This window comes from Hakea prostrata, chromosome 5 (genome assembly GCF_041222555.1).
Source record: "Hakea prostrata isolate BN-2017 chromosome 5, UWA_Hpros_2, whole genome shotgun sequence".
Taxonomy (NCBI): domain Eukaryota; kingdom Viridiplantae; phylum Streptophyta; class Magnoliopsida; order Proteales; family Proteaceae; genus Hakea; species Hakea prostrata.
Window position 1 is genome coordinate 20,464,998 of NC_142604.1, and position 72,089 is coordinate 20,537,086.

The 72,089-nt window shown below is 38.8% G+C and overlaps 2 pseudogenes; both read left to right on the plus strand.

The window, feature by feature from the left end:
* The first annotated feature begins 1,359 nt into the window (after positions 1–1,359).
* On the plus strand, positions 1,360–2,557 carry LOC149015657 (cationic peroxidase 1-like; annotated as a pseudogene).
* Positions 2,558–47,041: 44,484 nt separating this feature from the next.
* Positions 47,042–57,401, plus strand: LOC149015658 (subtilisin-like protease SBT4.3; annotated as a pseudogene).
* The last annotated feature ends 14,688 nt before the right edge of the window (positions 57,402–72,089 follow it).

Below are 72,089 nucleotides of genomic sequence, written 5' to 3' on the forward strand. Positions count from 1 at the left end.
TTTGGAATTAACAAGATGAATGGACAAATCCATTAAACTAGGACATTAGCCACATACTAGCATTAGTGTACTACTGCTACTAAGAAGGGAATTTAAGGCATAATTGCTTTGCATCATCTTTGTGTCCCCACATGCTTGTCTTCACTTCAGAGTTGATTTTTCTTCAAAATCTTCTTCATAGATAAAACAATTTGGTCATAATTGGAATGTATTGAGAACTCTTGCCTTCCCTGATTGGGTTGGTTCAAAACAACCATTTGAATGAATAATATATAGGATAAACTTAATCCTTACAAAAACTAATAATAGTTTAATGTTGAAGGTGACTTATATAGTCATCAACCTACGTGTAGTTATTTACCCCAACCAACCAAAAAAAAGAAAGAAAGAAAAAAGGCCTATGTGTAGGTAGATGGTTATTGCATGAGAATGACACAAAACAAACTCACTTCCCTTAGTTGGGTTGGACCTTCCATAAATAAAAAAGATGGAGAATAGTTTTGGAATTAGTTTTAATTTCTGATGTCATGATATGAATAGCTCTTTTTCAAGTCACCATATTTTAGGGTGATCAATCCTACTTTAATTATCCAATTTCAAAGGTGGGATCTATATGTGATTGTGTGGTAGAGACTAGAGAGTATACATAAAAGGTAGCATACAATAATATCCTTGAAAGAAGGTGTGATTCACATTGGTGTGATGATCTCTTTTATGCATGCAAAGGCCAATGAAAACATGCATAAAAGCATTATGGAGAGGTAATATAGTAATTTTGACTAAAAATAGTTGGTGGTAAAATCGTAATATCCTCAATGGTATGGAGAACTTATTCTTTCCTATATATACTTATATAGAAGGAAAATCAAACCTACAGTGGAAGCAAAGTGATGCCAGAAACTAAAATAGCATTAAAATTAACACCAATTGCCCGTTATGAGAAATCAGCTGACATCGAACTTTCTGCTTTGCATGCTCAAATTGAATGGGATTGGTCAGAGTAATCAATTGACACCATTACACATTCCTTGCTTTGCATACTCAAATTAATGTTAGGAAATAATTTTCCATATTTAATTTAATTTATCTATTTTTGTAGATAGGAAATTATCTCCTCCTGCACTTCGTCAGTACTATTTCCAGCCGATACAGTAGATGAGATAATGTTGCATTAAGTCACAATGTTTGTGAGGGGTGATTTCTCTTCTTAATTTCCATTTTACTTCCTCAGTGCTATATCTATATATCCAACTGAGTGTAGCCCAATAGGCCAACTGTGATCGGTTCTCTCGCAGGGTCTATAAATAATGGGAGTCTGAGGCAGTGCTTTTCATTCACTGTTTTCCTTCTCTTTGAGTCATGGCTTGTGTTTCTTCCTCTTTTGTTGCAATTTTCTCAGTGTTTCTGGTTCTGGGGGTGGCCTCTGCTAAGCTATCCCCCAACTATTATGACTCTTCATGTCCCAATGCTCTGTCAACCATCAAGTCTGCTGTGGACGACCTGCTTTTCAAGGAAGCTCAGACGGGTGCTGACTTTCTCCGTCTGCATTTTCACGACTGCTTCGTGAATGCAAGTTTTTTCTTCCCTACATCCATCGATCGATCTTCGTTCTTTATTAACATTTCTTTTCCATTCCTTCTGTTTTACCAGTATATATTTTCATTACAGTGCACTTCAGAGATGTTAACAGCAGTGTATGTTGCATGTTTACGTGTATGTGCTACAGGGTTGTGATGCATCTGTCCTTTTGGACGACACCCCAACCTTCACTGGAGAGAAGACTGCTAAGCCAAACAATAATTCACTTGGAGGGTTTGATGAGATAGACACCATAAAATCCAAAGTCGAGAGCATCTGTCCTGGTGTGGTCTCGTGTGCCGATATTGTCGCCGTTGCTGCTCGCGACTCGGTTGTTGCTGTAAGCATCCCTCATCACCCTAGCTAGCTTATAGTGGTTGTTTCGTATGTATATTCTTTCATATTTATCAAGATTTGTGCATGTCTTGCAGTTGGGTGGGCTTCCATGGACGGTTCAGTTGGGAAGAAGAGATTCGACTACAGTAAGCTTTAGCACAGCAAACACTGACCTCCCTTCCCCAGCATCGAATCTGAGTGACCTCATCTTTAGTTTCTCCAACAAAGGCTTCACTATGGAGGAAATGGTGGCCCTTTCAGGAGCTCACACCATAGGACAAGCTAGGTGTGCAAATTTTAGAGCTCGTATCTACGGAGAGAAAAACATTGATAGATCCTTCGCCTCATCTCTGAAGAGAAGTTGCCCAACTACCGGCGGTGAGGACAATCTCCTCTTGATAAAATAAGCAAAACTACTTTTGACAATGCTTATTACAAGGACCTACTGGGCTTGAAGGGCTTGCTGCATTCTGATCAGCAGCTCTACAATGGTGGGTCTGCAGATTTTCAGGTCATCACCTATAGTGCCAACTCTTCTGCTTTCTTGTTTGATTTTGCGAATGCGATCCTGAAAATGGGAAATCTGGGTACACTAACTGGTACTGATGGGGAGATCAGAAACAATTTGCAGGAAGACAAATAAGTAGTAGTATAAAGTCTTGTTGTCTACCTATAAATAATGCGATTGTAACTGCATGAACTGAAAAAATACATGTAGTTAATATATTATAAGGGTTTATAAAACTGTGTTTGTCTACCAAAAAAAAAAAAAACTGTGTTTATTGCTCCCATAATGAGAATTTGCATCTTCTATTGGCGTATAGATCCAAAAATAGAAGCTCAACTGCTGAAGGCCTCTGGATCAAATTCCAAATTTAAGTATATATTTAATATTAAGGGATTCATTTTTGTTTTCTTGATAAATAAAGAATTCATAACTTTTTTTTTTTTTTTTGGTAAAATAAAGAATTCATAACCAAACCAAGGAAATGAGAGGGAGGGAGAATACAAGAGAGAGGAACAGAGACGAGCCTAGCAAAGTTAGCAAGCACTAAGGAACAACACAGTGAATAAGAAATTTTCTCGGTTAATTTTGGCTCATAAAATGAATCCAAATGTTTTTTTTTCTCTCAAACCAAAAGCAACCAGAACGAAAAACTTGAGATAGCTTCGTAACTTTTTCAACATTCCTGTTCCAGGTTATTCCAAATTTGTAATGTGTTCGTTGGCCAAGGGAAGTATTTTCAAAAGCTGCCCCGTCCATTGTAGAAAGCATAATCGAGAATGAGTTGGTTTTGAAACTTAAGGACAGATTTTAAAATGGAAATACGAGAGGAGGATTGATAGTAGAGAAGGAAAATGGGTTTTGATTGATGAGAACCGGAAGTATTTTCAGGAAAACATTATCAATCTCACCATGTAAATTTTTTTTGGGGAAAGAATACCATCAAGTATTTGTTGGCGCAGCAGGGTGATGGTGTAACCACTCACAAAAACTTATATATAATTCTCACAAGAAGGAGGTGTAAATACACTACAACAAAGAAACACTCTTCTACCTTAAAAAAAAGGAAGTCTTACAAAAACCGTGCTACAGCACTTTTTCTCTCTCTTCACTATTAACTCTCTCTCAATCTCTTTTTTGCTCAGTATGTTAAAGGTGTTTCAACAGCTTTCTTCTCTTACTCTCCTTCTCTTTCTTTCCACTGACTCTCTTGCTTCCTTCTTCTAATTGCACACACGCATACTTTCACAATAGCAGTTCCATTCTATTTATAAGATTCTTAACCGACTCTAAGTAAACCGGCTATAAGCTGTGTTTGAATTGAACCGACTCTAGCTTCTGCCGCCTCTGATTTTTCCTCAAGGTTCTGCAAGTTTTTGGTTCTTTCTTGAGTTTGCCGACCTGCCAAGTCGGTGTTTGACTTCAACACTCCCCCTCAAACTCGACTTGTCATGCCGAGTTGTGTTTTTAATCTCTTGAATACTTCAGTCTTGAGTGGCTTTGTAAAAATGTCTGCAATTTGATTTTCAGTTTGACAGTATACCAGCTTCACATTGTTGTCTTTCACATGCTGTTGTATAAAGTGGTACTTCGTATCAATGTGCTTAGTTTTGCTGTGGGCCACTGGATTCTTCGCGAGAGAGAGCGCTGACTTATTGTCAATGTATATGGTTGTAGAATCCTTTTGTAGATGATGCATCTCTTGCATAAGATTCCTCAACCATATTGCTTGGCACGTACATAATGCTGCTGCAATATATTCTGCTTCACATGATGAAAGTGCCACAGTTGATTGCTTCTTTGATGACCATGAAATTGCCGCAGATCCAATAAGAAATACATACCTTGAAGTACTTTTTCTTGTATCTAGGTCTCCCCCATAATCACTTGCGGTGTAGCCAACTAGTCTAATGTATGAGATGGATGAGATTGAATGGATAGAGTTTTTCTTTTACTTAAATTATTGTTATGAAAATATATGGATGATATTGAATTAAATTTCTCCTTTTATTTTATATTACAAACTAGGGTTGTGGGATCACCCATTGCCCTGGTAACCTTATGTGATTGCTTTGACTGTGATTGGAGAATGGGGAATGCCCTTTTGGCGTTTCTGTCATTGGACACCAGTGGATGTGGTATGGGATGCATTCCTATGGTGCCTTAGGCGTTTTCCCTGATTATTGGTTGACATACCTAGGACATATCTAGAAATGTTTGGTTAGGTGAACTCATGAGTACTACTACCCTTTCGGCAGGGGTATTGAAGCCGGTTAACCCGTGATGTTAGTGACTGGGTCTTGTGTGCCAAACAGGCCCTCTATCATCATAGAGGGGTAGGGTTGCATATAATAGATAAGGGCTCATGGGCGCTCAAGACCGGTAACCAATCCGTGAGAGGACATGGAGAGCATCCGATCCATTATATATGGATGACCATTGGGATAAGGAATGGGATCCAATAGATGCGTCTCGTTGAGGATTCCATTCATAGGTGGAAAAAGATACTGAACTGAGGTTGTTGGTGCCACAGGATGTTATCCGGACCATATGTAGTACAAGACCGTATGACTTTGCATTAGGCTTAGGATTATCCTTGACACGTGTCAGATCTTATACCAATAGTGATGTGAGAGAGTGGTGACCTAATCCCCAACCATGGCTTGGCAGGACCTTACCTAACAACCACGGAGAACCCAACAGACGTGCTTGAGTGCCGTGAGGGAAGAGTGCTGAGACCACCCAAAGAAAACTGGTGTATGACTTAATGTGTGTCTACCATAGAGACTTCATGATAAAGTTAGGAGCATATTATGATAATCATTCATATATCATATCATTGTCATTAATTACATTATCGATAATCATGTTATATGTGTGGTGTGGAATCTTGTGAATGAATGCATGATATGATGTTGAGTTGACCTCACTGGGTTCTGTTGAATTCATTCCTTTGATATGTCATTTTCTATTAGAATATACTGCAGGTTATGTGGATTTCTTCCAAATGGAGGATTCGTTGCCGACATATCTTCTTGAAGGAATGACCGAAGAAGAAGTGGACTCGCATGGAGCTTCATGCTAGTGTTAAGACTATTATTAGAGTTGGTTTCCATTAGGGAATTAGTTTGGTTTACTTTCCGCTGTGAATACAACTATCATATTTTCTTTTCAAAACTCTGATGTTATACCTTTTGATTTGAAGTAATGGATGATTGTAACCATTATTTCGGTTTTGATAATTTTATATTTGAAACTTGATTTATTCTTGTCCGTTTGATTTTTCTATATCATATATTGTGTGGAATTGTCATTGAACTTAGATCTTGCGGTATATCACCCCCACTGGTATTCGGGTATTGCTCGGAATCGGCTGGGTGGGGTGTGACATAAAAAGCTTATTAAAATGCAAGTAGACTTTACCCACAACAGTTTTAGAGAACCTCAGAGATCACCTAAATATATAGTTGTAAAAATATATAGAAGACATGAGTCAAATCAGAGCAAAGACCAACTTCACAGAGATACTGTGACCTAGCCGGTTGCTTGGGGCGGTTGGTTGGGCAATTAACCACCATAAGCGACGGCCCCTGTTCCAGACTACTTCTAAGTCTGAATTTTCAACTTTGATCTCCCACTTTCAATCCGATTTTGGGGTGATCTAAATTTGAATTTCATCCTTCAGTAGCCTACAACAGAAGCATGAAACAGAACTCAAGAATTCTAAATATTCATTATTTAAATCATCTCCTTCAATTAGATTTATCCTTTATTCTAATCCAGGTTCTGTTTTCGGACATGATCTAACCAAAATCACAGATGGGGAATAGAATCATCACATAAAAACTCAAAACCAAACTAGGAAGGATGAATCTACATTGTCCAAAGAGATGAGGAAAGGATATAGAGAGTGTAAGATCAACCTACCTTTGATTGATGCGCTAAACAGATGAAGGATTGAATCTTCTTCGCAAACCACGCTTCTCTCACCTTCCAGCATGTGTTCTCTGCCTCCTAACCGTCCACAGCAGCAATCCTGAATAGAATGATGAGTAAAAAGGTCGGGGTTTGCTATATATATGAGACTGGGGGCAAATTAGGGTTAAAACCTCGCAAGCAACCTGGCAGTTGCTCGGGGCGGTTGATTGGCCAATCAATTGCCTTAAGCAACCACCCCCTAGTACTTTTCACTACTTGGGTGCTTTGCTCAAGGGGTTGATCCCCAACTCACATCTAACCCTATACAACATGTGGGAGAGTTCTTACCTTGATTCCAGACATCTTCAAACATCTCTTGACTCCGAGTAGTGATCCACTTTCGCAGTATGGCAAGTTCTTCAGCAGAATCCATACCATGGACTCAGGATATGGATAATGTACTTCAATCCGAATACTCCACAACCTATTCCGGATAGACCTTCGGGTTTCGGACCTGCAATACGGATCCTGGGTTAGATTTATGAGGGTTGTTACACAGGTTCTTCATCAATAGAATCCAGATCCATGGACTCAGGGTATGGATCATGGACTTGAATCTAGATACTCCACAACTTATTCTGGTTGGACCATCAAGTACTCAGACCTGCAATACGACTCCAGGGTTAGAATTACGGGTGTTGTTACAGATATTGTTCCCATGCAAGGATCGAGTTGAGTAAAACTACATACTATGTCACACCCCACCCGCCGGTCTCTGTTATGCCCAACAACCTGTGGGTGCGATTCGTCACAAGATCCACGGTTTTACCCATCAATAATAATAAATGCAAGAAATAGATAATCAAGAGCAAGAGAGAGTTCAAATAATTAATCAAAAAGGATTACAGGAGTCCAAATACTCCAATGAATGAATCAAAGAAAGAATCAAATCAAAGTAATCAAGTTTAAGAATTAATGAGTTTTGCGGAAGAAATAAAATAACTAAATTATTCTTTCCAGTAGACTTTTCTAAAGTTAAAGTCTTCCCCTCTAAAACAACCAGATAGGGAGTTCTCCAATTCTTCTCCAGGGACTTCTCAAAATGTTTGAAGATCTGCCTTCTTCGGCCATCAATGGGTGCTATAAGAGCTAGCACTCTAAGCATCCGCAGGAGGCTTCATGGACCACATCTCCGTCTCCCATTGACAGTGCCACATCCTCTTCATATATGAAGTTGGACCCATGTAGAAATTCTCCAGTTTCTGACGACGTGCTACCATCTGTACAGTTTAGTATAACATACAAGGAAAGGAATGAGTTTTGACAAACTCAGTAAGGATAACATCGACATATCCAGCACTGCATATATGAAATGAATAATATGCAATAATATGAATGCTACTAATTAAGATCTAACTATGCAAGTCTCTAGACAGTTGACGTGCTTTAAGATATAACACTAGCCCTCCTCTGGGTAGGTCTAGTCACTCTGATCCCTTATGGACTGGTTACCTATGTTGGGATCTCGGGAAAAGGGGTTAAGTCCTCATTAGTCAACCATGGCTGGGATTTAGGTCAACACTCTCTTACCACAACCATTGGCATGAGTACTGGCGCATGTCGGGGTTTCTAATCCAATGCAAGGTCATATAGTAATATACTACATGAAGTCCAGATACTTCCCTTATGGCACCAACCAACTCGGTTCCATATCCTTCTCTACCTAGGAATGAGAACCCTCACAGACTACCTACCGCTGTTGGACTCTATTTCCTAACCCTATGGTCATCCACATATTGTTGGGGCGGATGCTCTCATGACCCCTCACGACTCCCTGGCTGCTCCTTGGATGTCCATGAGCCCAAACCCTAACATATGCAACCCTACCATTGTATGATTAACAGTGGACCATTAAGTCTCTGCACGAACTGGTTATCGTTGTAGGATGAAATAGAGTCACATCACCATTATCATGAGTCACCCGGTTTCAATTCCCTTACTGAAAGGGTAGTATCATGTAAGGGTTTCTAGCCATGCATTTTAGACTTCCTAGGTATGTCATCCAACAGTCATGATAGTGCTGGAGGCATCAATGAGCATGTGTCCCATACCACAACCCTCTAATATCTCAAGCAATGGATACCCAATTGGATACCTTTTCATCACAACTACATCACACCATCCAACATCATATCATAACCATTCATTCAATATCATGAAGTGATACAATATATAGAAACATCATATACAGTAGGTATTCAACAGTAATATAAGGACTTTCACAACTACAACAAGTTATATGATCAATAGAAAATGTAAGAAATAACTAAATCATCATATAGCATGTCATTGCATATAAATCAGAAAGTGTGTCCTTACCTGTAAATATGTAAAAGCTTACTAGAATGCAATCAAACCTCAATCACAAGACTTCCAGTAAACTCAAAGAACACCTAAACATAGAGTTACAAGAATACATTAAAGACATGAGTCAAATCAGAGCAAAGACAAAACTCATAGAGCTACTGTGACCTAGCCGGTCGCTATAAGTGACCGCCCCAGTTACAAACAATTCTCAAGATTCAAAATTCTGACTTTCAACCATCCAATTTCAATCCGATTTCGGGATGATTTTAGTCTGAATTTCATTCTTAATAAGTTTATAACAAATGTGCAAATCAACAACATAAAATTATAAAGATTTATAACTCAATTAATCTCCCTTGATTAGATCCATCCTTTATTTGAATGCAGGGATTCGTTTTCGGACAGGTGCTTCTTAAAATCATGGATAAAGAATAGAACCAACACAATTAGGTTACCACCAACATAAAGGAGATGGATCTAAACCATACTAAAAGCTGAGGGAAGAGAATGGAGTGAATGGAGATCACTTACCTCTTCAAGATTCGGAAAATAGATGGGGGGAATGGATCCACTTCGCAATCCAAGCTTCTCTCACCTTCCAGCACGTGTCTTCTGCCTCCTAATCATCCACAGCAACAATCCCGAATATAATAATGAGTTAAAAGGTCAGGGTTTGCTATTTATGGAGGATAGAGGGCAAATTAGGGCAAAATCCCGCAAGCAGACCATGGTGGTCGATTGGGGCGATTGATTGGCCAATCAAACGTCTTAAGCAACCGGCCCCTAGTACTTTTCAGTACTTGGGTGCTTTGCTCAAGGGGTTGATCCCCAACTCAAACCGAACCCTAAACAACATGTGGGGGAGGTCTTACCTCAATCTGGACATCTTTAAACACCTCTTGACACTGACTGGAAATCCACTTTCCCAGTAAAGTAGGTTCTTCATCTAGAGAATCCAGATCCATGGACTCAGGATATGGATCATGGACTTCTATCTGGATACTCCACAACTTATTCCAGCTTGACCTTCGGGTTATCGGACCTGCAATACGGATTCCGGGTTAGAAATACGGGGGTTGTTACATACTATCTTCAAAAACACCTTCAATTATCTAGTCGATCAAAACTGAGAATTAATTAAGATTGGCTATTGATTATACTAACAAAAGCACGAATGAAAACACAAATCAATTCACTTAACAAAAATACTAGAGTTTTGATTTCACCAAACATGTCATAAATTATCAACCCCCCCCCCCTTCATACAATCAATTCACTTTCTATTCTTGTCGATAGGATTCTTAAATTAGATCACCCCACCTATAATGCTTGAGGGTCCCTAACACACCAAATCCCTTCTACCTTTAATGCACAGAAGATCAATTCAAAGAAAATTGCATGAAACATAGAATCCCTAAACAATGTCGAACAAACCATTTAACCTATTATGCATTAGATGTAACTTATCATTCTTAAACCCTAGTTCTAGGATGCATTCTCCACTGTTACATGTATGAAGACATACCATTAAATTCATAAATGTTGATCAAAAATTCAAACATTAAAAACAAAAATGAAGAAAGCAAATAGTAGAGGATTGTATTGCATGAAAGAGAGAAATTAAAAATTAATTTACGTAAGGGTCCATCTAGAGTCTAGCAATGGAGTTTAAAACATCACGAGAGAAGAAGAAGAAGAAGTTAAGGGAAACATCACTCAAGAGGAGGAAAAACTCCAGCTTGAGTAGCAGCTAGCCTGATACTCCTCTAATGCTAGTTTAATCGTCTCCATAGCTCCTCCTCTATCAAATTCGTTCCCACCCTTCTAGAAATGTCCCTTATGGCTGGAGTTTGCTCCCCTTCATAGAGTGGTTTCCTATATTACATTGGATATGATTCCTGACACAATTTGAAACAAACTATGATCAGTTCCTAAGCTGGCTCAGCTAAGAAATTTTCTTGTCTAGGTAGTATAAATTGCATTGATTTAGAGATCTCAAATGCAAAATCCCACTGTTGGAATTAAAGATCAAGAGTCATGAAGCTTCTATCCAAAAATCAACTCAATTGGACACTGGATGTGTGAAATCCAGCCCTAACCTTAACTCGAAAACCCTGTTGTTTATAGGTCCAAAGAGCCGAAGTGAAGGAAGAAGGCAACTATGGGCCATCTCAGCGGAAGACATGGTGTTTGACCTAGAACCCATGGAGATTGATAATGGTGCTCCATACTTGGAAACCGTGGCACTATTTGAGAAGAAACTACACCTTGATGAAGGAGAGCTTGGTTGATTGACCTAAAGCCTGGTTGGACATGGTTTGAAGGCATTCCTCTATGCTAGGTGAGTCATTTGTTGAGTCGGGAGAAGCCCACTTGAATTTGAAGAGGATTGGGCCTTGATTTCCCTGTCTGGGCCTTGCCAACAAGCTTGGTTGACTGCCCGGTGAACTGGCTAGTCAACTAGCCAGGCTACCCAGTTGCTTATAGAATTATAGAGGATCTTCTATTTAGGGTTTTTGAAGCTCTATTTAATAGGACTTCGTGTTTCTTAGCCTCTTTTGTTTCTCAAACCTCTAGAGAACGTGGGAAGCCTCTCCTTGGTGTTGTTGAAGGACCCTTGCAAGATCTCAAGTTCTTCATCTCTTGTTCATCTTCAAGGTTAGTAATCTCTTAACTTTCTTTTGATTTACTCTTGTATTGATCTAATCCTATTGTTGTGATTATGAAGATGGTATTGCAACCTTGCAAACACCTCTTCTACAATCTCTAAGTTGAGAATGAATCTCCATTCATTCCAATGATGCTATGATCTTCATATTTGATTTTTAGAAGAGATCAAAGTATTCTTCATGAAAGCATGATTTAATCTTATTGTTTTGAATTCTCTAGCATGATAGATCCATTCTCATGTTAATGGTCATCTGTGATCTATTGCTGATATTCAACTGGAGTGAATCCTTGTCCTCTCTAGTTTCTCTTTTGAATTCATAGTTTGTTTTCTTTGAAAACTATGTTTTTGATCAAATTAGTAAGTATTTTTTTTGGTCATTGTTGGTGTCTAATCAATGCTAGATAGTTTTAGATTACTATTCCCAATGTTCCTTTGAAATTTCGAAGTGTTTTGAATCCTGGAAGATGAGTTTCGGATCAAAATTCTCAATTTTGCTACGAACACCGTTCACTTGGTCGACTGCCTGGTCGCCTAGACCAAGTGCTAAGCCAGAATAGATTTGGTTTTCTTCGTCCGATTTGATCTGTTTGACCTCCAATCTTCTAAGGCGTTTTCCTAATGATGTATTTATGCTTGTCTAGGGTTTATTTGCTAACTTTGGACTTGACCTCTTGTTCCTCCGGATTTTCTTCAAATCTAATTAAGGTAAGGACAGTTGTTTCCATATTAACATAGATTGTGTGAATCTTAGTTTCTAATTTGGGATTTTCATAGATTCTCTGCTGTTCTTCTATTTTCTTGTTATGATATTTACTACTATAATTACTTCAAGTACAGTAGTACCTTGTTCATATATTCTTCTTATTACTTTGATCATGTACGGACATTATTCTTGTAATTTACATATTCAACTGATCGTGTTTACATGTTTATCTTTCTATATGTTGGAATATCAGTTGTGTATGCTATGATTGAATTGGGAATGTGATTGATTAGGTATGATTTGGGAATGGGGAATGTCCTTTTGACGTTTCTGTCCTTGGACATCAGTGGAAGTGGTATGGGACATTTCCTATGGTGCCCTTTGACTCTTTCCCGGATTATTGTTTGTCATACTTAGGGCTTCTCTAGTGGTGTTTGGCTAGGATGTCCCTGTTATATCAGACTTGATTCGGAAGGGTATTGAGACCGAGTAATCTGTGGTAGCAATATGGGTTTGTGGGCGCTTAAGATCGGTAACCAACCCATGAGAGGACATGGATCACATTGTGGGGGCCATTCATTGGTAGGGTCACAAGTAGTAGACTTGGGCTTATGAGCGCTCAAGACCGGTGTGCAATCCGTAAGAGGATATAAGAGCTTCCCGTTTATTATTTGTGGATGACCAATAGGGTTGATGAGTCCGTAGTCTGAGTTGGTTGTAGCCATAGGATACGTTTACTCTAGTGAGAAGGATATCAGAAAGGATCCCGAGAGGGGAGGAATGGAAGTATCTGACTCTGACTTGATATAACCAAGTAAATGATTTGCATTTGGCTAGGTTTTACCTTGACATGCGCCAATACAAAAAAAAAAAAAAAAAAAAACGACACCCAAAAACCAACACCCAAACCAACCCCACCCACCACCCACCCCCAAACCCCCCCCCCCCCACAAAACCCCCCAACCCGAGGAGGAGAGAGAAAAGACACCCCCACCAAAACACAACACCAAAAAACAAAACACATAACCCACCAAACCCCCCCAAACAAAAAAATTAATCTTTCACTCCCTCCCACCCCCCCCCCCCCCCCCCCCCCTGGTTCCCCCCCCGACAACCCGTGGGAGTGATCCGTCACAGGATCCACGGTTTTTGTCCATCAATAATAATAAATACAAGTAAAAACAATCACGAGCAAGAATAAGTTCAATAACTAAATAAAAGGATTACAGGAGTCCAAATACTCCAATAAAATAATCGAGGAAAGAAATAAATGATCAAAAAGAATATGAGTTCAGCAGAAGCAATAAAAATAATTAAACGATTTTCTTTCCAGTTTCTTTCTCTAAAGCTAGATAATGCTTCTCATGTATTTCAAGAAAAGGGGTCCTCCAGTTCTTCTCCATACGATAGGCAAACTGCCTAGCAACCTGTCTCCTCCACCCATCAATGGGTGCTATGAGCGCATTCATGCACTTGGAGGAGCTCCCCCATAGGCTATCTCCATTTCCCATTGCCGGTGCCACATCTTCTTCATACGAGAAGGCTCCTTCATGGGAAACCAATCCATCTTTCGGCGTATATCCTCCATTTGTACAGGCTAATATAACATAGACAAATAAAGGAATGAGTTCTGACGAACTTAATAAGAACAACAATAATTCTCATCCATATGTCAAACCATCATAAATGCATATATGATATGTATGATTGCAAAGTATGAACATCACTAAGATCTAACTGTGCAAGTCTCTAATAGTTGACATGCTTTAAGATATACACCAGTCCTCCTCTGGGTAGGTCTAATCACTTTGATCTGGCAAGGACTGTTACCTCTGTAGGGATCCTGGGTAAAATGGAAAGTCCACACCTGGCTCTCAAACCATGGCTGGGGTTAAGTCAACACTCTCTCACCACGACCATTGGCATGAGTACTGGCGCATGTCAGGGTTTCTAATCCAATGCAAGTCATAATGGTAACATACTACATAAAGTCCAGATACATCTCCTATGGCACCAACCAACTCAGTCCAATATCCTTCGCAACCTAGGAATGAGAATCCTCACGGACTGGTTACCGCTATTGAACTCCATTCCATTACCCTATGGTCATCCACATATTGTTGGGGCGGAATGCTCTCATGACTCCTCACGACACCCGGTCCGCTCCTTGGACGTCCATGAGCCCAACCCTAACATATGCAACCCTACCATTGTATGACCAACAGTGAACCATTGAGTCTCCGCACGGACTGGTTACCGCTACAGGATGAAATAGAGTCACATCACCGTTGTCATGGGTCATCCAGCTTCAATTCCCCTACCGAAAGGGTAGTAGTATGTGGGGTACCTAGCCATGCAACTCTAGACTCTACCTAGGTATGTCATCCAGTAGTTATGATAGTGCTGGAGACATCAACGAGCATGTGTCCCATATCACAACCCTCTGATATCTCAAGCTAAGATATCCCAATAGAATACCCTTTCCATTAGAACCACAATACATCAACCATCATCATACTACACTCATAATTGACAAAGTATATGTAAAGACAGTACAAACAGCAAGCATACACTAAGATCAACAAGATATTCATGGTTACAGCAATATATAAGATGAAAGAACAGTATTGAAAGACACTGGACTAGCATGTTCAAGTCATTACATAAAGATAAGATTGTATGTCTTTACTTGTAAATAAGTAGAATTCCTCTGGATTGCAAACCAGAAACAATTATAAGACTTTTACTTGAAAGAGAGGACACCTATAAACAGGGTTACAATAATATGCAAGTCGAATGAATCAAATCGGAGAAAGTCCAAAAGTTGCAAGCTCACTGGAAACCAGTTGGTCGCTTGGGCCGGTCACTTAGGCTGAGCGACTGCCACTAGTGACCGCCCCAAAAATAGTGAGTTTCAATTCAAAACTCAGGCTTCTGATCATCCGTTTTCAATCCGATTTTTGGATGATCATAGTCCGAATTTCAAATCTAACACTCCCACAACCAAGGGTGACACGAAACCTAAAAATTGACATCAATTTGGTTATCCAGAATCCTTCCCTTGATTAGATCAGTCCTTTTCATGAAAGCAGGGTTTCATTTTCGGACCTGATCTCATCAAGATCATTAAAAAGGTAGGTACTATAATAGAAGGATCATGAACAACCAAAGAGGAAAACTAATCTACTTTAATCATAGTTAAGAGTAGAGTATGAGTGAATAGGGAATCACTTACCTCAACCAGATCAGCTGGAAAAGACAGTAGAAGCTTCTAGAACACTAACATCACTTCAAATCACCTTCCAGCACGTCTCCACAGCCACCTAACCACCAAAAACAACAATCCCGAATATATTATTCGTAAAATAGATGAGAGTTGCTATTTATAGAAGTTTGGGGGAAAAATAGGGCAAAACCCGCAACCAGGGACCAGGCGGTTGCTTGGTCCAATCAACCACCACTAGCAACCGCCCCCTAGTATATTGCTATGCAAGGGTGCTTTGCTCAGGTGGTTGAAGTCTAAGTACAACCTTAACCCTAATGAACACATGGGGGTGGTCTTACCTTCAATCTGGACATCTCCAAACATCACTTACCTTCTAGAAGTCCAACTACCAAGCAGGGCAGGCTCTTCGACAAGAGAATCAAGATCCATGGGTTCAGGGTATGGATCATGGACTTCTATCCAGACACTCCACAAATTTACCTGGCTAGACCTTCAGGTTCTCGGACCTGCTGTGAAACCCAGCCCTAACCTTGACCCAAAAAAACCCTGCTGTTTGTAGGACCGACAACTCGAAGTAAAGCAAGAAGTCAGCTTTGGGCCATCCCAGTGGACGACTTGGTGTCTGGATTTGAATCTATGAGTGTTGATGACAATGTTCTATTTATGAAAACTGAATCTTGATGAAGATCGGATTAGTTGATGGACTTGGAGTGTTCTCTATCATGGTTTGAAGGCATTTCTACCTATTAGGTAAGTCACTTGGTGTGTGTGCAAAACCCCTTTAAGTTTGGATTTGATCTGAGCCTTCAATTCCTTGTTTTGAACTTGCTGAACTAATTGGTCGACTCATTGGTCGACTGGACCAGTCGACCAATCCAATCGACCAATGGGTTCTGTCTTTGGTAATTAGGTCTTGCTTGCTCTATTTAAGTCCAATCTCGAGTCTACTTCGTATTTTTTGCCTTCAAACTCTTTGGAACGAACCAAAGACCTCTGCAAGTCATCTCCCTTGCGCTCTTGGTGTTTATCTTGACGGATCTTCGTCAAAACTTGTGTTCTTATACAAAAGGGTATGTTTACACTCTCTTCTTCTTCTTCATCCTTGTTTTCTTTCCTTTTTGAGTTAAGACAGTAGAGGAGATGCTGCATTCTCTGTTGCAAACATCTCGAACTTATCTCTCATGATCTTCCTAAGGATTAATGGCTAAAGCAATGTCCGTAATCATGATCATTGCAAGCTTTTGAAGGAATCATGATCTAAATCATGATCTTGTCTTCGTTTGTCTTTGATTTAAATTATGATCTTCTTAGATCTATTTTACTGATTATATTAGTAGTCAATCGCTGTGTTTTCCTTACATGATCCATGATCTATCAATCTCTAGTTGTTTCTCCTCTATCATACCATGCTTTCTTCAAGTATCATGACTGATACATCTATGGTAAGTTTTGTTTCCTTATTTAGATTCAGGTTCTTAGATCTATTTCTTGAAGATCTATGTATGCCTTCTATGATATCTTTATCAAAATCAAAGATTCATTCTCCTATTGTTCGTGTCTATGATTTGTATTTTTAATTCTTCAAGAACCATGATTAATCTAATTATGGTAACTTTTATTTCCTAATTTGTAACTCTAAAACTTGATTCGATTGATGTTTTGAAGTCCTCTTTATGTTAGGATACTACCAATGTAGTTTACCCCTTGTTTAGTACCCTTTTGAACCACCAAATTCGGTTCTTTATTCTTAAAACTCTGATTTTGTAGGCCACTGTCTCTGTTGGTTGACTAATTGGTCGACTGAGACAGTAGACCAATCCAATCGACCAATGAGTACAGCAACTCCAGATTTGGTCTGTTTTGGATGTTTTGATATCTTTTCTTTTAGGGATCTTTCCTAATATGTTGTATACACTTGTCTAGGACCTTCTTCTCAAGTTTGTCAAGGTCTTACTTGAATTCTTAAGATTCCTTTGCAAGTTATAAAAGGTAAGGATGGTTACTTCCTTAACAACATAAATTGTATATCTTAGTTTCTATATTTTAATCTTGTTAGTTTAATTCCTTAATTAGATTCTTTCAATGTTATACTACTGTTGTATTGTCTTGATATCAGTAGCATTACTTGTTTATATTAAATAGACTGATGTATGATTTACTTACCAGTTTTATACAAGTTGAATGTTATTGTTGATTTCTTTCCATATATGAAGTTACTATATATGTGAGGTTATGGATTGATGCTTGTGTATGCTTAAGTATGGTTTGGAAAGGGGAGGTGTCCTCTTGACACTTCTGTCCTAGGACTACTACGGGAATATTATGGGATGTTTCCGGAGATGCCCTTTGGACACCTTCCTAAACTGTTGGATGACATATTTAGGACTGTCTAGTAGTGTTTGGCTAGGATGTCCCATTATGTCAGACCCTAATCGGAGGGGTATTGAGACCGAACGACCCGTGGTAGCAATGGGGATTCATGGGCGCTCAAGACCGGTAACCAACTCGTGAGAGGACAGGAATCACATTGTGGGGACCATTTATCGGTAGGGTTGCATATGGTTAGACTTGGGCTCACGGGCGCTCAAGACCGGTAACCAACCCGTGAGAGGACGTGAGAGCTTCCCGTTTACCATATGTGGATGACCTATAGGGTTGATGAGTCCGTAGTCAGGGACTATGAGGACTCTAGTGTGAAGGATACCGAAAAGGATCGCCAGGGGCGAGGAATGGACGTATCTGGATCTGACTTGATGTAACTGAGTAGGAGACTTGCATTTGGCTAGGCTTGACCCTGACATGCGCCAGTACTTAGACCAATGGTGATGTGAGAGAGCGGTGACTTGACCCCCAGCCATGGAATGTCCCGAGGGATGCCGGACCCACTACCAAAAGGCATTGTGTGATGAGACCTTCCCAAAGAAGTATGGTGCTATGACTTAAAGCATGTCTGTCAATAGAGACCAGCATACATAGAGTTAGATTCATACATTCACTATTTGTCTCATACCATATTGCATTTATGTTTGTTTTGAAATCCTGCCATTTATGTTATTACGGTTTAACTGCCTTACTGAGTTTCTTTGAAACTCATTCCTTTTGTACAATGTTTTGTTAGATTACTCTACAGGTTCTGAGTATCATGACTGCTCGTATGAAGAAGTGCAAGGAGAAGAGGCATATCTCCAGGAAGGTGATTGCGGTTACGACAATTACACTGAAGATTCCGCGGGTGGTTATACTCCGTACGATGCTTAGTCCGACCATAGAGTGGAAGCGCCCTTGTGCCATTTATGAGATTTATACTTATGGAGACGTTGTCTATAAGATTGAAAACAATTTAGTTACCTATTGTACCTGCTATTGGGATTAGATTTTATCTTGTTCCTTTTCTTTTAGAACTACTTTTCCACTGGTTGTAGAGTGGAATTCCGCCTCACTTTACTTATTGATTTAGACATTCTGATTATCTTCCGTACTCTGATCATATACATGGTGTATTCTTTCCTTATTTGGATCTTTGGTTTATCTATTGCATATCGATTATTATTGTTCATGATTATGTTATTGTTTATGTGGGAGGTTGATTACTCGATACCTGATCTTCGGGGCTGTGGATCACACTCTCGGGTATGCCAATTAGGGTTCCGGTTGGGAGGATGTGACACCTGCAATACGGATCCCGAGTTAGAAATACGGGGGTTGTTACACATTGTCTGTTTCATATCATATTGCATATGCTATATTATGCTATCATGTTATTTGTGTTGCTATGGAATAACTTGCCTTGCTGAGTTCTTTTGAACTCACTCCTTTTTGCAAATATCTTTGTTAGACTATCCTGCAGGTATTGATGAATATGAAGGCCAGTACTATGAAACTCAAGTTGATGATGTAATGCCCCGCATATTTTTCTATTATTATTTTATTATTGTGGGTGAATGTGCCATTGTGGTTGAGGTCAGACATCGTTTGTGAGTCCCACAACAGTGGAATTAGACTGAACTGAAAGCGAGGAAATGATCAGCATAAATTTCTGAACACGGAGGTATAATTTTCACACCCCAAAGTGGGTCATGTGTAAGTAAAAGAGTGGGCCCACGAGTCCATAAAGAAGCCCATGAGGAGAGAGAGGGACTCTCTCCCCTAGAGTGGTGAGGTGTACCCGTATAGGATTTGAAAAAGGGAAAGGCGGTGAGTGGAGGAGGAAAAGAGGGAGGAGGTGACACCTACCACCTTCCCTCCCACTTGCGTGGTTATAAGAGAGGTAAGAGGGGAGAAGATTAGAGGAGAGGTGAGGAGAGAGACAAAATGAGAAGAGGAGAGGAGAGAGATGGAGAGGAGACCTCGTTGCAGCAAGAGAGAGAGTGGAGTAGAGATGCAGAGACCTTACCTGCGTGCAAAACAAACAACAGAGAGAGGAGAGAAAAGAGAAGAGGATTAAGGAGGAGAGAGAAGAGGTGGAGATTTAAGAGAAAGAATTTTAGAATGGGGAGTAAAAGAGAAAAACCAGAGAAAGAAAGAGTTGTACCCACACCCAGTTTGCAGAACTATTAAGAGAGAGGGAAGAAAGTGGAGGAGAAGAGGAACTTGCAGAGGAATGAGAAGAGAAAGAGAACATAGAAGAAGTAAGGAGGAGAAAGAGGAGAAAGAGGAAAGAGGAGGACGAAGAGTAAGAGGAGTAGAGAGGAGAGAGAAAAGAAAGAGAAAGAGGAATTGCAGAACGAAAGAGAAGATGAATAGGAGAAAGGAGAGAAAAGGAGTGGAGAAAAAGTGGAAAAAGAGAAGAAAAGACAAGAGAAGAGAGAGAGGAAGACTGTGGGGAGGAGAGAGGAAAGGAAGAGGAGAGAAAAGGAAGAGAGAGACAAGGAAATAATATAAAAAGGGGAAAATTCCTTGTTGGCTCCTGCGTTTTCGTAATAGTCGTTAATGGATCGAGATGCAGGGAAAGCGGATTTTAACGGAACCTGGGCCAAGACCCACACACATGGAACATAATTAGGTAAGTGATATTGACCACCCATGTATGTTATAAGTAGGTGATTCTATTTAAGGGGCAGGTAGCGTTCACATGCTAATAAAGAATTGATGTTATTGATTCACTTATGCAATTTATGAAAATACATGATGTATTGTTTTGTAAACTGAATGGAAATGCATGGGATTGGATGACAACTCAATGACTTGATTGAACTGTTTGAAATGGAATGTTGATAGTATTCTTGAACTGTTAATCATGAATTTGAAAGAATGTTTATGCATGTTAAATGTAAATTATCATGCTCTCATATTTAAATGATGGAATGTCATGAATTGTGTTCTGATGAGACTGAATGATGCTTGAAATGAAAATGTACATGGAAATAGACAGAGCAGGGTAATGCTATGGAAATTGAATATAAATAAAGAGAAGAAAAAGAAAAAGAAATAAGATGTATAGGCTTCGGTAAGACCTGGTACTTATGTACCCAAAGGGGAGGGCATGAAGCGGCTCCTGTAAGTCTTGGTACTTATGTACCCAAATGGGAGGGCATGAGACAAGACTGAAAAGTGAAAAGAAAAGAAAGGAAATAAAAGGAATAAAGAAAGGAATGAAATGTAATGGCTTCTGTAAGTCCTCGTACTTATGTATCCAAATGGGAGGGTGTAAAGCGAGACTGAAAAGTGGAAAGATATACTAGACTGATGATGGCCTCCTGTAGAGAACACCTGGCCTTGAGCCAAAAGACTGAAAAGAGAATCTCTTGATGAGAACTTCTAAGACGAGACTTGAGACTGATGCCACTTGTGTGGTTTAGACTGATGGTGCTCTCTCTACAGGTAGCGCTTAGGTCTAGTTTAATAATGAAAAAGGAAAAGGAAAAAAAAGAAAAGAAGTTTGGAATGTATAATGTTATATGATTTTGATGTGATAATTGATGCATAATGAACTGCCTGACTTACTTACATGGTTGTCTATATTGCTTATTGGGCCGCAAAGCTCATTATTGTAAATGTTGATAGGTACTCAGATACATGATAAAGGCAAGGGTGCTGCCACCTAACAATGCCTTTAAAGTGAAGATGTAAACTCACATTCCTTTTGTTGCGATTGGTGTTTGTAGAACTGGACTGTGAATAAATATTCTTTTGCAATTGTAAGTTCTTGACTAGACATTGTTGAAAGGTCAAATGTAGATATAAAAGGACTTCAGACTTTCTGTATATGTTTACGGGCTAGACTGTCAAGCTGGTTGTTTGTTATACCGTGAAAATGTTTTGTCTAGCATTTTGTTTTATTGATTATAAAGAGGTGATAATGAAAGGATCAGTCACGTGCCCTAGTTGAGTGTCAATAATGTGGGCCCCACCAAACCTGTGAAAACTGGGGTTGTGACAGAGGTGGTATCAGAGCAATAGATTCTGTAGACTAGAATGATCGATGATATAAGAAATGAAGAGAAGAAGGCTTATACTTGAGGAAAATTAATTTTGATTCAGTGAATGGACTAATCGGAGGATCAATTGTTTGACTGATAATATTGAGGATTTGACTAGTGAAAGAAAGATGAGAAAGCCGATGAAAGGATTGATTATGAAATAGCCTAGATGGGGATGGCTAAATTGGGAAGAATGGATGTTTGTAAATGTTGAGTTGAGATACGATGATTGGGAAGAATGGATGTTTGTAAATGTTGAGTTGAGATACAATGATTGGGAAGAATGGATGGTTGTAATATTGATGATGACATTTCTGGAAACACCGAGGTGAATTGTGAGTATTATGATTAAACTCATGTGTATATATGAGTGTAATGTATGATATGAAGATTGTACCTTCACTAATAGATATATATGACTGTAGTGTATGATGTGTGGAGTGTAACTTGCATGCATGACTGTAATGTACTAAGATACTATATCCTATAGATGTATGGTTCTTCAATGACTGAGATGAGGATATGAGTGATTGTATGATTGAATTGAATGAGTGTAAGAACTCTGTATTTAAGCTTATGACTGCATGCTGAGTTAAAGTTTACATTACTTTGTCTATGCATGATTACATTTTGGTTTGAAACATATATTTGTTTCAAATATAATGACAAATGATTTCTCATGTGAAGAATTGTGTAAATGTCAGACTAAAATGGATTAAAAGGCATCGTGCTGACAAGCACAACCCTTGTGGTTAGACTGTAAAGTGGAGAAACTGGGTCTAAGCCAATAACAGCAATCTACGAGATGTACATAGCTTTGTGCATTGAGACTGAAACCACTTCTGTGGTATGACTAAAACCACTTCGGTGGTATAGATAGATGTACATTCTCTATGATTTGCTTAGGCTTATGACTAAAACGGAAAAAGGGAATGAAATTGAAAGGATTTAAACAGAAGTATCTTTGATAGTATACATTCTCAAGATGATTGAATAATGTATTTTCAGAAAGATATCTGAATTCATGTCAGTTATGGATTATGAAAGAAAAATTAGAGGAACTCTCTAAATATGCACCTCATATGACGAGTACTGAAGAAATAAAGGCTCAACAATTTGATCAAGGGCTTAGGTCTAATATACAGAGAGCTATGGGTGTTCATCAACTAAGAGCATATACTAATGTGGTGCATCAATTTCAAATATAAGAAAGCATTGAGAAGGCAGAGGGATAAAATAAAGAGGAAAAGAAAGGTGATGACTAGAAGTCTTTTAAATTTGAAGGATTTTAATGTGATTCTTGGAATGGACTGGCTAGTTGCAAATCATGCCAGATTTTTATGTTATGAGGGGATGATGATACTAAGACTCGTAGGGGAACTTGAAATCCAATTCTCAAGATTGAAAATAAAGTCTTCCCCAACAAGAATGATCTCAACGATCTAAGGCAAGAGATTGCTCCGACAAGGATGCCAAGGGTATTTAGCTTCTATACAAGATTTGGAGGTAATTGGGGTGGCTTTACCTAAAGTACCAGTTGAAAGAATTACCTGATGTCTTTCCAGAAGATTTGTCAAGGTTACCACCAGAAAGAGAAGTGGAATTTGCTATTGAACTTATCCTTGATACAGCCCCAATATCCAAAGTCCCCTATAGAATGACTCCAAAAGAACTGAAAGAATTGAAAGAGCAACTGCAAGAATTGTTGAAGGGATTCATACGATCTAATGTATCTCCTTAGGGAGCCTCAATCCTATTTGTGAAGAAAAATGATGGGACGTTGAGGATGTTCATTGAGTATAGAGAATTGAACAAAGTGATTGTCAAGAACAATTACCCCTTGCCTAGAATTGATGATCTGTTTGATCAAATACAAGGAACAAAGGTATTCTCTAAGATTAACTTGAGGTCAAGCTACCACCAATTGATGGTGAGGGAAGAAGATGTGTCAAAGACTGCTTTCAGAACTAGATATCGACATTATGAATTTCTTGTCATGCCTTTTGGGTTGACTAATGCACCAGCAACCTTTATGGATTTTATGCATAGGGTGTTCCGTAATGTCCTGGATCAGTATGTCATTGTCTTTATTGATGATAGATTGCTATCCTCAAAGTGTAATGAAGAACATGAGGAGCATTTGAGGGAAGTTCAACAAACTCTAAGAAATGAGAAGCTTTATGCTAAATTTGAGAAGTGTGAATTTTGGCTTGATAAGGTTGTGTCTTAGGACATATGATCTCTGCAGGTATTATGGTGGATCCCAATAAAATCCAGTGGTATTGGATTGAGCTAGACCAACTAATGTGACTGAAATAAGGAGTTTTCTGGGACTAGCTGGTTATTATAGGAGATTCATTGAAGGATTCTCTAAAATTGCAATGCCATTGACTCAACTCACTAGAAAAGGAGTCAGATTTTCTTGGATAGATGAATGTGAGCAGAGTTTCCAAGAGCTGAGGCGAAGGTTAGTAACTACACCTGTCTTAAATTGCCATATGGAACTGGAGGATTTGTTATATATAGTGATGCACCAGGAAGTGAATTAAGTCGTGTGCTTATGCACCATGGAAAGGTCACAACATATGTATCAAGACAATTGAAACCCCATGAACAAAACTACCCAACTCATGATATGGAGTTGGCAGCAGTTATCTTTGCATTGAAGATATGGAAACACTACTTGTATGGAGAAAAATGTGAAATATACACTGACCACAAGATTCTCAAATACATCGTCACTCAAAAAGAGTTGAATCTGAAACAAAGACGATGATTAGAATTATTGAAAGATTACGACTGCAATATTAACTACCATCCTGGTGAGTAAATGAGGTGGCTGATGCTTTAAGTAAGAAGTCACAAGGACACTCTACAGCTCTACTAACGAGTTAGCCTCATCTTATAGAAGATGCAAGAAAGATGGAAATTGAAATCATGCTTGGAAGTAAGGTTATAGCATTGGCTGCAAGCTTGATTGTAAAACCTTCTATTCTTGAACAGATTAATGAAAAACAAAAGGAATGATATTTTTCTCCAGAAAGTTAAAGGAAGAATGAAAGATAAAGAGTAAGTCGATTTTAATGTTGATTCAGCTGGAATCATTAGATGTAAATCCAGGTTGTGTGTGCCTCAAGATGAGGAGTTGAAACGAGAACTAATAAAGGAGTACATAACAGCCCATATTCGGTGCATCCTAGTGGGACAAAGATGTATCAAGATTTGAAAGAGAATTTTTGGTGGAACAAAATGAAGAGGGAGATAGAACAATATGTACAGAAATGCATGACTTGTCAAGTGGTAAAGGCAGAACACCAACAACCCTCAGGTTTGTTACAACCCCTAGACATACCTGAGTGGAAGTGGGAGCATATTACCATGGACTTTATTCCTCTTTGCCAAGGACTCCATAAGGTCATAATGCAATTTGGGTAATTGTGGATAGACTGACAAAGTCATCCCATTGTCTACCCATCTAGATTGATTTCTCCCTAGACAAGCTGACTAAACTATTTGTGAAGGAGATTGTGAGGTTACATGGAGTACCCAATTCTATTGTGTTGGATCGTGATTCCAGATTTTGGAAAAGCTTACGGAAAGCGTTGGGCACTCAACTAAACTTTAGCACAAATTTTCATCTTCAGGCTCATGGGCAACAAATATTGGAAGACATGCTTAGGGCTTGTGTAATTGACTTCAAGGGTAGCTGGAGTGATCATTTATATTTAGTGGAGTTTGCCTATAACAACAGTTACCAATCTACCATTGGGATGGCGCCCTATGAAGCACTGTATGGAAGGAAATGTAGATCTCCAATATGTTGGAGTGAAATTGGTGAAAAGCAAGTATTGGGGCCAAACCTAGTGCAACGGACTTGTGAGAAAATAAAAGTAATACAAAAGCGGATGAGGACTACTCAAAGTAAAATAATAATAATAATAATAATAAAATATAAAAAAAAATTTATGTTGAGGTTAGAAGAGATCCCCTTGAATTTGAGGTGGACGATAAAGTTTTCCTAAAGATGACACCAATGAAAGGTGTAGTGAGATTCGGCAAAAAGGAAGCTAAGTTCAAGATATATAGGATAATTTGAGATTCTGGAAAGAATTGGAGTAGTAGCATATAGACTTGCCCTACCTCTAGATTTGTTCAACATGTATGATGTATTTCATGTATATATGCTAAAGAAGTATGTAGCAGATCCTGTGCATGTGCTACGATACTAACCGTTGGCATTGTTCCCTATGAAGTGAAACCAGTTGAGATACTCAAACGGAAGGAAAAGGAATTGAGAAACAGGTCGCTACCATTAATAAAATTACGGTGGATCAATCACTTGGAACAAGAAGCCTCATGGGAGTTTGAATCCGATATAAAGACTCGATATCCCCAATTTTTCAATGGACTAGATACGCAAATTTCGAGGATGAAATTTATTTTAAGGAGGGAGGATGTAATGCCCCGCATATTTTTCTATTATTATTTTATTATTGTGGGTGAATGTGCCATTGTGGTTGAGGTCAGACATCGCTTGTGGGTCCCACAACATTGGAATTAGACTAGAATGAAAGAGAGGAAATGATCAGCGTAAATTTCTGAACCTGGAGGTTTGAATTTTCGCACCCCAAAGTGGGTCATGTGTAAGTAAAAGAGTGGGCCCACGAGTCCATAAAGAAGCCCATGAGGTTAGTATGTATATATTATTTTGTAAAATGTGAGAAATGAGGAGAGAGAGGGACTCTCTCCCCTAGAGTGGTGAGGTGTACCCGTATAGGGTTTGAAAAAGGGAAAGGCGGTGAGTGGCAGAGGAAAAGAGGGAGGAGGTGACACCTCCCACTTGCGTGGTTTTAAGAGAGGTAAGAGGGGAGAAGATTAGAGGAGAGGTGAGGAGAGAGACAAGATGAGAAGAGGAGAGAGACGGAGAGGAGAATTCGTTGCAGCAAGAGAGAGAGTGGAGTAGAGATGCAAAGACCTTACTTGCGTGCAAAACAAACAGCAGAGAGAGGAGAGAAAATAGAAGAGGATTAAGGAGGAGAGAGAAGAGCTGGAGATTTAAGAGAAAGAATTTCAGAATGGGGAGTAAAAGAGAAAAACCAGAGAAAGAAAGAGTTGTACCCACACCCAGTTTGCAGAACTATTAAGAGAGAGGGAAGAAAGCGGAGGAGAAGAGGAACGTGCAGAGGAATGAGAAGAGAAAGAGAACAGAGAAGAAGTAAGGAGGAGAAAGAAGAGAAAGAGGAAAGAGGAGGACGAAGAGTAAGAGGAGTAGAGAGGAGAGAGAAAAGAAAGAGAAAGAGGAGTTGCAGAACGAAAGAGAAGATGAATAGGAAAAAGGAGAGAGAAGGAGTGGAGAAAAAGTGGAAAAAGAGAAGAAAAGACAAGAGAGGAGAGAGAGGAAGACCGTGGGGAGGAGAGAGGAAAGGAAGAGGAGAAAAGGAAATAATATAAAAAGGGAAAAATTCCTTGTTGGCTCCTGCGTTTTCGTAATAGCCGTTAATGGATCGAGATGCAGGGAAAGCGGATTTTAACGGAACCTGAGACAAGACCCACACGCATGGAACATAATCAGGTAAGTGATATTGACCACCCATGTATGTTATAAGTAGGTGATTCTATTTAAGGGGCAGGTAGCGTTCACATGCTAATAAAGAATTGATATTATTGATTCACTTATGCAATTTATGAAAATACATGATGTATTGTTTTGTAAACTGAATGGAAATGCATGGGATTGGATGATAACTCAATGACTTGATTGAACTGCTTGAAATGGAATGTTGATAGTATTCTTGAACTGTTAATCATGAATTTGAAAGAATGTTTATGCATGTTAAATGTAAATTATCATGCTCTCATATTTAAATGATGGAATGTCATGAATTGTGTTCTGATGAGACTGAATGATGCTTAAAATGAAAATGTACATGGAAATAGACAGAGCAGGGTAATGCTATGGAAATTGAATATAAAAAAAGAGAAGAAAAAGAAAAAGAAATAAGATGTATAGGCTTCTGTAAGACCTGGTACTTATGTACCCAAATGGGAGGGCATGAAGCGGCTTCTGTAAGTCCTGGTACTTATGTACCCAAATGGGAGGGCCTGAAGCAAGATTGAAAAGTGAAAAGAAAAGAATGGAAATAAAAGGAATAAGGAAAGGAATGAAATGTAATGGCTTCTGTAAGTCCTGGTACTTATGTATCCAAATGGGAGGGCGTGAAGCGAGACTGAAAAGTGGAAAGATATACTAGACTGATGATGGCCTCCTGTAAAGAACACCTGGCCTTGAGCCAAAAGACTGAAAAGAGAATCTCTTGATGAGAACTTCTAAGAATGAGACTGAGACTGATGCCACTTGTGTGGTTGAGACTGATGGTGCTCTCTCTATAGGTACTGGTGCTTTTTTAATACTGGAAATGAAATGACACCGGATAGGTGAGAAACCCAAGACCTCCCCATGGGAATCTGGGCTTTTAACCGCTTTACTAACCCACCATAGCGCTTAGGTCTAGTTTAATAATGAAAAAGGAAAAGGAAAAAAAGAAAAGAAGTTTGGAATGTATGATGTTATATGATTTTGATGTGATAATTGATGCAAATGAATTGCCTGACTTACTTACATGGTTGTCTATATTGCTTATTGGGCTGCAAAGCTCATTATTGTAAATGTTGACAGGTACTCAGATACATGATAAAGGCAAGGGTGCTGCCACCTGAGAATGCCTTTAAAGTGAAGATGTAAACTCACATTCCTTTTGTTGCGATTGGTGTTTGTATAACTAGACTGTGAATAAATATTCTTTTGCAATTGTAAGTTCTTGATTAGACATTGTTGAAAGGTCAAATGTAGATATAAAAGGACTTCAGACTTTATGTATATGTTTACAAGCCAGACTGTCAAGCAGGTTATTTGTTTTACCGTGAAAATGTTTTGTCTAGCATTTTATTTTATTGATTATAAAGAGGTGATAATGAAAGGAGCTGTCACGTGCCCTAGTTGAGTGTCAATAATGTGGGCCCCGCCAAACCTGTGAACACTGGGGTCGTGACAGATGACGCATACTACTTCCAAGCTAGTGGCTACGGCGACTACGAAAGTGAAGAACTCGTGGGTGAAGACGTATCGCGTTAGGAATAGTCGCACTCATGTGCTAGTTACTCGTTACTTGGATTCTGAGACTTAAACTTTTAGAAGTTGTATTTATAAGTTAGAAGAGATCTCAATTTAGTTTGATTACTTCTTTTCTTTATAATTTAGTTGTAATCTTTTCTTTTAGTTTCGAGCTATATTCCACTGTGTTATGTGGAGTGATTTTCCGCACACTCTACATGTGACTATTCTATATTGATTATTATATTGGCATCATTCTTTCCGCACTTTGATTATATTGTCATTATCTTCATCTTATATTGATCTTATCTTGATCTATTGGTTTATATAATGTTACATTGATTGTATCTTGTTCATGATTATGTTATTGTAAATGTGGGAGGTTGGTTTTCTCGATACTTGATCTTCGGGGCTGTGGATCACACACTTGAGTATGCCAGGTAGGGTACCGGTTGGGTGGATGTGACAAGATGACCATCCAGTAAAGGACTTGATCGAAATTGGACAAAGAACATTCAAAAAAAGGGATTTCCCCTTCTTCCCTCTCTGAATTGGATTCTTTTTCCTCTTTTTCCTTCTTTGATCAACCTTCAAACTCCACTAATTGTTCCAAACAAATCCTAGTTGTTGAAGGAATCCACGAACTAAGATGATTACCTACAAGTAAAAATTATAAATTTGAATCAAGATTTGCCACGATACACGTAAATGACCAAAATTACTTAAATTCAAGGAAAATGCATCTAATGTTCATTTGCATGCGATATTAGGGTAATATGATACAAAATGATTGCGAACACATGAAAATGTATCCAGTTAATTACTCAAAATAGTATGCATAAATTAAACTTATTAGTAAGGTCGGGTTGGCCTTGACATACCCTAACCTGATCCATTAAGTCACTTCTTAAGAAAAAGATCATAATTTTGATATGGAAATATGAGATTGGTGGAAAAAGATATGGAAGATGAGATTTATTAAAAAAATTATTTTTAGATATGAAAAAAAGTATATTTAGCCATGGAAATATGAGATCTATGGTATGTAGAAGAAATATGGGCATATGAGATTTATGAAAATATGAACTCTTATAGAATATGGAAAATGGAAATATGAGATTTATGATATGGAATATGGAAAATGACAATAATAATGAGAAGAAGTATATTTAGATATGAAAATATGAGATTATGGAAATATTTTAAAATTTAAATACAACAATCGTTGAATTAAACTAACAAAGGGTTCGGGTTGGGTTTGGGTTTAGCTCTCAAGCCAACCCATCCCAGCCCGACCCCGATAGAAGTGCTTTGTATTGAACTTTGTGGTTCCGACAATGGCAAATATATATATATATATATATGGGCTAAGTAGTTTTTGAATTTCTATATTTCTATCCTCCCATATTTGTATCAATGTGTCTATACGATGAAAAAGTTGGAAATATGCTTAGTTGCATTTATGGTTCTTATGTGGATAGAACTCTTTAGGGCTTGTTTGGTTACGGAAAAAAACCTCAGCTGTGCACATCTCTCTGTTGTGCATAGGACTGCAACACCACAATTTGACACATGGCATATTCTTAATAGACTGTTCAAATTAGAAGATAGAGTTATAAGTGAAAAGACCCATCTTATGACCCGTTTTTGGGACCCCATTCTAAATATGGTATGAAGTTTTTTTTTTCTTTCTATTTTTCTCCCATCGTGTTCTAATTATCGTTGCTGAAGATTGCTGAAGAATCTAAAATGGATTTTGCCATTATTTTACGATAACTTCTGCCCTTCCTTCTCACTCCATAAGCGTCGTTTTTCTCTTCTTTTTTTCTTCCTTTGGGGAACTCCATAGGCGGTGAAGTACTCGTAGTCTTGTTCTAGACGACACTAATTTCCTGATTCATCCCTCTCTATCGCACTCTCCACAATCAGATTCTGGAAGGCATCTTTAGTTATCAAGATTTGGTCTCTTCCTGAGAATGAAAAGTTTTTCCAGCTGAATATCTTGGATTACCTTCTTGACTGTGTGCAATTGATTGCTAGAATAAAGGATTGATCTCCTCAATCACGAGATCCACCTGATCCATTAATTCCACTGAAGCAGAGAGGATTTCAGACCTAGATGAGTCGTTGATCACAAAAAACATTAACCTTAGTAAGTTGTAATTCGAGAAAGTCTTTCAACATCCTGGTGTACCCTATGATCAACCGTAGTAGATGTAAATGCAAATCAAAGGTTTGGGTTCTTTTAGATTTGCATTTTGGAATTGTCTACAGCTAAGTTTTGTTGTTGTGGTTGTTGGCCAAGACACTTATGAATCACCGAACCCAACCCAACCCAACCCAACTGCCTAAACCGCATCATAAAATCCTCTTTTGCTCAGAGGAAGACGATGGGAGAAAAATGGAAGAAAAAAATCACCATATTTAGAATTGGGTCCTTAAAATGGGTTATTTTTTTGTTAAAACGGGTCATAAGATGGGTCACTTTCACTTAAACTAATCTGAGTTGTTTATTAAGAATATGTCGGACTTTTGTTCGCGCCTGCGCGGATATCGTCCGTGCAGGCACAACTTTTCGACACATGGTGTACAATTAATCTAACGGTGGACTAAAAGGGCAATACAGTAATTGCATCAATTCAGTGAATTTTCTTTTAAAATTTATAGAAACGAACCCCAAAAGTTATCAAATTTACTGTGTTAGACCCAAAACCCTCGTCTGAGTTTTTTAGCTAAGCCCATCGTTTGAGTTGCAATGGAGTTGCAATAGTGCGGGTTTGCTAAAAAAGTGAAGACGATTTAGAGGAATCAAACTCGAACAGATTGTGAGGAACAAGTGAACAACTGTAAGCTCTTTGATTTTATGATACCCACTGATATTTTACCTGAAAATCGATTGTGAAAGAACTCTAAGAAGTATTGTAATTTTACTCGTTAGAATACCAGCAAAATGGTTTGAACTCAAGTCTAATTTTTCTAGGGTTTAAACCCCTTGGGCTTAGGTTTTTTGGCATTTCTTTGCAACTCGAGTTCAACTAAAAACGAGGAATGGATTTGGAAACGAAGATGGATTTTGGAGTTTTTCTTTTTTCTTTCCCCAAACTATAATAACATTGCGGGAACGGAACATAATTGAAGTTTTAGTTTCAGACTTGGGAAGGTTCTAATTTTTCTAAACTTAAGATGCATCACTTCTTTTCTGGTTATCGAGTCAATCGCTCTTCTCCTTCCATCACTCAACTGGTTTATCCTTTCGGACTGCAAGAAAAATCCTTCTTGGTGAAAATTTTGTCTAGCTTGCAAAGGATTCGATCTGTAGTTCCATTGCTAGATCTAGGAGTTGCAGATTTGCAATGATAAGACTAAGCTTGTAGATCTCTATGTTGATCGGGCTAAGGTATCGCTCAATCTGAATCGATTTTGGAATCATCCCAAAGTTTGCCTTGTTTTGTAAATTTGCATTAAACTAAGGGTGTGTAATTGTAAATTCTAAGGGGTTTCCAAACCTAACGATTAAATGCAATGCATTGGGAACCATTAGATTACACCCTGACAGGTGTCAACATATTGTGCCTGTGCAGAAGATATCTGCGCAGGCGCCAACAAAAATCCGAATATGCCACGTGTCAAATTGTGGAGTTGCACTACTGTGCACAATAAAGATTTTTTTTTCCGGTTTAGTTACATGAATCCAAGAATTTCAAATCTTTAGATTCATAAATAGGAAATTTATATTTGTTTGGTTGTGTGAATCATTGGATTTATGAAATCTAGGATTTCACATTTTTACACTAAAAACGTGAATATATAGATTTATGGGTATAAGACGAAATCCAAAGATTTCACCCTTACTATAAAAATGCTAAACATTTGTGCATTCACAAAATCACCTTGACAGAACTCTTCGAGCCATAGATGATTTATGGGTATAAGATGAAATCCAAAGATGACAGAACTCTTTGAGCCATAGATCCAGGTTAACCAAACAGTTAACTTTATGAACCATGACTCCATAGATTTGAAATCTCTAGATATTTAAAATCTTTAGACTCAAGTAACTAAACAGGCCCTTAGATCTCTCAAAAAAGTTGATGAAAAGACAACAAAATGAAAAATAAAATATGGGGGGGGGGGGGACTGAGATTTGCTTCGGGTAGCTTGCATGCCCCTTGACTATATCTTGAAGGGGGTAGCTTTACATATAACTTAAATATAAAGCAAGCTTTGCTTCTAGCCCAAGGAAATTCCAAATCTTGACCTTAAGTTAAAAGGTTAAGATAGTCAACCACTAATTATACACTTATACTTTTTGATATGGAGAGTTTATGATCAGACCGGGTTCATACCTGGTCCGACCCTCGGACCCCGGTCGAGACGGAGAAAACCGAATCGCTCCCGAGCGAACCGGATCCGGAAGATGGCTTGCTGAAGAAGAAAGCTTATTCAGCTACAAGCGTGCCCTAATCTTACTTATGGATTAGGGTAATCACCTTGATGATGGCAGACTCAAACTGACGGCTGCGGATAATCATTATCAAAGGGATAACTATCGCATAACCTAACGGTTATCTCAGGAGTCCTCTACTAGTCCAAACTAATAGAAGTCTATCGCTCAACGGATCTCACTGATGAAATCCAACGACTACCCGAAGAAGGCTCAAGTGCATCCAACGAAGGAGATTCGAAGGTACACTCTATATAAACATCACTACCATACAAGGTGAGGGACGGATCAATCGATCAAAAAGAATACTATCTGAGACTCAGGTTCAGATACATACTGATAGACCTAGACTATCAGCGATATGCTATCTAGATCACCTTTCCCGTTTCTTCATTCATTAGCTCTGTGCTTCTAGCAGAACCGTTTGTGATTAAGTTCATCAACTGACTTAGCCTTCGGAGGTGGACTCCCGACCCCAGCGGTCGGGCCACATCTGACGCTTTCGTTTTGCAGGACATCACGTGGAGATCCAAGGGCTGAGCAGATTTTGGACGCATCATTTGGCGCCGTCTGTGGGAAAGACTTGAAAAGCCATGGTGACTAGATCAGCAGCCGCAACAGCCGCTGCACATCGCAATTCCGGTGTTCAGATACCTGGGGTGAATAATCCAGATATTCCCCAGGAAAGCCAAAATCCTATCGAAGTGGATGATGGCCAGGGAGGACGTAACCCTCCTCCCGATACAATCCAAGATCAATTGGATCAGGTAAAGATTCAACTCTTGGAGGTGAGCCAAGCACTCCGCGTGCTCACCAGACGAGTGGTTTTACCACAAGAACCTGATCAACGCGATTCAGGGAGACGTGCATTGCCACGTGACCAGAGAATGGCTGAAGACCGGAATGTTGATCAGAATTTCCGTGAAGGAGACCGAGGACTTCGGAGGATCGATGATCAACCAAGGCGAGGCGATCGGTTCGACAGACCGCAAGAGAGTACAACTGATTCAAATACAAGGTTGGATACAGGGGTAAGAACTCACTCACCCACTCTCAGAAGAACCGTTCGTGATGATCGAGCAGTTCGTGACGAGAGGAATGTTCGGGAAGGACGGGCTGTTCGTGATGATCGAGTAGCACTGGATGATCGTGTTAATCAAGGTCGTGATCATATTGCTGAAGATCACCCGACCCAGATTGGTCAAGAATTGGCCAACGTCAATGAGAAGTTAGGGCAGTTGGCTAAGGGAAGAATAACTGAGGATATTTACTCAGTCATTCGGAAGACTCCTTTTGCTGAACCAATTGCGGGATATCGGTTTCCCCATAACTTCCGTTTGCCTACCTTCTCAACATTCGATGGCTCCGGAGATCCAACAGCTCACATCGGCTATTACCAACGGACCATGGCGCTTTGGTAATTCGATGAAATTTTATGCAAGGTTTTTGGTTCATCTCTAACTCGAGCAGCACAAAAGTGGTTTTCTAACCTCCCCTCCGGAAGGATCGTAAACTTTGACGAATTGGCTTGCCAATTCATAGGACGATTCTAGAGTGGGATACAGGTCAAGAAAACGGAAGAAACCTTGTTTATTGTCAAACAAGGAAAGAACGAATCGATCGGAGAGTTTCCGAAAAGATTCAACAAAGTAACGATGGAGATAGAAAACTTGGATGAACAAGTAGCCGTAACCGCTCTATTCACAGGACTCACTAATCGGAAACTCCTGGAGTTATTACTACAGGATATACCCACGACTTATGCCGAGTTGGTACAGAGATGCCGTAAGCAGGCTGAAGTCATGGAGATTCTAGATGTGCGCCAAGGAGATAATAAAGTCTCCAATAAGGAACAAAAGGCTCTGAGCGTAAGCGAAGCCAAAGAAGAATGTTCGCGATCGGGTTGGAAAATCCCAGCCTTGGCGCCAAAGATCCCCCGGTAGAAGTGAATACACTCCATTGAATGCTCCTCGGGCTGATATTTTGAATATCCTCAAAAGAAAAAGTATTTTAAAGTGGCCGCCTAAAATTCTTTTGAAACCCGGAGAGCAGCAGGATCGGGAAAAGTATTGCCGATTCCACAAGGACTATGGTCATTATACTAATGACTGTCGTCATCCGAAGGCGATATTGAGAGATTGATATCTCGGGACATTTGTCCAGTTTTGTTAGCAGGAGAAGGGAGGAGCCACGTGGGCCACGTGCGGCTGCTCCAAAAAGGGATCGTTCGGTTAGTTCAGAATGATCGAGGGAGGCCCCGAAGTCTAAAAAAGGCAAGGAGGTGATTGAAGCTGCTACTCGGTCACCGATCCTTACCATCTTCGGGGGTCCAGAGCCCGAATCATTCCGGAGTCTAAAAACCAAATCCAAATTTGTTGGAGCCGGAGAGGCGCAGAAGCGGAAGAAGCTGAATGGTGAAGATTCTATCACCTTTAGCGAAGAAGACGAAAGAGACGTTTGTTTACCTCATGATGATGCTATAGTCATCAAGGTAGAGATTGCACGGCAGGAAGTGCATAGAGTTTTGATTGATACAGGGTCTGCAGCTGACCTAATTTCCTACGAAGTGTATCAAAAATTGAAGGTGGATCAGGACTTGATGAAACCTTCATCTACACACCTATATGGCTTTGCAAGGTCATCTCAGAGTAGCGGAAGGATCGGTTCAGTTGGATTTATCCATTGGAAGTTTTCCTAAGGAAACAACTGTCCGAATCAATTTTTTGGTGGTTCGAGAACTACCAGCCTATAATATGATTCTCGGGAGACCATCTTTGTCCAAGATAGGTGCTATTGTTTCGACAAAACACCTGAAGATAAAATTCTCGACCGATATGGGAATTGGTCAAGTCTCCTCTGACCAGAAGATCTCTCGGCAGTGTTATGTTGCCTATTTAAAAGACAAGGAGGGTCCGAGGAAGGTTACTGCCCTCCCCATAGAAGTTCGAGATGATCGGGAAGAGACAGAGATGCAAAGGCCCGAACCAAAGGAGAAATCGGAGCAAATCCAGTGTGGTACCGAGGATGAGAAAAAGATTACTTATATCGGGTCCGAACAAATGAAAGAGTTTAAAGATGAGTTGAAGTTATTTCTTCGACGGAATAAGGATGTATTCGCATGGTCTGCTGAGGACATGCTCGGGATCGATCGGGCCATTGCAGAGCACAAACTCGGATAGACCCTAAGGCGAAACCAAAGGATACGTAAAAGAAGAAATTTCTCTATCGAAAAGTATGAAGCCGTTCGGAGCGAAGTTGAAAAACTTAAGAATTCTGGTTTCATAGAACCAATCGAGTGCCCAACTTGGTTGGCCAACGTGGTGATGGTGAAAAAGGCGAATGGGAAGTGGAGGATGTGTACAGACTACACAGATCTAAACAAAGCTTGCCCAAAAGATTGCTACCCGTTGCCTCGGATTGACCTCTTGATAGATGCGATCGGCAGGATATGAAACTTTAAGTTTCATGGATGCCTACTCAGTGGTATAATCAGATCCTTATGAATAAGGAGGATGAGAAGTATACGGCTTTCATGACTGATCGTGAGAGCTATTATTACAAGGTCATGCCTTTTGGCCCGAAGAATGCAGGAGCAACATATCGAGGGGCCGTCAACAAGATTTTCAAAGAGCCGATAGGAAAGAATGTTGAAGCATATGTTGACGAAATGCTTGGTGAAAAGCTTTACAAAAGCAAATCACATTGCAGATTTGATCGAGGTTTTCTCAAGATCGAGGAAGCATCAAATGAAGTTGAACCCAGAAAAATGTGCCTTTGGAGTCTCCTCGGCCAAATTTTTGGGTTTCATGGTATCACGTAGGGGAATTGAGGCTAATCCTGCCAAAATACAAGCTCGATTGATATGGAGGCTCCCAAAACCGTTCGGGATGTACAATGTTTGACAGGAGAGTTGTTGCTTTAAATCGATTTATCTCCAAGTCCTGGAGAAAAATGTTTGCCTTTTTTCAAGGCACTTAAAGACCCGAAGGGCGTAAGGAAGCAAAGTGGATCAAAGAGTGCCGAAAGCTTTCGAGGAATTAAAAGAAGCACTTGGACAACCACCGATCCTGTCGAGGCCAGAGAAGGGGGAAATATTACAGCTATATCTAGCGACATCCCTTTCGGCGGTCGGTGCAAGACTTGTTCGGGAGAAAGATAAGAAACAAGTGGCCGATCTACTATGTAAGCCACGTGTTGCTAGATGCGGAGACGAGATATTCGCAGATTGAGAAGCGTGCTCGGCTCTCATGATGGCCGCCAGAAGCTAAGGCCATATTTCCGGGCTCATCCAATTGAGGTATTTACAACTTTTCCTCTTAGTAAAGTTCTTAACAAACCCGATTTGTAGTAGAAACTACTGCACCTAGCGTAGAACCCACCATTGAGGATCCCATTATACCAACCACTTGGGAGGTATATGTGGATGGTTCGAGTAATAAAGATGGAGCAGGCGCTGGAATTCTATTAAAAAGTCCAGCAGGATTTATTATTCGATATGCTTTGAGATTCGCATTTGATGCAAGTAATAACGAAGGGGAATATGAGGCCTCGATAGCGGGACTTCGGTTGTCAAAAGCATTAGCTATTGCAGATGTTACTATTTATAGTGACTCTCAGCTTATAGTCAACCAAGTCCAGGGGGAGTATGGCATTAAAGAACCACGCTTGCAAAAATATCGGGAGATAGTGCGAGCATTTCAAAACCAATTTCGGAATTTGAAGATATCTCAGATTTCGAGGAATGAAAATTCAAAGTGGCAGATGAGCTATCCCGACTAGCCAATGCCAAGGAAAAGAATCTAGACCCTTCGGTCTACATTGAAGAGATAACTTTTCCAAGTTATCATGAGAAAGAAATTTCTTATATTGAAGCGAACGTTCTTGGGATGGATCCAATAATCGAGTATCTAAGGGATGACAAGTTACCCGAGGATCCAAAGAGAGGCAAGGTTGATCAAGATTCAATCAGCTAGATTTGTCATTCAGAATGGGAGACTATACAAAAGATCTTATGTTGGACCCATTATGAGATGTATAGGCCCCGAAGGAGCAAAATCAGCTTTGGTCGAGGTTCATGAAGGAATTTGTGGCGCTCACATGGGTGGCAGAGCCCCGGCCCACAAAATTCTAAGACTTGGGTTATATTGGCCTAAGGTCCAAGAGGCTGCTATGGACTACGTTCGTCGATGTAGTAACTGTCAAATTCATGCTACAAAGATCGAAGCGCCGGCAGGGAAACTATGACTTCAATTCTAAATCCCATTCCCTTTGCAATGTGGGGAATTGATATCATGGGCAAATTCACCAAGGCATCAAAGGGGGACGGAATATCCGAGAGTAGCAATTGATTACTTCACAAAATGGGTAGAAGCTATTGCACTGGCGACAATTACTGAGAAAAAAGTGGAGAAATTTGTGTTTGAATCAATAATATATCGCTTTGGGATTCCAAAGATTATTGTCACTGACCATGGTACTCAGTTCATTGACCGTCCACAATTTGAGCAATTCTCTGGAACATATATGATCGAGCATCGTATGTCCTCGTGGCATACCCCCGGCCAGTTACTACCTGGAAGGAATAAAGAGAAGACTCGAAGCGTACAAAGCTTCTTGGGTCGGGAAGAACTACATAATGTACTGTGGGCTTATAGAACTACGGTTCGAACACCCACAGGAGAAACTCCATTTAGGTTGGCATATGGATCCGAAGCATTGGCACCTGTGGAGATAATGGCGGGGACATTACGGGATCGTGAGTTCGAGGAAAAAGCAAATGAACAAGGACTGCTTGATAGTCTTGATTTGTTGGACGAAGTTCGGGCAAAGGCAATAGCACGAACTCAACATTATCAAAGAAGGATAGCGTCTCATTATAATACTCGAGTGAAGAATCGTCGGTACTTAGCCGGAGATTTGGTGTTGAGAAACACCCTAGCTTCCGACCCGCGTCACCAAAGAAAGTTGGACCCTTCCCCGGGAAGGACCTTATATGGTTGTGAAACCGGTCGGTTCAGAGCTTACAGTCTGAAGAACATCGATTCCCGAAAGAGTTGGATCGTTCGTGGAATGCTAGGCATCTCAAAAAGTTTTATCCTTGAGGATGATTTCAATTTTGTTCCCCGATGTAATCATTTTCAACTCAATCAATGCAATTTTTGGCTTTCAACAAACTATCTTTTGATTGGGGGGCATCATACACCACATTCAAGAACAAGATCCAACTATAAGGCATCGGATGAAAATTCGTATGGGTCCTTCAACACTTCAACACTTATGGAAATTTTTCGAACTTTCTTAAGTCGGGGCATCGGATGAAAATCCGAGTGAGTTCCTTTTGCAAGGCGTCGGTTTGAAACCCGAGTGAGTTCCTTCGAGACTTATTGAATTTTTGAATTATCCTTAAGTATAAGGCATCGGTTTAAAACCCGAGTGAGTTCCTTCTCAGACTTATTGTATTTCTCCGGAAATCCTTAAGTATAAGGCATCGGTTTAAAACCCGAGTGAGTTCCTTCTCGGACTTATTGTATTTCTCCGGAAATCCTTAAGTATAAGGCATCGGTTTAAAACCCGAGTGAGTTCCTTCTCAGACTTATTGTATTTCTCCGGAAATCCTTAAGTATAAGGCATCGGTTTAAAACCCGAGTGAGTTCCTTCTCAGACTTATTGTATTTCTCCGGAAATCCTTAAGTAAAGGCATTGTTTCAGACAACTAAGACCTAATACAACGGCGATTCAAGTGGCTAGAAAAGTTCAAGATAAAGTAATTTCTTATTACTTCAAAAGATCCAAAGAGGCCAGTATCAAGACAATTACAAGAGCTGGATACAATCTTTGATCAAAAGAAGAAAGTCATTACAGGTGACTGTTAACAAGTTATACAAGATCGACGCGACTTTGCTAGAACAAACATATGAGTCAACCATTGGTGGGGAGTCAAGGAAAAGAAGAGAAGAAATGAGGATTACAAAAATATTTCAGTATGCATAAAATCCTCCACAATTTCATACTCTTTGTCCAAATTGTCCAGGAGAAGAATGGTCCTCGACCAAACTCGCATTCAAGACAAGCTCGTCATAATTGACTTCTTCCAACTGGAGAATAAACAGGAGAATCTTTCGGATATTGCATAATATCTGGATCGGAAGGTGGAGGATCAATCTTATCCTTGGTCCAGTCAGGAAGAGGAATACCCAGGTCGGTAAATACTTCAGGATGGCAAACAACACTGTAGGGAGTCGTATAAAAATGAGGATATTTCCTTAATATTGATTCCCATACTTCGTTCTCACCATCCCGGTACGCCTGCAAGTTATAAGCATTCAGCATATCAACAAAAGTCTTACTGTGTAAATACTTGAAGACGCAGGCTCTGCGAACATCAGTTGGAAGGGATTCGGGCAAAGGAACGACAGCTTGCCTTTCGGTAACGTTTCGATCCCTTGGCTCCCGACTTTCCAACTGTTCGCTCCAGCCGCGGATCTTCTCCCCGGCATCATCCAAGTCCGACCGAAGACGACCAATCATCGAATTTTTTCTCCCCGCCACCTCCCAAGCTAGATTCCGAAGGCGAGCAATCTCAACATCTTTAGCTTCAGAGATTTCCCGAAGCCTAGAAACTTCATTGCTCAACCGACCGAGTCTAGTAACTGGCTTCCACTTGGTTGTGGAAGTTACCAAAGAAGACTCCCGCAAACAACTTCCGAGTTAGCGAGGAGCAGAAAAGTAATTTTTCAGAATCGAGGATAATGAAGAAAGACTTACATCACCAGTGACTTCGTAAAGACTTCATCTCGGAAGTTTGGAAAGAACTGCGCTCTCGGAAGTCATTCGAGCAGCAAGACACCATTCCAACGCTCTGTCAAACTCGTTTGACACTAATTCAGGCGAAGGATGAGAAGGATGAACTACACCAAGCAAAGGATGAGCTTCATCACTTGTCACCCGACGGCGCTTCCTAGTGGCAAAATCCTCCAACTCGAAGGAGAGGAGGAGGATGCCAAACAAGCACTAGAGTTAGAAATAGGAGCAGCACCTGCTGGGACCACACCTTCATCGACGCCAACATAGTTGCCTCGGATGCCCGAAGAGTCTCCTTCGGGGGTGCACCAACAGAGCTCACCAGCCAGGAGCGCCGGCAGCACCATCGGCAACGGAGTGATCAAGATCTTCCCGGGAAAGACGAGCGATCACTTCGGGCAAAGGAGGCGCAGGACGGCATCAATAGAAGCTGCAGGAATCTGACTTGAAGATTCACCGCCAGCAGTCGCCTTACGCTTGGAGGATTCACTAGCTGAAACCACCGCACTGGCCCCAACCACCACCGACGGAACGCTTTTCTTGCAAGATTTTGCTTTGATAAAGTTCGGGTTGATCTTGGGAGCCACTATGCAAAACAACAAAAAATCCAGCCGTATCAGTACAGAAATAAACGACAAAGAACAATGGGAAACCCTAGTTTTCTACAACTTTCGACAAACCAACAAACTAAACCCCAAGTATAACTACTGTGCAGTTTACTCAGGGGGGAAGTGGGGAAAGAGATGAGTAATCAAAAAACACACTTGTTCAGAAATGGATAGAGCTGTCGTTGGAGTACGAGGAATACGGAAGCAGGCCGAAGGACGAAAGGTTGCTTTGGCACTTTAGCAAATCTATCTTGCAGAAGTCAGGATAGATGGAGAGTACCCACGAAGGCTTTAAATAGCCTAAGGTATAAGACGACGGTTGAAGGCTAAGGACAACCGACGACCCAAATCGAAATGACGCTTCGAAATCCGCAAAAAGCAAGATCAACGGTCGAAGGGATGCCACATGGAAACATGTGGAAGCGAGCACCTGATGCAGAGAAACCTCCAATCGTCGCACTGCCATTAAAATAATGGATGTATTTCCGATTCATTGGAAACAGTGAATGGTATACAAAAGTAGGAAAACGTTTGAACTTCGCAGAAGGGAAACGTGCGGACTTTGCAATAAATGAAGTAGTGGGGAAGATTAATGCATCTTCCCGAAACGCATCTTCACAATATTTCTACAAGATTATTATTAGGCGAGGAATGAAAAGTTAAGTGATAAGTTTTATCATTAATACTTTGATATTCAAGGCAAGATTTCGGCAGGAGACGGGGAAATTCAGAGGCCAACATGAAAAAAAAAGAAATGTCTATTCATTAAATTGAGGGTAAATCTTTACAAAAGAGCAACTCCCTAAGCCTTTTCTTCATTGTTGCCCGAGGGACCCTGGTCGGGAGGACTTTACTCAGGACCATGAGAAGAGCCTTCCTCAAGAGTGGCATCGGCTGAATTCTCTACAACAACAACTTGAGACTTGGCTTGTGATTTCTCCTCTGGAAGTGCTGGCTCGTCATTCAGATATGCCTCATATTGAGGGTCAACTGGAAAAGGATCATCTTCTCCCTGAGCCCAGTCCGGGAGATCCATACCAACTTTCCCGAAGACCTCTTGGTGGCATACTTCACGAAAAGGAGCAGTGTCGAAGTCAGGGATCGTTCCAAGGATTTGCTCCCAAATGTCGTTCTGCCTCATACGATAAGCTTGAATGTTGTAGAGACCTAGCAACTCGGAGAAAGGTACGTTGTTCAGGTATTTCCGAATGCACTCCTCCCGAAACTCTGGCTTTATATGCTCAGGGCTTGCTAGGGATCGCCAACTTCAGATGTTCTTCGAGCTCCCTACTTTTGATTTCAAGGCTGTCACCGAACAACGTGGCAGCTGCCTTTTGCTTCCTGGCCTCGCACTCGGCAGCAGAGACACGAATTTTCGAAGCTTCAAGGGCTTCCTTGAGGGAGATCACTTCTTCCTCATGCTTTTTCTGCAGCTCCACGGTAGATGCAGTCAGCTGGTCTATTTCAGAATTGGCCTTGGCCAATTTCTCTTCACAAGTTTGCAAGCAAGGAGCTGGTGCGACCAACCCGGCTCAATGCTTCCATGTGTTGATAAAAGCTCAACACAAGCATTCCCGGGAAGACGGAAGATATCGAAGAAGTCATAAGAAATTATGAAAACATAAGTAAGCAAGAAGACCGGTACCTTGTAGATTGACTAACAAGGGAGGTGTCATCCAGGGCTTCAAACTCCTGGCGATCAGAAGGAGCAAGATTGAGGGAGCTCCATTCTGCAGCTTTCTCAGGATCCCGAGTAACCCTGTCGGTCATCTTCAGGGTCCACTAGGGGATGAAGACCTCCTCACCATCCGTCGAAGCTTTGGATTTTGTATTTGAGGGAGCATCAATTGTGTCATGCCTCCTCTTGGTTCGGGCGGAGGAAGAGACATTAGCCCTCTCCACCATTGGTTTCTTCCCTTTACCCGAAGCATCAGCTACAGGCCTGATATTCCTGATACCCCTATAAGAGGGGTCGGGAGAGGGAAGAGAAGCCTCTTGATCTACGGTCAAGACCCTGGGTGATCGTTGCTTGGCTGTCACAACAGCCCTAGCGGCCTTCACCCGCAGGCTTTCAGGGTTCGTTCTGGGAGGCACTGCAAAGAAGAAGGACAAGAATCAGAATTCAAAACATATCACTTTAGTCAAATCAAAGGATGATGGTTAGAAGCTCACAATGAGCCAAGCCCCAGTACTAAAGGATGGAGTTATACTCCACTTCATATCCATGTATCTCTTGATACCACGGAATGGATTTGATCTTCCAAATGGCCGCCTCGTCTTCTCTAGATAAAGGAAGGCCCCGGTTACTTTCGGACGAAGAAGTAAACCTCCTCCAGGTGGTCAGGAAGTTAAGATCTGATGGAGGCGCTCGACAGAAAAAGTATCGTTCGCGCCATCTTTTGTGGTTAGAAGGGCAAGTTCCTTTGACAAGGATGCTGCCCCTCCAATCAAGTTCAGCCTTATTGCGTTTGGAAAGAAAGACCCATCCGGGAGGATGGGAGATAGAAAGAACATGAAAATGTACAAAAAGAGAAAGAGATGGCGTAATGCCAAGCTCAAAACACAAACCCAAGAAGCCGACGATGAGACGCCAGCTATTGGGGAGGAGCATTCCGGGACAAATGTTCCAGTGATTCAAAATCATGGAGAACAAAGGATTAAAAAAGGGAAAGCGAACCCCGCTTTCCAGTGCATCTATATACAGAGAAAATTCACCCGAAAGGGATGAATCAACCCTCTCATCAGGGTGGGGAGCCCTAACCTGATATGAGGAAGGAAGGTCAAAATCTTGGACAGCTGAAAGAAGGGTTTCTCCATTATAAATGGAAGGAACAGAGCCAGGTCCACCATTGGACCCGGAGTTTGAGGCTGCCTAGAAGACTCGACAATCTTGGAAGATCCAGACTCGAGGAGGACAGAGAGAAGTTTCGGTTTTTCTTTCAAAACCTTTTTGAGAAACTTCAGCGAACTCCCCGCGAGAGGACGGTTAGGGTTTTGTTATCACTATTCGACTGTTCGGGAGCAGGGAGAAGCAAAAGCATCATCGCTATCACCAACATGGGGTACTAAAGAAGCCCTATCGTCCGCCATTACTCGTTTCAGTAAACTACAAAAAGAAAAGACCGGTAAACTTACCGATTCAGTGGAGACGGAAGCTTGAGAGCAGGAAGGCGCGAAGGCACGACAAAGGTTCAAATTCCAGACAGAAGAATGAAACCTACGAAGACAACGAACCGCTTTTAAAACTCCCGCACAAGTGTTCGGGAATCTGAACGATCGAGATTGATTCAAAATCAACGATCAAGATTGAAAGACGTTTTGAAAGTTTGAACTCACGAATCCGAAATAGGCGTTCAGAAACCGTCGCTTGGATGACGTGAGCCACGATAGATCAACTGCAACGAGATATGTGGCCTTACACTCACAACGCTCGAGGAAAAATGACCACCGCATTAAATGTGATATGACATTTAATGAAGCACGCAGAGATCATCACCTGACGACGAACCCAGTTAAAAACCAAGCCCTCGGGATCGACCGAACGCTTGGTCTGGGGGGCTCGTGATATGGAGAGTTTATGATCAGACCGGGTTCATACCTGGTCCGACCCTCGACCCCGGTCGAGACGGAGAAAACCGAATCGCTCCCGAGCGAACCGGATCCGGAAGATGGCTTGCTGAAGAAGAAAGCTTATTCGGCTACAAGCATGCCCTAATCTTACTTATGGATTAGGGTAATCACCCTGATGATGGCAGACTCAAACTGACGGCTGCGGATAATCATTATCAAAGGGATAACTATCGCATAACCTAACGGTTATCTCAGGAGTCCTCTACTAGTCCAAACTAATAGAAGTCTATCGCTCAACGGATCTCACTGATGAAATCCAACGACTACCCGAAGAAGGCTCAAGTGCATCCAACGAAGGAGATTCGAAGGTACACTCTATATAAACCTCACTACCATACAAGGTGAGGGACGGATCAATCGATCAAAAAGAATACTATCTGAGACTCAGGTTCAGATACATACTGATAGACCTAGACTATCAGCGATCTGCTATCTAGATCACCTTTCCCGTTTCTTCATTCATTAGCTCTGTGCTTCTAGCAGAGCCGTTTGTGATTAAGTTCATCAACTGACTTAGCCTTCGGAGGTGGACTCCCGACCCCAGCGGTCGGGCCACATCTGACGCTTTCGTTTTGCAGGACATCACGTGGAGATCCAAGGGCTGAGCAGATTTTGGACGCATCACTTTTAAATGGAAGATTTGTTGAAATCTGAATTAGTTAATGAAACAGTTGAAGGATAAGGTTTAGACTAGTATGGTAATACACTAATATTCCTTTAAAAATAAAACATTGTGGGTAATTGCCTAGCTTTGAGGGTTGTGCTGTAGTAAGCAAAACACTGTGACTCAACTCTACTCTTTGGTTATGAGATCCCCTAAACAATCTTGTACCTTGTTTCTAGCATGTGCCTTTTTTAATAAATTTATTATTATTATTATCTTTTTTTCCTTGATAAAATTTTTATTTTACTGCTAAAAATTTGAAAATTATATATAATAATTAATGTCAAAGAGTACATACATAGTAGGGTGATATTTGATTGACCAAAAATATGGCAAGAAAGCAATAAATGGGTATAGATGGTACATTCAAATAGAGAAACAAGAAAAGCTGTAAATGCACCAGCTTGCAAACTAAACAATATTCTTTCTTCCATATATAAGCACCAGCTTGCCCTTATAATAAAACATTGAATAGGTCAAATCAATTCGTTTATTCAATTTGGTTTTAGTTAGAACCAAGGGTTCTAGTCTATAAACCATATTTGAACTAAATCCTCGATAAGATTGCAATTTATTGATCCAAATCCTAGTTTGAACTACATTGTAGCCCAACTCCACTCTTAAGTTATGAGATCCACTAAACAATCCTGTACCTTGTGTCAAGCATGTGCCTTTTCAAATAGATTTTTTTTTATCTAATAATAAATTTTATATTACTGCTAAAAAAATTGATAAATATATGTAGTAGTTAATGTCTCAGGAGTATATACAAAGTAGGCTAATATTTGATTGATAAAAAATATGGCAAGAAAGCAATATACGGGTACGGATGACAAGCTAAAATAGGGAAAACAGAAGAGATTGTAAATGCACCAACTTACCAACCAAACAGTATTCTTAAACTAAAATAGGAAAAACAGAAGAGATTGTAAATGCACCAACTTACCAACCAAATGATATTCTTTCTTCCATATAGGAGCACCTCACCCCTTTAAAAAATGAATCTCCTCATTGAATGCTTTCAAGTTTATTCTAATTAAGCATTGAACAGACCTTGAGGAATGGCTTACTTCCTTGCACCTTCATTTTCTCCTTTTCTTGTGGTTTTCATTTGTGCAATATGCATTCTGCGTGGTGCCATCGGAGAAGATAGAAAGGCAAGTAACATCTAAATCTCTATTCTTATCATTGCACTTTGCTATCCAATGAACATGTAAGATGTGATATCTTTATCTAAGTTGATGGTTCTTATGTTGATCTTGAGGGCAAATTATTTAATCAGTAATATGGAGAATTACATATAAGTATTGATAGCGACATTATCATTGTAGGATTGTTGATCGTGCTGAATTACTTGGCCATTGTCACTAATATTTACTTGATGAGATTAGTTGTATCCTTGAGTAATAGTTGATTTAATTCATCCTATCTTAACTAAGTTAGCATAAATATTATGCAGTTGATGAATGAAATTGTATTCATGGCTTTATCATGTTGTTGATCAGCATGCATATATTGATAATCCGTGCAGATATATATTGTTTACATGGGTGCACTTCCTAAAGGAGCATATTCTCCTACATCTAACCACCTAAGCATGCTGGCAGAAGTTCTCGAGGAAAGGTAATCATTTTAAAATTTACCTAAAACGTTTTTCAATCATGCATGTTCAAGCAATATTAGGTGATCTTTGAACTTTACCTTGAGATGCTAATTCGTTGAGAAGTTGATTATTATTCCATGAAATTTTTTTAGTCTCTTCTTTGTACTTGTTCTCTATTTACTCTAATTTCACTCTCAAAAGTTCACTACTACCACCCCCTCCCCCGGGAAAAATGGACGGTAACTCTCTTTTTTCCCTTGATATTTTGGCAAAATTACCTTGTAATTTTACCCTCTTAATTGGTTATGTTGATATATTTTTTATTTATTTATTTTCTTTTCTCCCTCCTGGAATATTATACGTGGATATAGGTTTTCGTTTTTTATATTTTTTTCTTCCTCCTTAGGAATTTTTTTTTTTTTTTTAGTTTTTTTGTCTCCTTTTTATTTAACAAGATTCCATCAAATGCAATTATATGTAATTTTTTGTTTCTTACTTCCTCTATTATCATAACCCTTTAAACAACATTAGATGTACTTTTTTCCCTCACTTTTATTAGAAGCCATAAAATAGAAATAAAAAACATAGCTAGTCATATATAGAAAAAGTGAGGAAGGGAAACACATAAAAAATGAAAAGAATTACTTCAATTGACAAAGGGGAAAATTTTTGAGGGTAATTTAGCCCTTTTAAAACATTATAGGAGAAGAATATGCAAGACTTCATTATTTTGGAAGGAATCAAAGTTAAAACTTTCAAGTGAGGAGTAAAGGTATATAGAGAATTAGCAAAGGTATAGATAGGTTGAGTCTATAGTCTTTTTCTTTATTTTTCCTCTGGGAAAAATTTGTGATAGATCAATCAAAATCTTAACCATAAGTCTCCTCCCCAAAGCATTTTTTTTCCAATTATATTTCTGTTGATGAACCTAATGTCATTCTCGAATACGGATGCTTTATTATTTATTTAAGATTTTGGAATGAAATTTGATTAGTTTATTTCTTTTAGAATTTTCTTAGAAACCACATGAAGCATCTAGAGCATAAAAGAATATGAGAAAAATGGTTACATGGGAATGTCAACTTAATACAAAATTGTAGCAAAGTAATTAACAATCAAATTCTTGATAAATAATTTTCGTTTCATATATAATAGTTAAGTGATTCATTGAGGATACAACTATGTATGTCTATGGTTTGTTACAATTAAATTAACCTAATAGGATATTATAAAATTCTTATCAATATATCAACCTTTTTGTGCAGCTCTACAAAAAATAGCTTTGTGCGAAGCTATCATAGAAGTTTCAATGGATTCGCAGCGATGCTCAATGAACAAGAGAGAGAAAAGCTTGCCAGTTATTAACTAAAGAACTTTATTTTATAAATTATGTTTCAATTTTTGAAAATATCATCGTAATATCTTTGTTGAAATTCTAGGCAAAGAAGGTGTAGTATCCGTTTTTCCTAGTAGCACTCTCAAATTACAAACAACCAGATCTTGGGACTTCATTGGTTTTTCTAGTGCTGTGATAAGAAAACCTGAAGCTGAGAGTGATCTAATTATTGGCATTCTTGACGCTGGAATATGGCCAGAATCAGAAAGTTTCAATGATAAAGGATTTAGTGCTCCCCCTAAGAAATGGAAGGGTGCTTGTGAAGGTGGCTATAATTTTACATGCAACAAGTAAATCTCTTGGTTTAATAATTCATTAATATTATTCGATTATAATATATTATCTCTATAGTAAGAAAACGTTTGTACTATAACAATTTTCCATTAATCTCCTACAGCAAGATTATTGGTGCTCGATTTTATGCCAAGAAAAATAACTCAACAAGGGATTTAGATGGACATGGAACACATACTGCTTCCACAAATCTTGGTAACTTAGTATATGATGTGGGATTTTATGGATTGGCACAAGGGAATGCAAAGGGAGGTGTACCATCAGCAAGGATTGCAGCTTACAAAGTTTGCATAGATACTGGTTGCGATACGAGTGATATCCTGGCAGGTTTTGATGATGCAATTGCAGATGGAGTGGATATCATCTCAGTTTCGTTAGGACCGGGTTCATTTGATCAATTCGATGCTGATCCTATTTCAATAGGGGCATTTCATGCGATGCAGAAAGGAATCCTCACAACCCCCAAAAAAAAAAAAAAAAAAAAAAAAAAAAAAAAAAAAAAAAAAAAAAAATAAGGGAAAATAAAAAAAAAAAAAAAACAAAAAACAAACGGCACTTATAAAAAAAATTTTTTTTTTGAAAAAAAAAAAAAAACAAAAAAAAAAAATTAAAAAAACCTTTTTAAAAAATTTTTTTATTTTTTTTTATTCTTTGGGGGGGGGGGGGAAAATTTTTTTTTATTTTTTTAGAAAAAAACCCCAAAAAAGGCCATTTTTTTTTTTCTTCATTATTAGAGGGAAAAAGAAAGAAAAAAAGAATATATCATACTATCATACTACTATTATAAAAGCACGAATTGAGGGAGGATGGCTACATTTCACTTCCCAAAACACCCTTATTTTCTAAAACTACTAAACATTTAAGTCATTAAAAAAAATTCAAAAAATGTAATTTCTCAAATAACTAAATAAGATTTAATAACTCAAAACTCATGGCTACATTTTTATTTCCCAAAATAGCCTTCTTCCCTAACTACATTGATATAATTAATTACGTCTAAAATTGTAAATTCATATTTTATACTTTCAATAATATTATATTAATTATAGTTTTACCTGAATCATTAACAACAACAAGCCTAAGGAATAGGAAGAGTTTCTCTTAAAAACTAGGAAATATTAATTGAAGAAGAAGAAACTAATCAAAATCAACCAAGCATCATTTGAATACCGCTTAATAAATGTAATAATGATAAAACATTAACAATTTATTCTTTATTAAATATTCAAAAATCAAATTTGCCAATTAACTAATCGTAGTGCGACAATTTTCAAACAGTTAATTAAATCGTGTGCTAAATATTCAAAAATCAAATTTGCCAAATAACTAATCGATGCGACAATTTTCAAACCGTTAATTAAATCGTGTGCTAAATATTCAAAAATCAAATTTGCCAAATAACTAATCCTGCGGACAATTTTCAAACCGTTAATTAAATCGTGTGCTAAATATTCAAAAATCATATTTGCCAAATAACTAATCGTAATGCGGACAATTTTCAAACAAATTAATTAAATCGTGAGCTAAATATTAAAAAATCTAATTTGCCAAATAACTAATCGTGTATTCATATTTCATACTTTCAATAATATTATATTAATTATAGTTTTACCGAATCATTAACAACAAGAAGCCTAAGAAATATGAAGAGTTTCTCCTAAAAACTAGGAAATATTAATTATTATATTAATTATAGTTTTTCCTGAATCATTAACAACAAGAAGCCTAAGAAATATGAAGAGTTTCTCCTAAAAACTAGGAAATATTAATTGAAGAAGAAAAAATTAATCAAAATCAAGCATCTAAACGTTAGAATACCGCTCATTTAAAAAAATAATAATAATTAGCAACAACTAGCGTAAGGAATAGGAAGAGTTTCTCCTAAAAACTAGGAAATATTAATTGAAGAAGAAGAAACTAATTAAAATCAACCAAGCATCATTTGAATACCGCTTAATAAATGTAATAATGATAAAACATTAACAATTTATTCTTTATTAAATATTCAAAAATCAAATTTGCCAAATAACTAATCGTGTGCTGACCATTTTCAAATAGTTAATTAAATCGTGTGCTAAATATTCAAAAATCAAATTTGCCAAATAACTAATCTTGTGCTGACAATTTTCAAATAGTTAATTAAATCGTGTGCTAAATATTCAAAAATCAAATCTGCCAAATGACTAATCGTGTGCTCACAAAACCTTCTCTCCTCTTCACTGGCATCCATCCGACAATTTTCCTCTTCTTCCTCCTGCTGCCCCCATTGTCCGCTTAAATTCTTCCTCCTCTTTTTTGCTTCTTTTTTTTTCGGCCGATTATTCTCTTATGCTATAATTCGTTTTTTTTCAAATGGTTTGGAGCTTTAAATGAGTTTGTTCGTTTATCTTATGGTTGTTTAGCAGTGAATTTCTGAAGATTATGATTCCTATGCACTGACGGGCCTTTTTGATTGATAACTGTTCTTTGTTCAGGTCTGGAATCATTGCCAACTATATTGCAGAGAAAGTATTCGTTGATGTGTGATTTAGATAAAAGCTTGCAAGGTATTATTGTATAAAATGAGTTTTTTTTTTTATTATTTTTGTTATTCCCATTTAGTTTGGAAGGGATTCATGTCATTTTTCTAGGATTTTTAAAGCTCTCAGATGCACAAACAATCTAGGGAATCAAAAATTGTCGAAGCATGTTGCCATTAGATGTTAAAGCCAATAAATTCTTTTGAAGTTCGGATACTTCATATATGAAATACCCATCCTGATATCTGTTTTTATAGCTTGCTATTTTCCCCCCCTCTTTTGGAACAGTATTTCATTCTCCAGGCAAACTGTGTTTTCCTGTTAACATGAACAGAAAGCCAGCGGCAAAATGAGTTACGTTGTGAACAAGAAATAGAAGATATAAAAAGAGGAGTTCGACTCGGGTGATATCACACCAGGATACTTCACTTATAAGATTCTAATCGGATGATGCCCTTGATGAGCAAAAACACTACATCAGGATCGCTGATGAAAAGGTTGGCTTGGCGATGCAAGCCTATGACTTGGTATGTTACACTTCTACTTTTATGGCCTCATTAGTAATTCAACTTCAGCCAATCCTATTTGCCTCGAACTGCAGCAGTCTACATTTCGTGTTGAATGTGATCCCTCTGATTCTTCTCCTCCTCTCTCTTCTTTATCTTTTGGTTTCTTCGATCTTCAACTTCGTTGCTTTATAGAACTTAAAATGAGACTGTGTTTTACAGGATTGCGAGAATGTTGTGCTTAGATTGTCTTTTCATCTGTAATATTCATGCCAGCTATTATCATGGTGTTCATTCTGTCTCTTGAGATTGATTTATTTAGTTTCTTGTAGGGATTGTGGAAAGGTTGACAAGGAGGATTCATGGTTTCTGGAGTCTTACCAGAACCATCCTGGCCAAGCTGCTACTTTTTTGGCGCATATAAAAAAGGGAGTTGGAACTGCTGCCAAAGATGAAGGAGCTTTACTCTTGTTCAGTGGCGGAGAGACTCAGAGTTATTGGGCTGTTGCCAAATCTGAAAGCTGGTTCCGCGAGTTTAGTCATCTTAGAGTTCACTGGCTTACTTAAATTCTGTTTTGCCTTTTAGAACATAAACAAGTCTTGAACTCAATGATCATCTAAACTTAAGAGTTCTGAATTCTTTTGGAATATTCTTTATAAAGAGAAAACGCCTTTGTGCTGAGAAGGCAAGGAAGGTGACAAATCATTCTCCCCACCATCTTTACTTGACTCTACGCATCCCTTGCCTTGCAAAACACAGAGTTGCTTTTTTTTTTTTTTTTTTTCAATTTTTTTATCAAACTGTGTAGAAACGATGATCCTAGGCCAGAGTGATCATAGTTTTGCAACCATGTAGTTTCAGAATTCTACCAAAAGTTGAGATTACAAGATGCAAAACTAAGAGACTATACTTATTTGTTTTTTTGTTAGTAAGATTAGCATCAATCATTTTTCTTTCATTATTTTATTAGTTCAATTTTGAATTCAATTCTAAGTGGATTGTTGAGGATTATGAGTAACTGAATTAGTACAGAAATACGATCCATTGTCCTTTTAAAAGCTAGATAACTAGCAAGGTAAGGTGGGGAGAAGGGAGCTACGAGTTTCATAGTACGAAATTGCATGATATATCTAATCAACATGTGGAATACAAAGTCTAAAATTTAAAATCTAACAAAGAAGTGTTGCATGATGCTCCTTTTCTCCCTTACATCATTGAAGCTACAATTTCTATGTACGAGTTGTTCCGATGGATCCTTAGTGATCATTAGAGCCATCTCAACACATTAATGATGAATTCTGATAGACAAGAAGAACTTTAGTACCCACTGTACCTTCCATATTTCTCTATGTGAAAGATGATCCTGGGAAAGATCAAATATTTTTGCATAATTGATAGTAGACTGAGCAAAAACCCATAAATTCACTTCCCAAAGCCACACCATCAATGACTACAAAACCAACACAGAAAGTAAGGCATGTATGGTAGAGATGAAAGAATCCGGCACCTCCCCAAATTCTAGATGTTTGAAGTAATCCAGCCACTTAGAAAGCATAATAAAATACAAAGAAAAACAACTTACCACAAGAAGTAGAGGATTATAATACAGAAAGGCCTCATACAAAAATAAATCCCGCAAATCAGCACTCATTCTCATGACAGGGTCCCAACCAATCTGCAAATATAATAAAGAAACCCAACTAAGATCAGATGAACAAAATGATCAGTTTCACTTTCACAGATTAGTTCTACTTCTAGGACAACTGCTAGACCTCCTACAGTCCCTCTGCAGCATTAAAACGTTACAAAAATTAATCCTCAAATACCAAAATTTTATGACAAACAGATGAACAATACCACTACCAAAAATACAACAAAACTAGAATAAAGAATACCACTACGTTTACTAACGAATGCTTAATCCACGTGAACAAACCACACGTGCATATGCACGTGTGTCCTTACTAGTATATATATATGGGCAAGCTCAAAATAAAAACACATACAGTGGAACTGCATACCCCACCCTCTACATGGCATTAATGAGAGAAACAAAGTGCACTTCAGAAAGACAATAATCAAGAAATCTTGCCCTACCAAATCTATTGTAGCTTTTATTTTATTTAATCTTTATTGCTTAATTATGGAAATTTTCATTTTCCTTTAGATCAACAGAGTGCATGCTCAATGAGCCAGAGAATTCATCCACATGTAATATTTTAATCCTAAAGTTAGGATAAATTTAATAACTACCCTTGGATTAGAATATTATATGTGGTTGAATCTATATCTTATTGGGCACTCATTATGAGGTTTTTTCCTAGGAGAGGAATCGTATACGAAAAATTGCAGGCTTATTATGGTCACATTCAAGTGTTATCTTTTTGTTGTCAGGGTATGGCAGTTAATTCTTTTACTTCGAATGGTACAAGTCTTCCTTTAATATATGGAAAAGATGTAATATCACGACCATGTGACGAAGCGGGTGCACGGTAATGAATTTACTAACCCCTTGGAATACTCTTTTTTTTTCTTTTCTCCTCCCCCCGCTCCCCACACCTCCACAAAAATAATAATAATAATAGTAATAATAATAATAATAATAATAATAATAATAATAATAATAATAATAATAATAATAATAATAATAATAATAATAATAATAATAATAATAATAATAATAATAATAATAATAATAATAATAATAATAATAATAATAATAATAATAATAATAATAATAATAATAATAATAATAATAATAATAATAATAATAATAATAATAATAATAATAATAATAATAATAATAATAATAATAATAATAATAATAATAATAATAATAATAATAATAATAATAATAATAATAATAATAATAATAATAATAATAATAATAATAATGATGATGATGATGATAATAATGATGATAATAATGATGATAATAATGATAATAATAATAATAATGATAATAATAATAATAATAATAATAATAATAATAATAATAATAATAATAATAATAATAATAATAATAATAATAATAATAATAATAATAATAATAATAATGATAAACAACATCTAAAGGGATCATTTTTGTTATAAAAGAATCAAAAGAAGGAAAGCGTAGATTGTGTATTGATCTTACTTGACAATTATATGCTTTCTTTTGTGTTTCAGGCTTTGCAGCGGTAGTTGCTTGTCAAATGTGACAGGAAAGATTGTGCTGTGTGATGAATTCAGTTTTGGAGAAGAACCATTTCGAGCGGGTGCTTCAGGGACAATAGTACTAGATGATAAATTTACTGACATCTCTTATGCATTTCCTATTGCTGCAACACATTTAGTCCTCCAAAAGGGTGATCAGGTCAAGGCTTACATTAACTCCACAACGTAAGTTCAAAATAGTGATTATGGATTAATGATCAAAATTGGTTATTTGGTGATGCTTTGGGAACTTGTGAAACTGGTTAAGTGGGTTTTAGACCTGTAGAGAGAAAAATGCACCTTACCCAAAAACACCTAAAAAGAATAACACAAGACCTCTTAATAGTGTCCACAACCAGTCATTTCGAAAACTTGAAATTCTAAACAAGACCCTTCCTTACTTGATTAGCCTTGGCCACCAAACGACCATCTAGATGCGTTTAGGCCCCGAAATGAGTCCTGGAACAGTTCACATGGTGAGAGAATGAAAATTGGTCTCCACCACAACAAGCAGAACTAGTTAGTATGTGGGTTTTAGGCAGTAGAAAGAATGAAATACCCCTGTACCCAAAAAATTCCCGAAATGGATAGCGCAGGACCTCCAAATAAGGGTCCTCAACCAGTCAATTTGAGGAACTCAAAATTCTGAACAAGATCCATGCTTATACAGAAATGGCCAAGATAAAAAAAACGACCACCCAAGCATGTTCAGGTGCCAAATGGACCTTGGAACATTTAAATTAGTCTTCGCCACAGAGGCAGACCTGGTCAGTATGTGGGTTCTAGACCATTAGATATTTTCAAGATTTTATTAGGGTAATTAGCTAAGTACAATTAATTAACATTTTATACTTTTTAATCTATAGAAATCCTACTGCAAACATCTTGAAGAGTGAGGCGATACATGATCCATCTGCTCCAGTAGTTGCTTCATTCTCTTCTCGTGGACCAAATGGCATCACACCATCTATTCTCAAGGTCTCTTTCTTTCTCTATGTTGCTTCATTGTCTTTCATTCATTTAGTCTATCTTTCTGATCACAAGGTCTCCCTCTCTGATCTTATAGCCAGATATAAGCGCCCCAGGGGTAGATATCTTGGCTGCATATTCACCTATTGCTTCACCATCAGACGTTGAAGGTGATAAAAGGAGTGTGAAGTATGGTATAATATCTGGAACCTCCATGGCGTGCCCTCATGCAACTGGTGCTGCTGCTTATGTTAAATCCATTCACCCGGATTGGTCGCCCTCCGCCATCAAATCTGCACTCATGACCACTGGTGACATGCTCATTCTTTCTATATTAATTTGCTTGCCATATTTATTGGCTTTATCCAACTTTTCTTTCTCATAAAATCCCTACAGCTTTGCGGATGAACGCCACCAAGAACCCAGATGCTGAGTTTGCGTATGGTGCTGGGAATATCGATCCCGTGAAAGCGATAAATCCTGGTCTGGTATATGAAATTGTAGAAGATGATTATATCAAATTCCTCTGCAATATAGGCTGGGATACCAAGAGGGTAAGACTTTTAGCAGGAGATAACAACACTACTTGTCAAGCGAGGGAGAACTAATGGTACGGAGCTAGATCTCAATTATCCAGCAATGACAGCTTTTCTTCAACAAGATGAGCCTTTTGTTCGTAACTTTACAAGGACAGTTAAGAATGTTGGCTCAGCAAACTCCACATACGAGACATCCATCACTTCCCAATCTGTGTTTAATGTCACAGTTAATCCTACTGTTCTGCATTTCGAGTCATTGAATCAGGTTAAATCATTTATCGTCACTGTTTCGGGACCAAATTTCCAGCATCTTCTGCTGCGTTTGCTTCCCTGGAGTGGTCAGATGGCACTCATACTGTCAGAAGTCCGGTTGTTGTTCACTCGATTAACAGCTTTTAACTTCATATTCATGATAGAAACATATATTTGCTTGTGTTTCAGTTATTTACTGTAACCCACATCATGGTCAGTGATAGATTGTCGGATTATTTAGGATTTTTATCCACTCCAGTTCTGACAAACCTCCTGTTTGCTACAGTTCACCCTTGGATTAATAACACGTGTATTATTCTGATCTAACGCACAATAATTTCTAATCCCTTAAACCATTTTCTCTCTCATTTAACTATCTACTTCTCTGAAAACCTAAGCTTCCGCTAGCTTCCTCATTAGCTCCGACACTAGTTTGTTCCTTGCAATACCTTTAGAAATCCACAAAGAGAAAATGGAGACACCGATGTCATCGATCAGCCTCCAGTATTTGCTAGATGATTTCACGGAGGATGCTCGTGCTGATTACGCAAACCTCACGGCAACAGCGGTACGTGGTGAGTCGGAGAAATATTTGGTCTATGCCGATCAGTTAAAGCAAATCGTTCAACAGTTCAAGGAAAGGCCTTTGGGTCTTGAACACCTTGCTGCTATAGATAGTCTGACGACCTTGTCTTTTGTTTACATCTATCCCTGGGTGGAGAAGGTGGGAACGGTGGTGGATTTATTTGGGATGTTCTTGGGTGGGGCTTACGAGGAGGCGCTTGGAGGATTGCACAACCTTTTTGGCGGCCCTAACATGGTCCAGGTGTCGCAGAGCGATGGACCATTCAGCTTCATGGAGATGCAGGTGATACCGGGGCCGTCGTCTGGGGATGTGTTATGGGCGATGCAGCCCGAAGCCGAAGCCAAGGAGAAAGACGTAAGTTAGGTTTTGAGAGAAGACGATGTGTTAAATGAGAGAGGAAAAAAAACAATTATAGTTCAGAGTTGAGAAATTATTGACCATTAGATTAGGATAATACACTTGTCATTGATCCAAAGGTTAACTGTATCCAAAAGGAGGGTGTTAGAACTGGGGGTGATAAAAATCCGATTATTTATGGGCATTCTGTAATGCAACTGCTTCCTTAGGTTGAATTTGATCCTACGAACAAAAAGATAATGAACTAGCTAAACTAACACCTTAGGGCGAATTTTATCTTCATGTGCTTGGTAGACACGATCGCTCCCAACTTAGTGAGTGATGGTCTACCGAGTATGACATTATATGCAGGGAGTTCCCGAATGACTAGGAAGTTTACCCAAATGGTGGTCTCCTTCGAGAAGTTTTCAACTGTCCGATCTAGTTGTACTGATCCTTCTGCCACTGTTGAAGATCCGGCAAAGCCATATAAGTGAATGGAGGTTGGCTTCAGCAAGGCTTCCTCCATCTTTAATTTTTTATATGCTTCATAAGATAAAAGATCTACTGATGATCCCGTGTCTAACACTCTATGTACCTCTCAACGGTCAATTTTGACCTTGATTATTATCGCATCACCGTGTGGAGTGCATACGCCTCTTTTGTCCTCCTCATTTAACACAATGCTTTCTTCAACATTTGGCCCTTCTCTTTTGATGGCTTCTCCCGATCCCACAAACGTTGTTTTTGCTTTCAATTTTCTAAGGGATTTGGGTTCTGATCCCCCGAAGATTGTGAGGATAGGGGACAGACTGGTCCTTGTAATCTCCTTCCCCTTCTTGGATTGGAAGGCTTTGGGCCGGCGGTTAGTTCTTCTCTCCTGATCGTCATCCCGACGCTTTATATAATTGGTAGGATGTCCCTGGGATATTAGTCTTTCAATATCCGCATTCAAGTGTCTACATTCATTGGTGTAGTGCTTATAATCTCTATTGAAATTATAATATTTGTCCTTGTTTCTTTCTCTAGGCTTGGCTAGCATCTTGGGTGGCCATCTTAAGATTTCTTGATCCTTGATCTGCATTAGGATACATGACTGTCGGGCATTCAACGGAGTATACTTAGCTTGGTCGGGTGAACGTTGTCTCCATCCTGAACATCCTTTATTCCCCAATCGTTGTTTTACACTCCAAGCCTTGGCCTTTTTCTGAAGCTTTTTGCTCTTTACTGGCTGCCTTCATCTCTCCTTGCATCAAGTATTTCTATTACTTCTGCCTACTTTTAGCATCTCTGAACAAGTTTGGGGAAGGTGGTTGGCATATCCTGCAATAGCAACTCCAAGAGTCGCCTGTTGGAAAGGCCTGTGAAAAGCACTGTCTTGGCCACTGTTCATCAAGATTCTCAATCTCCATGGTAGCCTTGTTGAATCTCTGTAGATAATCTCGAATGGACTCGTTCTTTGCTTGTTTGATAGTGAATAGAGTCTCTTCGGTCTTCTTAGTTTGTATTCCACTCTGGAGCCAACTGATAAACTTTTGGGCTAGTTCATCAAAATCAGCAATCCTCCCTGAAGGTAGGTTCGAGAACCACTTTTAGGCTCCTCTTGTGAGTGAAGATCTGAACACTCTACACAAGATCATCTAAGTTGCCAGCAATTGCCATCGCCTGCTGGTAGTAACTCATATGGGCTATTGGATCTCTAGATCCATCAAACAAAGAGAAGGTTGGAAGCCTAAAGTTGTGGGGGAATTCATATTGGCTATTGTCTCCACGAATGGGGTTCTGATGATCAAATATAAGTCATATTTTTGCCCCTCGTGAGTTGTCCCAATTTTTTTATTTATGTTCGCCAATTCCCTATCCGTTTGCATAGACCAAGTGTCTGGTTGTTCGACGTTGTCTCGGTCCAAGAGTTGGGATGTCGCCGTGTGCGGTCGTACTCCACGCTCGATCTTGGTGAGAGTTCCAATTCGACTCCCCTGTGCACGATCCCACACCTCTTGTTCATCTCTCCTCGGTAACTCACTTGTCCTTATTCCCGACCGCTCTTCTTGTGCTTTTTGCAGGCCTTGGTTCTTTTCTTAACCGAAATTCTGGCCCTCGGTCGGGTTTCTTCCTATTTGGGAGAACGCCCCCTCATTGGAGAATTTCTTCTCTCAGTCCTTCGAGTCTACCTTCTCGCTTCTTCACAATTTTGGAGGTTTGGGTTTCTTGGGAATCCTAAACGTTTAACCATCGTTCGGAGCGTAGCCTGCATCTCTAGAAATTGAACCTACATTTGATTCATTTGTTTCTAAATGATTGGAACCATCTGAACCTCACCGTTAGGGTCGTTCAAGCGGACTCCCCTGGTTATTTCTTCTTCTTCACGAAGTTCGCCTTCACAAGCATGATTTCTATTTGGAGGAGGGAGGTTTTCTCTTAGAGGAGGCTAGAAGTTCTGACTTTGATGTCTTGTAGATCTGGTGTTTACCATGGCTTTTGTGAAGTGATTCCCACAGAAAGCACCAAATGATGTGTCCAAAAACTGTTTTAGCCCTTGGATTCCTCAATGCTAATGCTTGCCTGCAAGACAAGGTTAGACATGGGTCGACCACACGGTCAGGAACCACCTTTCGAAGGTTAAGTTAGCAATGGATTACCACAATGCTCTGGCTAATTGCAGAGATTAATTGAATAACGTTAATAGAGGGAAACGATTCAGACACCTCTATTGGGTGTAAGGCTTTAGCTTATATAGGATTTACCAGTTATTCTCCATCGTTGGATCAATCGCGACCTCCCTTTGCAACTGCCCAATCGTAGGATTTTGCCCTTCTTTTGGAGTCAATTATAGTTTCCATAGCACAATCGTCTATCCCAAATTTCAAGGGATCATATCTCCTTCTATAACCTTTCACGTTCCTTCTTCCTCACGTTACTTGATGGTTCAGTCACCGAGCCAATCACAACCGAAGTCATCGACCAAACCGTGGTCGAACCTGGTCGAGGATTATTTTATCTGTATCACATAGTTCCAGAAAATTGAAGTTACTAGAAGATTTCCATGGAAGCAGGATTAAGTGGGAAACCTGAAAAGAATTGCAGAAGTTGAGTTTAAAGATTCCATGGAAGCTCAAATGGGTTGAAAAATTCTCCAAGCCACACATCTGATCTTGACATGTGTCTAGTCTATCACATAATCCTCTCTTTTTTTGTAATTAATCACAGACATTGTTAATCACCTCTAATTACCGAGAAGAAGTTAGTCTAAGTTGGAATCCAACACCTTTACCAACCATAAAAAAAAAATAAAAAAATAAAAAGAAGAAGAAGAAGAATCTAACACTATTTTTCAATATGTTTAACATTTAAAAATTTTCAATTAATAAACCAGAATTTACTACTTCTATCTCCAATCCCGTTTTCTCCCTCTTCCTTTGATATCTCTAAATCTCTTTTCTCCGCTTCTTCTTTGATCTCCCCCACTTGCAGCAATTCTTACAAATGTATGATCTTTATTGTTTTGAATTACAACATTGAATGAAAAACCCTATAAAACTGTCTATGAAGGAATCAAACTATTCAAATGATTAGATCTTGATCTCTCAAATTAGAAAATTAATTGTGCTCTCTCACTTTTCATCGTTTTGGCGATCAAATAAACCTTGACATCTAAACTTCCGATTCGATACTTAGTTTAAGAAAGAGAGAGGGTTTGGATTTTAAAATTAACCGTAGGCTATAAGAACATCTTTTTGCTTTGTAATTGTTATTCCACCCACAAAAAAAAATAATAATAAAAATTAAAAAAATAAATGAAAAGGTTATGTCACCACCAAATGCATGAGAACATAAAATAAGAAGAGCAGGAGAGAGAGGATCACTTTGGCGAATACACTGTTCAGGCATGAGCAGTCCTCGCAATGCACCATTAATGAGGATATGATATGAGATCAACCTCATGCTTCCAAGCACCATCGGGACAAAGTATTCATGAAATCCCTTTTTCAAAAGAATCCTCTCTACAAAAACCCACTCCATCTTACCACCGCCTTTTTTCATGTCTTACTTAAGCTTCAAAACTTTCTTCTTTTGCTTCTTGCATTCCGAATGTAATCGTAGAGTTCATGCACAATGAAGACATTAGCTGAAATGCTCTAAATGAAAAAAAAAAAAAAAAAAAAAAAAAAGAAACAAAAAGAAAAAATGCAAAGCTAACTAAAAGGGCTTAAGAGGAGAAGAAGAAGTACATCATCTTAGTGACCAATGCTTCTTAGTGAAGATGCCATGGCTTCAACGCTGCCTTTGGTTTATGTAATTGATGAGTAAAATAATAATAATAAACCACCCGAGTCAAACCATGGTCGGTTGGTTCATCCCAGTCAGGAACAAAGCGAATAGCTAACCCAAAGGTTACTTGAGCATGAAGAAACTCAACCATTATGGAAGACCCAACCACTTTGGTAAGATATATGATCCCACCAAAATCGGGATAGGCGATCGTGCCGAGGAAGGAATGTGGAATAACACGGATTAGAAGGTCACAGACAAGACTCAAAGATTAATCCGACGGATGAGAATGAAAGGTAAACCATATATAATGCAACAATCGGTACGAAGGGGAGGTAATGGAATCGTTCTTCCTCTATTCTCTCTCAATCAAGCTCTACAATGATTAGAGCTCTTTTATGGTGCAATTATTGACTTAGCCAACAGGGGCGGATATTCGACCGACGAGTCGGCCTGCATTTGACTTTTGTTTTGTAGGCCTCTAATGGTGGTTTTGTAGGCCTCTAATGGTGGGACAATTAAATGCATCATTTGGTGCAGTCTGTGGGAAACCATTCAAAAGTCATGGTGTTTATCAATCAGCCATTACATTTGTATAATCGGACTCCATTCAGACTATTTTAGTGAAGAAAAAAAGAAAGAAGCACAGTTCAATCTTGTTAAAGTTATGGTGTTTATCAAGTCTTCTACTCTGATCGTTGCTTGCCGAAAGTGCAGTTTGATCTCAATACAGTCTTCGTCCGCTGTTAAAATAAAATAAAATAAAAGAGCCGAAATCAGCATCAGAGTTCGACAAGAAACAATATTGGAATAAAAAACGTGGACCCGTTTCTTATGTTGAAGAAGAGAAGCTCACAAGGAAGAGGACACGAGAAAGATCATCGGGGTTCAAGAGTTCAACCCCGAGTGGACTAGGAACAGGGGAAGGTAAGCCGTGAGGAGTGACGTTTCCTGTCAAATTCTGCCAGCACCGTTCCAAACATCACCAAAAGAGACAAACAGCCTCAAGAAGATTGTCGATGTCACTGTCAAGGTCGCTGCAACAACCAAAGCAGAACAGTTCACTTTAGAGGACTAATGGAAAACTTGGGTATCGACATTTTGTGTACGATCAAATATTATATGGTGAATAATCTCCCATAGTAGTCATGAAACCTTCACGGTCGAGGGTTTTCAGAATAATCAACAGCAGCATCAATGCGTGATAGCGTGGATTAACACTAGATTGAACAGAGATCCAAAGTCAGAATGGCATCTAAATACTTGGCCCCAAACCAGTAATTGGTCCATGTTCATCTCAACCAACTAATTACATTCAAGGTGGGTAGCGGAATCGTAAGTGAGATCGAAATTGATCAACGCACTTTCCACTGCTACTGGGAGTGGCGCTACTACCGGGTATAACCCTCGCTAAACCATATCCGCCCCTTTCTCTAAGTTTTCTCCACTTTCTATGAAATATCCCCCGGATTTCTAACCCGTTAGCCCATGATTTCAGGACCACGAACCCAGGCTTCAAGTCGACAACTACTGTGGACCATTCGAGTTGAGCCCGAAGGTTCGAAAGAGGACCAAATTATCGTGGATGAACCTAGTGATGGTTTGATTAACTCTCATGGAGTTTAAGAGAAGAGAGAAGATTAATCATGATGGTGTTAAAAGGGGATTCTGGTACGTCCGTAGATCGGCGATGGAGAATCTGATTGATGCAAATAAGGTATCAAATCAAAGATTGTCGAAAGACCTTTCCAACAAGCGAAAAATCACCTAATTCAGAGTCTATTTGGGGGTCCAACCATGGGTCGGTTGGTTGGGTCAGTTGGGTGAACCACCCCACCCCCCATTTTCTGTTTAGGGGCAAAAACGGAATTTTTGGTTTTTAAGCCTTATTTTATGTTTTAACTCACTCGTAACCGCATTTCTTTATGCAAGAACAAGTTTGAGGCTGCGGGAAGAGGAGAAACCAAGAAGAGGAGTGGTTTCCATCCTTCCAAAGGTGTTTTGTGATTCGAATCTGCGTGAAAACTTTAAGAATTGTGAGATTTTTTTAATCCTTCTCTTAGGCACAATTATGTGGACAACTTATTTCTCTTTATTCGTGGATTTGTGGTTGTGGGAGCATGTTAGGTTTATTGTTACCATTATTCTATTGTTTTTAATTTTCCTTTCTAGTATAAGAGTTAATGGTGCAATCCCTTGCTAAGGTTGATGCATTTTGACTCTCCGAGTCACCCACGGGTGATTTAGGAGAACCAATTTGGGGCTTTTTAATCTAGATTAAATTGGACCAAATTGAGGACACCTTTATGATCGCTTTACTGCCAATTAGCTTCTCCCAAAGTTTGGTTTCGTTTCGACTTTGAATCGATGGCAAGATTATAATTTTTAGCAGATTTAGGTTAAAAAAGGCAAGTTAGAACCTAGTTTCCTGTTTGGGTTTCTATGGGAGTATTTTGAGACATTTTTTCTAAACCCAAATTAACTTCTATTTTATTTTTGTGAATCCTCTTGCACAATTAGGGTAAATTATCATTTTGTTACCTTCTTGTGGAAAGGAATTACTAAATCACATTATATTTAATTTATTGTTGTTATTTTGTCTTTTGATAAATATATAAATTACTGTAATTTCTGTTTATCTTACTATAATTGTGTATGACTTTGCACGAAAGGAAGGTAAAACTATCATTTATGATGTTGCTCCTTGCCTTTAAATCTATTGTTGTTGTTATGAGAATGGAATGTAAATGTATGTGAAGGGAGAGGGGGAATATTATTATTCTCTCTACCTTGTATTTTCCACCAGGGTTGTGGGTTCACCCATTATCCTAATAACCTTATGTGGTGCTATTAAACCCAATTGCATGATTTATAAGCTCCAAAAGTGTTGGGCTAGGAATCTCTATGAGTACCACTACCCTTCCAGTAGGGGTGCTGAAGCCGGTTAACCCATGATGCTAGTGGTTGGGTCATATATATCGAGCAAGCCCACTATCATCATAGAGAGGTAGGGTTGCATAAAATAGATAAGGGCTCATGAGCGCTCAAGACCGGTAACCAACCCGTGAGAGGACATGGAAATCATCCTGTCGATTATATGTGAATGACTGCTGGATTAAGGAATGGGATCCAACAGATGCCTCCCATTGAGGATTCCATTTATAGGTGGGAAGGTATTAAACCAACAGAGCACTAGGCGTGAGGGGAGATATCCGGACCATATGTAGTATGAGATCGTATGACTTTGCACTGAGCTTAAGTTTATCCCTGACAAACGCCAGATCTTATACCAATGGTGATATTAGAGAGTGGTGACTTGATATTAGAGATTCCTTTCCTTAAAATTTATTTAGATTATTTCCACTGCAACATTATACATTCTTTCTTTCTTAGAACTCTGATGTTTAGTTTTTGAAATGAAGTTTTGGATATTGTAATCCTTTCTTTTCATTCTTGATTATTAAATACTTGCACTTGTTTATTTCATGTCCATTTAATTTTACTTTATCATGTATTGTGTGGAATTGTCACTGAACCTAGATCTTGCGGTGTATCACCACCACGAGTATTCGGGTATGACCGGATCCGGCTAGGTGGGGTGTGACAGAAGGTGGTATCAAAGCCTAGGTTCATACAAGTCCTAACTTTATATGATACAGTAGGGACATTTGAGCCATCGATCCATAAATGACTCTACTAAATAGGAGTGAATAACAAGCTTAACATGAACTTAAGAAAAATTTTGATTTTAACAGTTGCATAAGGAATACAAAGTCACATATACATAAAGCACAATAAGTATATGAAATATCAAAGTTCATAACTGATAAAATTCATAGATTCAAAATATTACAACCCCCATATCAAGTGAAAGAGCGTGGACTAACACGCATAATAAAATATATGTTCAAAATAAAATAAAACTGAGTGGAGTAAGTAAATTTCTAGCACTCTGGCGGGGGAATGTACTGTCACACCCCACCCGCCGGTCTCGGTTATGCCCGACAACCCGTGGGTGCTATCCGTCCTAAAAGGATGAACTGATGTTTTAGTACCTTCAACTATTTTAAACTCCATAGGCCTAGATGGGTGTTTATCTAATGAGTTACAGCCCACTGCACCTCCGGCCCATGATCAATTTACTGAAATGGGATTCTCTAGTGAGTTACAGCCCACTGCACCCCAGGCCCATGATAAAATTGTTGAAATGGGTTTGTTCTCTTCTCCTTTAAAGGCTATTGATTGTAGTTTATCTGCTCCATCTACCCACTCCATTCATAATATGGTGACCCGTGCTCAACTTGGTGTTCGCAAACCTAATCCCAAGTATGCATTACATGTTGATTTTATTTGTTCTAAGCCTAAGACAGTGAAGTCTGCTTTAGCCCATCCTGGCTGGACGGCTGCAATGAAAGAAGACATGGCAGCTCTATCATACTTGGTCTTTAGTTCCTTGTTCACCTGAGATGAACGTTGTTGGCTGCAAATGGGTTGTTGGTTGCTCGTGGCTACAGTCAACAGGAGGGTATTGATTTTCTTGAGACATTTAGTCCTATAGTTAAACCTGGTTCTATTCGTTTGGTTTTAAGCATTGCTACTATGCTCAAATGGTCTCTACGCCAGTTGGATGTTAAGAATGCATTTCTTCATGGCTTTTCATCCACTCCGGTGTTTATGAGACAACCTCCTGGTTTTGTAGATTCTACTCAGCCCAATGATGTTTGTTAGCTACATCGATCTCTTTATGGACTTAAACAAGCGCCCAGGGTTTGGTATGATTAGTTTAGTGGTTTTCTTCTGGAATATGGGTTTAAGAGTAGTTTCTTTGATAGCTCTATGTTTGTTTATAGCCATGACGGAGGACATTGATCTTGTTGCTTTATGTTGATGACATTGTTCTTACTGGCAATGATGAGCTTCCTTTAAGTTACTTTATCACTACTTTGGGCCATACTTTTGCCATGACGGACTTGGGCTCTTTACATTACTTTCTTGGGATAGAGGTTACTTGTACTAGTTATGGTCTGTTTTTATCCCAAGCCAAGTATGCAGCTGATTTGCTTTGTCGTGCTACTATGATTGATAAAAAGCCTGTGATGGTTCCTATGGTGTCTGATTCTTCGCCTTTTCATGATGTTACTTTGTTTCAAAGTATGGTTGGGGGTCTTCAATATTTGACTATGACTCGTCCAGATCTTTATTTTGCAATGAATACAATTTGTCAATCATGCATGCACCGACAGTCTCTGATTTCTCTTCTATCAAGTATATCCTTCGTTATGTAAAGGGTACTTTGGATTGTGGTTTGTGTATTCATCAGGCTAGCTCTTTTCAGTTATATGGTTTCTCTGATGCTGACTGGGCAGGATGTCCTACTATTCGGTGTTCTACTACTGGTTATTGCATTTTTTTAGGGCAAATTGCATTTCTTGGAGTGCTAAGAAGAAACCTACAGTTTCTCATTCTAGTACGGAAGCAGAGTATCGAGCCATGGCCTCTACTACTACTGAGTTGACTTGGTTGAGTTTTCTTCTTCATGATATAGGCATTCCGCAACCTCAACCAACCATTCTCTATTGTGATAATATGAGTGCTTTTCACATGATTGTGAACCCGGTGTTTCATGGGCGTACCAAGCATATTGAATTGGATTATCATTTTGTACGGGAAAAGGTTGCCTTAGGACATTTAGTTACTTGTTATGTAGCTTCTCATTGGCAACTTGTTGATATTTTTACAAAACCCCTTTCTCACAAGGAGTTTCATCTCTTTATCTACCAAACTTTGCCTTGTTAGCCAGCCATGTTTGAGGGAGGGTATTAGGGAAACTGTGGAATAGCCACGTGTCCCATATGTTGTATTATATAAGGAGATATTTCATCTTATTAAATAAGAAAATAATAACACTTCATATAACCGGCAGCCGATCTTGGGTCTTTATTCCATTCACCAAATTGTGGTACAACAGCTCCTCCATCCCGCTGCCACAAAAGATTTCACAACAATCTTATTCCAAGGGTGGAAGGAGCTAAGCCAGGGCATGTTCAGATGAACCTTTTCTTTCCCAGGAGGGTGTGGAAACCCCACTACTACCCTTGCCTGAAACTCGCACTTGGTGTCGTCAGTTTTATGTTTTACATTATCATTGCAAGCGTTTCTGCTAGAATAATTTGACCTCATTATTTTAACCCAAAGACTGAAAACCATCGTTATACAGTTGGTCTTAAAGCAGCACACCATTAGACAAACATACTGAAAGCAAAAGAGTCAATAGAAGAATGCATATGTCATGGAGGTGTTTCAAGGGAAAGGTCCTGCCTCTGAACGAGTGCTTGTGTGACCCAAGAATTCTGGCGGTGAATCTTGCAGAAATTGAGGACGGCTGCTGCTTGTATTGTGGCATTGGGCGACACAACGCTCAGAGGATTTGGGATGACTGAGTGGTAGCAATTAATCTCTAGTAAGGTATAGGAAGAAGATGAGTGAAGGGAAATCCCTTCACCCACTTAAGGATGAGACATAGGGTAGTTTAGTGAATTGATATTAGGGAGATCTTTTGGTCATTTCATTTTGAGTTTGGTCCCTCCATGATTGAAATTTGAATAACGACTAGTCTGGTTATGACCCACACGTAATATATTGCACTAAAGGGACCCAACATTAGTTTATGGTTTACTAAGAAGACCCACAAGTAAAAATATAATTATTTTTATTTATTTTTCACTAAATTTCAAGGACACCCCAAACCCAATAGTATATCAAATAGGCAGAGACAACCCAAAATATCTCTTAAATTTACACAATGTTACATTCCATTAAGAAATTTCGTTAAGTCATGGTTAGATCATTGCATAAGTCCTAAATTGTTCTTAATGTCTTCTGCTTTTAAAGTATTGTTGTTAACCCCTTGCTTATACTTTGGTAAAATTTCTTCAATCTACTTTATTTAAAAAAGATTTACTTCATAGGTTGTTTAGAAAAGGTTTACTAAGGGTGTCAAAACCTAACCCGAACCGTTAAAACCGGACTGAACCGGCCCGCTATAGCCCAAACCGGCCTGAACCGAAGCTTAATGGGCTATGTTTGGGCTGAACAACCTCAGCCCACAATGGTTTGGGCTGGGCCGGGCCAGCCCGTGTGTGGCCCGTTAGCCTGAACCATTTGGCCCGAAACCAGCCCGAATCCTAACCAACCCGTTAAACCCGTTATAAAGAAATAAAATAAATTAAGTTTAAATGTAAAAGACAAGAAAACCCTCAAGTATCCATTGTTTTCTTTAATTATTTTGCTTTGGAATATGCAAACATCAAGCTTGTCAAAGATTTCACCATTTGGAAGATGGGCTTAGTAAATATTTAGCAAGTGTATTATTATTTGAAAATATTTTAATGCTTTCTTTTGATTTATTTTTACAAGTGTCAAGAAGGGGGAGGAAAATAAGCAAAGACAACCCACTAAAATTCATCAAGATGCCAGCTTTCTTTTGTATATTAGTTCTTTAAGTTTTATTTCTTTGTAAAAAAAAAGTTTTTGATTTTAAACACCCAACACAAAAGACTTGGAGATAACTTAATGCTTATATGTGTTCACATACTCTTGATAAATTTCACATATCAATAAGGTACTTAAAACATACCGCTAATAAAACCAAACCCAAACCGTTAGTAAACCCAATTCTAAACCGTTAGCCCAAACCGTTAGTCAGCCCGAACCCAAACCGCACCGGCCCGAAACCGTTATTTTCTTAATCGGCCGTGTTTGGACTGAGTGGTTTTCAGCCCCAAACCGTTAGGCCCAGCTCGAAACCGGCCCAACCTGAACCGTTGACACCCCTAGGTTTTACCCTGACAGATTTTAATATTGAACATATTTATTTACTACTTATTTTAATACTTTTTGTTCTCTCATAATAAACATTTTGACCTTAACTACTTAAAATATCATTTTAAAGTATTTTTCTCAATAATTTTCTCTTAAAACTTAGTCCTATAATTTTACTCATGTACTTCAATAAAAAAATTAAAGAATTTACTCCTACAATTTCAGTCATCATGTTTTATTTAAATATTTTTAATAATTTATTCCTATAATATTATTACCAGTCCCATGCTTTTTTCTTTTTTTTTTTCTTTTGGTTGCCAACCCCGGTTTCCAAGGCTTTGCCCTGACTAATTCGGTGTTCGACCCGAGTTACACACCTGGCTGTGGTGGGTGAGTCACCCAGCGGGAATTTTTTGCATCCACAAGGTTTCGATACCGGAACCTTGCTTAAGTGGACCAAGCTGCTTACCACTTGGACCAACCCCCGTTGGTCCCATGCTTTTTATTTTATTGTTAATTTACTACCTAAGAAATGGAATGTAATAGATGCATAATTTGTTGTAAATCTTACATTTCTTAATAATTTACTTCTTAAAAATAAAAATTGAAAAGAGAAAGAAAGAGACAACATAAAATAAATAAAAAATTCTTTAAAACTGCTGCTTGACCAATCAAAAGAGGCAACCTGCTCACTAAGAATTGATATTTGTAGGCCTGCAATCCAAGATGGTCACCACTGTATCCAAGTGTAAAGTGATGGAACCATATATATAAAGTCCCTAATTGCTTCCAATTCCAGCACAATCGCTGAATAACCTGTACAAATAAGTGACCTGGTAGCCAAAAAAATTATAATTTTATCCCAAATCATGTTAGCAAAATTGTAAATATAATAAAGGGAATAAAGAAGTAATAGAAAAATGGAAAGGCATGTAACTGGAACCTGGACCGATTAGAGAAGAATAAAAAAAAACTGTCGAAGTGCGTTAGACACTTTTCTTAAAACTGATTCGTTCCCTCCAGAGTGTACTTGAGGATTCAATGAACATTTGTCTCCCATGATACAATGACAAACAATGATTTACCAACAAAATGTAAACCCCTATGGCGAACTAGAATTGTGCCTTCCTTTTTATTACCGAAATACCAAAAATGACAAGAGTTTCAAAATACTAATATGACTCTCAAAAGAACTTTAGCCTGACTTTAAAACTGAATGAGAAAATAGTCCAAAAACCTTCTACTTATCATGGAGGGGGGACTTCAATTTATAGTGAAGATCTTTGGTAATAACCATAAATACCTCATTAAAACGCTTGGGAAAATGAAAAGCTTTGGCCGTTTATGGACCAACCTAGGGGAATGAGATGCTCTTTCGGAAATGAAAAGTCCTATAACATTTCATTCATGAATAACCTTTTGCTTGGGAAATGTAAACCAGGCCAAAACGTTCATTAATATTTCATGCATGAACCATCCATGGAATTTGAAACACCCAACCATCCATAATTAAATCATACACTTATTTCCACAAAATCTCCTTTTAATGAGCCATTATCACTTTTGCTCATTTTTCCAACAAATAAAACATCCTCGACCACCCATGTTTGTTGATAAATCTAATGCAACATCCAATTAAGAATATTCGGTAGTGATCTACCCAATTGTTGTGGTCTTGCGAGTGTTGAATTTGATTTTGTTCAACAGAGGTGTTAAACAATGTTTCATTATTTCATCTAACAATTTATAGAAATAAAGATATGTGTGATTCCAAAAAATAAAGCTGAGTCTCAGTCCTTTAAGATTATCCAACAAAGCAA